Source organism: Arachis ipaensis, chromosome B6, assembly GCF_059453495.1.
Source record: "Arachis ipaensis isolate K30076 ecotype BB chromosome B6, ASM5945349v1, whole genome shotgun sequence".
Lineage (NCBI taxonomy): Eukaryota > Viridiplantae > Streptophyta > Magnoliopsida > Fabales > Fabaceae > Arachis > Arachis ipaensis.
The window spans coordinates 47,024,904-47,096,992 of NC_142441.1; the positions used below are offsets into that span (position 1 = coordinate 47,024,904).

The 72,089-nt window shown below is 38.9% G+C and overlaps 2 non-coding genes across 2 annotated transcripts; both read left to right on the forward strand.

The window, feature by feature from the left end:
- The first annotated feature begins 11,081 nt into the window (after positions 1 to 11,081).
- On the forward strand, positions 11,082 to 11,189 carry LOC148555429 (small nucleolar RNA R71). The gene has a single exon (XR_015887688.1). It is a non-coding gene; the product is annotated as a small nucleolar RNA R71 (small nucleolar RNA).
- Positions 11,190 to 70,572: 59,383 nt separating this feature from the next.
- Positions 70,573 to 70,680, forward strand: LOC148555430 (small nucleolar RNA R71). Its single transcript, XR_015887870.1, has one exon. It is a non-coding gene; the product is annotated as a small nucleolar RNA R71 (small nucleolar RNA).
- The last annotated feature ends 1,409 nt before the right edge of the window (positions 70,681 to 72,089 follow it).

Below are 72,089 nucleotides of genomic sequence, written 5' to 3' on the forward strand. Positions count from 1 at the left end.
GCAGGTCACGCGTACGCGTCGTCCATGCGTAAGCGTCATTCAGCAATTTTCCTTGTCATGCGTACGCATCGTCCACGCGTGCGCATCATTCATGCAGACTCCAATCCGCGCATACGCGTCAGGCACGCGCACGCGTCGCTGCAATTTCTTCATATCGTGCGCACGCGTGAGCCATGCGTGCGCGTCGATGCTCGCTGATCATCTCCTTAGTTTTTGTGTTCCTTCCATTTTTGCAAGGTTCCTCTCTATTTTCTAAGCGATTTTTGCCCTATAAAGCCTGAAACACTTAACACACGGATCACAGCATCGAATGGTATAAAGGAGAATTAAAATACATAAATTAAAGATCTCTACGAAGCAAGTTTTCAACCATAGAATAAAACTAGGAACGAATTATAAAATCATGCAATTAGTATGAATAAGTGGGTAAAGACTTGATGAAACCACTCAATTAAACACAATATAAACCATAAAATAGTGGTTTATCAACCTCCTCACACATAAACATTAGCATGTCCTCATGCTTAGCTTAAGGAGATAAGATAAATGAGTAGGGAAATGTAAGACTCATGCAATGCAATGCAACCTATGTATATGAATGCAACTATATGATTCTGTCTGCTTGGTTAAAAGTAAATAAGTTCTTCAGGACAAACATAAATTAAGTTCCATTAATTCAATTTATACAGTAAGAACAAGTAAACTTGTAGGAAGACAACTCATGAAAGCAGGGAATATAGAATCAAGCATTGAACCCTCACTTATGGTGTATATGCACTCTAGTCACTCTAGTGTATAGGGTAATCACTCTACTCTTCTCTAATCATGCTTTCTAAACCTTGTTCTTCACCTAACCAATCAACAAGTATTTAATGTACCAATGCAAACATCATGAGGTCTTTTCAAGGTTGTAATGGGGCTAAGGTAAAGGTGAGGGTATATATATGGCTAAGTGAGCTATAAATTGAATCTTTGAATGGCTTAAGCTCTTACCTATACATACTCTATATTCTTCTTAAATCATGCCTAGCTACCCAAAATTTTCCCACTTTTGTATTACATACTCATGCATCAACATTTCTCTTAACTTGTATCACATATGCATTGATCTTTTCATTAAACTTAAGTTAGCAATGGGGTAATTTTTGTCCCCTTATTCATTTATCTAATTACTTATTTATTTGAATATTTTTGTATTTTTTTTAATAAAGTAAAAGTAAACATAACATTATCAATGCACATGGATTTTTTATTTTTTTAGTTTCACATGAGTAGGTACCCAAATTCCCAATATTTTATCAATTGTAAAAACATAACACATTCCCTTGTTAACCTATGTTCTCACAGTTTCCCATACTTAATTGATACACAATCTCTATCTTAAGCTTAACCAAAGATTCAATTTGGGGTAATTAATTTGTTTTTCCGCATAAGGCTAGTGATGTGGAAAAATATAGAACAAATGGGATTAAAAGGCTCAAAGTGGCTAACAAAGGTGAATGGAAGGGTAGGCTATTTGGGATAAGTGAGCTAAACAAGTAATGGCCTCAATTATATGCATGCATATAAATACACTAAACATTGGACATATAGGATGGAACAAAATATAGATTACAATCATAGAGAAGTAAACACACAAGAATAAAATATTATGGTTAAATAGTATAACCATGTCATTAAGCTCAAATCTCACAGGTTGTGTGTTCTTAGCTATAATTTATGTTCCAATTTACAATCTTCAAACAAGTTTTAACAAAAAAAAAATAATTTAAATTAGTGAAATTTTTCAAAAATAGGGTCCTAAAAAGAAACTTATCATATTTCAACCAAATAAAACATGCATGCAAATAATCTATTACTATGCAATTTGTCCTATCATAACAAAAAAAATCCTATTTTATTAATGTTAAGAAAGAGAAATTACCTCCGGAAGTCAGGTACTGACCGACCTCCCCACACTTAAAGCTTTGCACCGTCCTCGGTGCCATCAATTAGGAACAAAGGGTGGCTGGTAGCAGTATCTCCACAATGGGGACCGTCATGGCTCCCTGTGCTGGTAAATGAAGTGGAGTCCGGGGTGTCTGGGTTTTCTTCAGGTGGTTGGTTACCAACAAGCAGCTCCTTGAGGTATGTGAATCGGCGCTTGTTACGGCGCTCCCTTTACTTTGCTTTTCGGTCAAGCTTGTCTAGCCTCTCAAGTATCTGATGGAGCAGTTGGTTTGTTGAAGGTACTTGTGATGTGGAAGGGGAAGGAATATCTTCGGCCGGTTCTGCAGGCCGGCTAGTAGTGGCTGCTGGAGGTCTGATATACTTCCCGTTAGGACGTATTGATCATTCCGTGGAATCATGGCCTTGGTGTCCCCAGCTCTGTAGGAGACTCCGGCTGCTAAGACTAGATCTGAAACCAAGGTGGGAAAAGGTAAGTTGCCCATAATTTGTACATGTCCCATGGCATCCCGGATGTGTCTTGGTAAGTTTAGAGGCTGGTCTGTAAGGATACACCAGAGTAGAACAGCCATGTCTACAGTGAAGGAGGACTCGTGAGTGCTCGGAAAGACATAGTGGGACATGATCTGTGCCCATACTCGAGCCTCCAAGGTGAGTGCTAAAGCCAATATGCCCTTAGGTCGGGATCGATGGTATCCATAGATCCATCTGCTGCCAGGTTGTGCGATAATTCTGAGAACGGCGTCCCAGTCAAATTGGTATGTCTAGCGCTTGAATGAGGCTTTTTGGAATGTGTCCAATCCTTCTGGAGCAGGGGGAAGATCTAAAGCTTGTTGAATGGCCTCTTCAGTTATGGGGACTTGCTTTTGACGGACATAGACAGACTGCATGGTTGGCATGTGAAAATTGGAGTAGAATTCAACTACCCATGAAAGATTAACCTGCCGTGGCTGTCTCCGTAGGAATCCCCATTGTCTTTGTTCAATGCGGGGTTCAACAAATTCAACAATGTGGGTTGGGAGGATGAGAAGGTGCTCATTGTTATAGTTTCTCTCAGCCAGGATGGGAAACATCTGCTCACAGTAGCGGTTAGTGAACCGCGCAGTGTCTTTTACTGGAAAAGCTTTCTCTTTTTCATCGACCTTGATGATCCTCTTGATTCGCTTTGTTGAGGGCTTTACTGCTGTTGAAGATGGTTCTGCCACTAGTGCTCTTTTTGTTCCTTTCCTTGCCGGTTGTTTGGGAGTAGCTTTCTCTTTACCCTTTGATGAAGAGATTTGTTGTGATGGTATAGAATTTCCTCAAATGAATGAATTCTCGTTGCAAGTATAGTTCTACACCGATAAACAATTCCCACATCAGAAATTTTGGTTGTTACAAGAACAAATAAGAATTAATCGAAGTATTTAGACTCCGGGTCGTCTCACGAGGAATTGCAATGAAGAGTATGCTTATCAGCTATGAAGGGGCAAGGGGTTTTGATTTATAGGAGGGGCAAGAAAAGTAAATCAAGTAAGCAATTAAAGAAAGCAAGTAATAAAGAGAGACATTCTTGGCAATGATTGAGATCATCGGCTTCCCATCCTAGTCACTAATAACAATAATTAACAAGAATTTATCTTATTTCGTTATCTCAAACATTAGAAGAAGGTGTATGTTATCTTCCATGAGAGAAAGTCAAACAAGACTAGCTAATCTCAATCCAAATGTCCCAATCAACTCACTAATTAAATTAGCAAGAGACTAGAGTCAATGGAAATAATATTAACTAACAACTCTAGATCACCCAATCTAGATTGGGTTTTCACGACTCAAAATTACCTAATTACTCTTCCCAAGCCAAGAATGCTCAAGATCTACTCTAAAGCCCAACCAAGCATTTTGTCAAACACTTGGTGGGTACAAATGGAAAACATGGTAAATGAGCAAGAAATATAAATCTACCAACTACCAATTGCAAGGAAAGTAAGATTATAACTCAAATCAACAATAAAAGAACATCAAAATCAAATTTCATTAAAAGAAAATCCAAATCCAACAAGTGTTCATCAACATAAAAGAGACATGAAAGTAAAATTAACACTACAAACCATGAGAGTGAAAGTGTAGAAGCAAGAATTTACAAAGGAAATAAAATGAAAACATGAAATCAAAGCTAGATCTAAGATGGAATTGTCCTAGGAATCCTAATTCTAGAGAGCAGAGGGAGTTTCTCTCTCTAGAAACTAAACTACATGATGCTAATCCTACAAAACAATTGCTCCCCCCTTTGCTTGGACTTCAATTCTGCATGAAATACACTCAGAAAGAAGTTGGAATTGGGCTTGGGCAGCTCAGAAATTGCCCCCAGTATTTTGCCTTTAAGTGAGTCACGTGCGGGTATCGGCGCGGACGCGCCATATGCGCATGCGCGTCGATTGGCTATTTCTTCATCGGCGCGGACGCGTCATGTACGCGTGCGCGTCTCTATGCAAAATCACTTTTGTGCGCACGCGCTGGTATGCGAAATTGTTACTCTGAGGTTGTAAAATTTGTTCGTTCTCTCCCTGGTAATGGCGCCAACAAACTGGTGCACAGAACCATGGTCCAAACATAACTTCACAACTTCGCACAACTAACCAGCAAGTGCACTGGGTCGTCCAAGTAATAAAACCTTACGTGAGTAAGGGTCGATCCCACGGAGATTGTTGGTATGAAGCAAGCTATGGTCACCTTGTAAATCTCAGTCAGGCGGATATCAAATAGTTATGGAGTTTTCAAAAATAAATAATAAATAAACAGAAAATAAAGATAGAAATACTTATGTATATCATTGGTGAGAATTTCAGATAAGCATATAAAGATGCTTTCGTTCCTCTGAATCTCTGCTTTCCCGCTGTCTTCATCCAATCAGTCTTACTCCTTTCCATGGCAAGCTTTATGTAAGGGCATCACCGTTGTCAATGGCTACATCCCATCCTCTTGTGAAAAAGGTCCAAATGCTCTGTCACGGCACGGCTAATCATCTGAGGTTCTCGATCATACTGGAATAGGATTCACCCTCCTTTTGCGTCTGTCACTACGCCCAGCACTCGCGAGTTTAAAGTTCGTCACAGCCATCCCTTCCCAGATCCTACTCGGAATACCACAGACAAGGTTTAGACTTTTCGGATCTCAGGAATGGCCATCCATGGGTTCTAACTTATACCACGAAGACACTAATAACTCAGACTCGGTCCCCTATATTAGATATCCAAGAGATATTCATTCAATCGAAGGTTGAACGGAAGTGGTTGTCAGGCACGCGTTCATAGGGGAATGATGATGACTGTCACGATCATCACATTCATGTTGAAGTGCGAATGAATATCTTAGAAGTGGAATAAGTTGAGTTGAATAGAAAAATAGTAGTACTTTGCATTAATCTTTAAGGAACAGCAGAGCTCCACACCTTAATCTATGGAGTGTAGAAACTCTACCGTTTGAAAATACATAAGTGATGAAGGTTCAGGCATGGCCGAATGGCCAGCCCCCAAACGTGATTAATAGATCAAAAGATAATCCAAAGATGAACTAGAAATCATAAGATGTCTAATACAATAGTAAAAAGTCCTATTTATACTAAACTAGCTACTAGGGTTTACAGAAGTAAGTAATTGATGCATAAATCCACTTCCAGGGCCCACTTGGTGTGTGCTTGGGCTGAGCTTGACGTTTACACGTGGAGAGTGAATTCTTGGAGTTGAACACCAGTTTGTAACGTATTTCTGGCGTTCAACTCTGGCTTGTGACGTGTTTCTGACGTTTAACTCCAGACTACAGTGTAGAACTGGCGTTCAACGCCCATTTGCGTTGTCTAAACTCAGCCAAAGTATGGGCTATTATATATTGCTGGAAAGCCCTGGATGTCTACTTTCTAACGCAATTGGAAGCGCGCCATTATGAGTTTTGTATCTCCAGAAAATCCAATTTGAGTGCAGGGAGGTCAGAATCCAACAGCATCAGCAGTCCTTCTTCAACCTCTGAATCTGATTTTTGCTCAAGTCCCTCAATTTCAGCCAGAAAATACCGGAAATCATAGAAAAACACACAAACTCATAGTGAAGTCCAGAAATATGAATTTAACATAAAAACAAATAAAAACATCCCTAAAAGTAACTAGATCCTACTAAAAACATACTAAAAACAATGCCAAAAAGCGTATAAATTATCCGCTCATCACAACACCAAACTTAAATTGTTGCTTGTCCCCAAGCAACTGAAAATCAAATAGGATAAAAAGAAGAGAATATACTATAAATTCCAAACTATCAATGGAACATAGCTCCAATCAAATGAGTGGGACTTGCAGCTTTTTGCATCTTGAATAGTTTTGGCATCTCACTTTATCCATTGAAGTTCAGAATGATTGGCATCTATAGGAACTCAGAGTTCAGATAGTATTATTGATTCTCCTAGTTCAGTATGTTGATTCTTAAACATAGCTACTTTATGAGTCTTGGCCGTGGCCCTAAGCACTTTGTTTTCCAGTATTACCACCGGATACATAAATGCCACAGACACATAACTAGGTGAACCTTTTCAGATTGTGACTCAGCTTTGCTAAAGTCCCCAATTAGAGATGTCCAGGGTTCTTAAGCACACTCTTCTTTTGCTTTGGACCTTGACTTTAACCGCTCAGTCTCAAGTTTTCACTTTACACCTTCACGCCACAAGCACATGGTTAGGGACAGCTTGGTTTAGCCGCTTAGGCCAGGATTTTATTCCTTTAGGCCCTCCTATCCACTGATGCTCAAAGCCTTGGGATCTTTTTTATTTACCCTTGCCTTTTAGTTTTAAGGGTTATTGGCTTTTTGCTCTTGCCTTTTGGTTTTAAGAGCTTTTGGCTTTTTCTGCTTGCTTTTTCTTTTTCTATTTTTTTTCGCCATTTTTTTCTTTCTCTTTTTTTTTCTACAAGCTTTTGTATTCACTGCTTTTTCTTGCTTCAAGAATCATTTTTATGATTTTTCAGATTATCAAATAACATGTCTTCTTGTCATCATTCTTTCAAGAGCCAACATATTTAACATTCTTAAACAACAACTTCAGAAGACATATGCACTGTTCAAGCATTCATTCAGAAAACCAGAAGTATTGTTACCATATCAATATAATTAAACTAAGTTCAAGGATAAATTTGAAACTCATGTACTTCTTGTTCTTTTGAATTAAAACATTTTTCATTTAAGAGAGGTGATGGATTCATAGGACATTCATAACTTTAAGACATAGTTACTAACTACTAATGATCATGTAATAAGACACAAACATAGATAAGCACTTAACATAGAGAAAACGAAAAAAACAGAGAATGTAAGAACAAGGAATGAGTCCACCTTAGTGATGGTGGCGTTTTCTTCTTGAGGAACCAATGATGTCCTTGAGCTCTTCTATGTCTCTTCCTTGTCTTTGTTGCTCCTCCCTCATTGCTTTTTGATCTTCTCTTATTTCATGAAGGATGATGGAGTGCTCTTGATGTTCCACCCTTAGTTGTCCCATATTGGAGCTTAATTCTCCTAGGGAGGTGTTGATTTGCTCCCAAAAATTCTGTGGAGGAAAGTGCATCCCTTGAGGTATCTCAGGGATTTCTTGATGATGAGCTTCCTCATGTGTTTCTTGAGCTCCATGAGTGGGCTCTCTTGTTTGCTCTATCCTTTTCTTAGTGATGGGCTTCTCTTCCTCAATGGGAATGTCTCCTTCTATGAAAGCTCCGGCTGAGTAACATAGATGGCAAATAAGATGAGGAAAAGCTAGCCTTGCCCAAGGAGAGGGCTTTTCGGCTCTTTTGTAGAGTTCAAGGGAGATGACTTCATGAACTTCTACTTCCTCTCCAATCATGATGCTATGAATCATGATGGCCTGATCCACAGTAACTTCAGATCGGTTGCAAGTGGGGCTGATGGAGCGTTGGATGAACTCCAACTATCCTCTAGCTACAGGCTTGAGGTCCAGTCTTATAAGTTGAACCGGTTTTCCTTTTGAGTCAATCTTCCATTGAGCTCCTTCCACACATATGTCCATGAGGACTTGGTCCAACCTTTGATTAAAGTTGACCCTTCTAGTGTAGGGGCGTGTATCTCCTTGCATCATAGGCAAGTTGAATGCCAACCTCACATTTTCTGGACTAAAATCTAAGTATTTTCCCCGAACCATTGTAATATAATTCTTTGAATTCGGGTTCTTACTTTGATCATGGTTCTTAGTGATCCATGCATTGGCATAGAACTCTTGGACCATTAGGATGCCGACTTGTTGGATGGGGTTTGTTAGAGCTTCCCAACCTCTTCTTTGGATTTTATGTCGGAGCTCCGGATACTCATTTTTCTTGAGCTTGAAAGGGACCTCGGGGATCACCTTCTTCTTGGCCACAACATCATAGAAGTGGTCTTGATGGGCTTTGGAGATGAACCTTTCCATCTCCCATGACTCGGAGGTGGAAGCTTTTGTCTTCCCTTTTCCTTTTCTAGAGGATTCTCCGGTCTTAGGTGCCATCAATGGTAATGGAAAACAAAAAACTTATGCTTTTACCACACCAAACTTAGAATATTGCTCGTCCTCGAGCAAAAGAAGAAAGAATAGAAGAAGAAGAAGAAGAAAATATGGAGAAGAGGGGGAGAGATGTGTTTCGTCTAAGAAGAGGAAGAGAGGGTTGTGTTGTGTGAAAATGAAGAAGAATGGAGGGCTTTATATAGGAAAGGGAGGGGGGTAATGGTTCGGCCATATGGGTGGGTTTTGAGTGGGAAATTGATTTTGAATTTTGAAGGTAGGTGGGGTGTATGAGGTAGGTTTATGGGGAAGAGTGGATGGATGTGAGTGGTGAATTGGTGATAGGGAAGAGAATGAGTGGTGGTAGGTAGGGATCCTGTGGGGTCCACAGATGCTGAGTTGATCCTGTGGGGTCCACAGATCCTGAGGTGTCAAGGATTTGCATCCCTGCACCCATTAGGCATGTAAAATGCCTTTGCATGCAATTCTGGCGTTTAAACGCCGAATTGATGCTTGTTCTGGGCGTTCAGCGCCCAGATGCAGCATATTTCTGGCGTTGAACGCAAGTTCCATGCTTGTTTCTGGCGTTCAGCGCCAGCTCTTCCTCACTGTGCATTTCTGGCGTCTGAACGCCAGGATGCTGCTTGTTTCTGGCGTTCAACGCCAGAAACATGCCCTGTTCTAGCGTTGAACGCCAGACAGATGCTCCTTACTGGCGTTTAAATGCCAGTAAGATCCTCCTCCAGGGTGTGATTTTTCTTCTGCTGTTTTTGATTCCGTTTTCAATTTTTATATTTATTTTGTGACTCCACATGATCATGAACCTAATAAAACATGAAAGAACAATAAAAAATAAAATTAGATAAATAAAAATTGGGTTGCCTCCCAACAAGCGCTTCTTTAATGTCAATAGCTTGACAGTGGGCTCTCATGGAGCCTCACAGATGTTCAGAGCATTGTTGAGACTCCCCAACACCAAACTTAGAGTTTGGATATGGGAGTTCAACACCAAACTTAGAGTTTGGTTGTGGCCTCCCAACACCAAACTTAGAGTTTGACTGTGGGGGCTCTGGTTGACTCTGTTTTGAGAGAAGCTTACTGTGCCTCTTTTCCATGTTTACAGAAGGATAACCTTGAGTTGTAAATACAAGGGAGTCCTCATTCAATTGAAGGACTAATTCACCTCTGTCAACATCAATCACAGCTCTTGCTGTGGTTAGGAAGGGTCTTCCAAGGATGATGGATTCATCTTCATCCTTCCCAGTGTCTAGGATTATAAAATCAGCAGGGATGTAAAGGCCTTCAACCTTTACTAGCATGTCCTCTACTTGTCCATAAGCCTCTTTTCTTGAGTTGTCTGCCATCTCTAATGAGATTCTGGCAGCTTGCACCTCAAAGATTCCCAATTTCTCCATTATAGAGAGGGGCATGAGGTTTATCACTGACCCAAGGTCACATAGAGCCTTCTCAAAGGTCATGGTACCTATGGTACAAGGTATTAGGAACTTTCCAGGATCCTGTTTCTTCTGAGGCAATCTCAGTTGATCCAATGCATTTAGTTCATTGTTGAACAGGGGAGGTTCATCTCCCCAAGTCTCTTTACCAAATAAATTGGCATTCAGCTTCATGATTGTACCAAGGAACTTGGCAACTTGCTCTTCAGTGACATCTTCATTCTCTTCAGAAGAAGAATACTCATCAGAGCTCATGAAGGGCATAAGGAGGTTCATTGGAATCTCTATGGTCTCTAGATGAGCCTCAGAGTCCTTTGGTTCCTCAGAGGGAAACTCCTTATTGGTCACTGGACGTCCCAGGAGGTCTTCCTCCTTGGGATTCACGTCCTTCTCCCCTCTTGTGGGTTCGGCCATGATTGTCAATTCAATGGCCTTGCACTCTCCTTTTGGGTTTTCTTCTGTATTACTTGGGAGAGTACTAGGAGGAATTTCAGTGATCCTCTTACTCAGCTGGCCCACTTGTGCTTCCAAATTTCTAATGGAAGACCTTGTTTCATTCATGAAACTCACAGTGGCCTTAGATAGATTAGAGATTAAATTTTCTAAGCTAGATAGATTCTGCTCAGAATTCTCTGTCTGCTACTGAGTGGATGATGGAAAAGGTTTACTATTGTTAAACCTGTTTCTTCCACCATTATTAAAACCTTGTTGAGGCTTTTGTTGATCCTTCCATGAGAGATTTGGGTGATTTCTCCATGAGGGATTATAGGTGTTTCCATATGGTTCACCCATGTAATTCACCTCTGCTATTGCAGGGTTCTCAGGATCATAAGCTTCTTCTTCAAAAGATGCCTCTTGAGTACTGTTGGATGCAGCTTGCACTCCATTCAGACTCTGAGAAATCATATTGACTTGCTGAGTTAATATTTTATTCTGAGCTAATATAGCATTCAGAGTATCAATTTCAAGAACTCCCTTCCTTTGAGGCGTTCCATTACTTACAGGATTCCTCTCAGAGGTGTACATAAACTGGTTGTTAGCAACCATGTCAATGAGTTCTTGAGCTTCTGCAGGCATTTTCTTTAGGTGAATGGATCCACCTGCAGAAGTATCCAGTGACATCTTTGATAACTCAGACAGACCATCATAGAATATATCCAGGATGGTCCATTCTGAAAGCATGTCAGAAGGACACTTTTTGGTCAGTTGCTTTTATCTCTCCCAAGCTTCATAGAGGGATTCACCTTCCTTCTGTCTGAAGGTTTGAACATCCACTCTAAGCTTACTCAGCTTTTGAGGAGGGAAGAACTTGGCTAAGAAAGCCGTGACTAGCTTATCCGAAGAGTTCAGGCTATCTTTGGGTTGAGAGTCCAACCACACTCTAGCTCTATCTCTTACAGCAAACGGGAAAAGCATGAGCCTGTAGACTTCAGGATCTACTCCATTAGTCTTAACATTATCACAAATCTGCAAGAATTCAGTTAAGAACTGAAAAGGATCTTCAGATGGAAGTCCATGAAACTTGCAGTTTTGTTGCATCAGAGAAACTAATTGAGGTTTCAGCTCAAAATTGTTTGCTCCAATGGTAGGGATGGAGATGCTTCTTCCATGTAAATTGGAATTAGGTGCAGTAAAGTCACCAAGCATCCTCCTTGCATTATTATTATTTTCGGCTTCCATCTCCTCTTCCTGTTCGAAAATTTCTGAAAGGTGCTTGCTGGATTGTTGTAATTTAGCTTCTCTTAGTTTCCTCTTCAGAGTCCTTTCAGGTTCTGGATCTGCTTCAACAAGAATATTCTTGTACTTGTTCCTGCTCATATGAAAAAGGAGGGAACAGAAAAATAATAATAGGGATCCTTTTTGCCCAGGTATAGAAGTTCCCTTAGGTGAGTGGAAGAAAAGAATGTAATGTGAAGAAGGGAAGAAGGGAAAATTCGAACACAGATGGAAGAGGGGGTTCGAATTTGGATGAGATGAAGTATTAGTAGATGAATAAATAAATAGAAGGAGATGAGAGAGAGGGAGGATTTTCGAAAATAAAATTTTGAAAAGGGGTTAGTGATTTTCGAAAATTAGGAATGAAATCAAATTAAAATTAAAAAATTGAAACAATTAGTTAATTAAAAAGAATTTTTGAAAAAGAGGGAAGAGATTTTCGAAAATTAGAGGGAGAGAGTTAGTTAGGTAGTTTTGAAAAAGATAAGAAACAAACAAAGAGTTAATTAGTTAGTTGAAACAAATTTGAAAATCAATTTTGAAAAGATAAGAAGATAAGAAGTTAGAAAAGATATTTAAAATCAAATTTTGAAAAAGATATGTTTTAAAAAGATAAGATAAAAAGATATTTTTGAAAAGATATGATTGAAATTAGTTTTGAAAAAGATTTGATTTTTAAAATCACAATTAATGACTTGATTCATAAGAAATCACAAGATATGATTCTAGAACTTAAAGTTTGAATCTTTCTTAACAAGCAAGTAACAAACTTTAAATTTTTGAATCAAAACATTAATTGTTGATGATATTTTCGAAAATTATGAGATAAAATTAAGAAAAAGATTTTTGAAAAATATTTTTAAAAATTTTCGAAAATGACTAAGAAAAATGAAAAAGATATGATTTTTGAAAAAGATTTTGAAAAAGATAAGATTTTTAAATTGAAAATTTGATTTGACTCATAAGAAACAACTAGATTTTAAAAATTTTTTAAAAAGTCAACTCAAATTTTCGAATTTATGAGAGAAAAGAGGAAAAGATATTTTTTTGATTTTTGAATTTTTATGATGAGAGAGAAAAACAACAAAAATACTCAATGCATGAAAATTTTTGGATCAAAACAATGAATGCATGCAAGAATGCTATGACTGTCAAGATGAACACCAAGAACACTTTGAAGATCATGATGAACATCAAGAATATGTTTTTTGAAAAATTTTTAATGCAAAGAAAACATGCAAGACATCAAACTTAGAAATCTTTAATGCTTAGGCACTAAGAATTCAAGAATGCATATGAAAAACACCATACAACACAAAATAATATAACATGAAGATCAATCAAGAAGGTTTATCAAGAACAACTTGAAGATCATGATGAATGCAATGCATGAATGAAATTTTCGAAAAATGCAAGATGAGTATGCAATTGACACCAAACTTAAAAATTGACTCAAGACTCAAACAAGAAACAAAAAATATTTTTGATTTTTATGATTTTATTAATTTTTTTGGATTTTTGTATATTATTTTTGAAAAACATGTAGGAAAAAGAAAATAAGAAATCTAAAATCTTTAAGAAAAATTCCAGGAATCTTTCAATATTAGCCCAAAGCTCCAATCAAAGGGTTGGACATGTCTTAATAGCCAGTTAGCTTTAGGATGTAAATCAGGTGGATCAGGAACAGCAGTAGGTGGATTAGCAACAACTAGCTTGCTCTTGATAATGTTGGGTTGGAAGCCCCAGTCCAAATGAATTTAGACATGGCATTACAGCCAGCCAGGCTTCAACATGCTTCATGAAACACTAGAATTCATTCTTAAAAATTCTGAAGAAAAATATATTTTTGAAAACACATTTTTTTTTTCGAAAACATATGAGAAATTTTGGAAAGATTTTTGAAAAATTTTTGAAAATAAAACAAAAAGAAAATTACCTAATCTGAGCCACAAGATGAACCGTCAGTTGTCCAAACTCGAACAATCCCCGACAACGGCGCCAAAAACTTGGTATGCGAAATTGTTACTCTGAGGTTGTAAAATTTGTTGTTCGTTCTCTCCCTGGTAATGGCGCCAACAAACTGGTGCACAGAACCATGGTCCAAACATAACTTCACAACTTCGCACAACTAACCAGCAAGTGCACTGGGTCGTCCAAGTAATAAAACCTTACGTGAGTAAGGGTCGATCCCACGGAGATTGTTGGTATGAAGCAAGCTATGGTCACCTTGTAAATCTCAGTCAGGCAGATATCAAATAGTTATGGAGTTTTCAAAAATAAATAATAAATAAACAGAAAATAAAGATAGAAATACTTATGTATATCATTGGTGAGAATTTCAGATAAGCGTATAAAGATGCTTTCGTTCCTCTGAATCTCTGCTTTCCCGCTGTCTTCATCCAATCAGTCTTACTCCTTTCCATGGCAAGCTTTATGTAAGGGCATCACCGTTGTCAATGGCTACATCCCATCCTCTTGTGAAAAAGGTCCAAATGCTCTGTCACGGCACGGCTAATCATCTGAGGTTCTCGATCATACTGGAATAGGATTCACCCTCCTTTTGCGTCTGTCACTACGCCCAACACTCGCGAGTTTAAAGTTCATCACAGCCATCCCTTCCCAGATCCTACTCGGAATACCACAGACAAGGTTTAGACTTTTCGGATCTCAGGAATGGCCATCCATGGGTTCTAACTTATACCACGAAGACACTAATAACTCGGACTCGGTCCCCTGTATTAGATATCCAAGAGATATTCATTCAATCGAAGGTAGAACGGAAGTGGTTGTCAGGCACGCGTTCATAGGGGAATGATGATGATTGTCACGATCATCACATTCATGTTGAAGTGCGAATGAATATCTTAGAAGCGGAATAAGTTGAGTTGAATAGAAAAACAATAGTACTTTGCATTAATCTTTGAGGAACAGCAGAGCTCCACACCTTAATCTATGGAGTGTAGAAACTCTACCGTTTGAAAATACATAAGTGATGAAGGTTTAGGCATGGCCGAATGGCCAGCCCCCAAACGTGATCAATAGATCAAAAGATAATCCAAAGATGAACTAGAAATCATAAGATGTCTAATACAATAGTAAAAAGTCCTATTTATACTAAACTAGCTACTAGGGTTTACAGAAGTAAGTAATTGATGCATAAATCCACTTTCGGGGCCCACTTGGTGTGTGCTTGGGCTGAGCTTAAAGTTTACACGTGGAGAGGTCATTCTTGGAGTTGAACGCCAGTTTGTAACGTATTTCTGGCGTTCAACTCTGGCTTGTGACATGTTTCTGACGTTTAACTCCAGACTGCAGCGTAGAACTGGCGTTCAACGCCCATTTGCGTCGTCTAAACTCGGCCAAAGTATGGGCTATTATATATTGCTGGAAAGTCCTGGATGTCTACTTTCCAACGCAATTGGAAGTGCGCCATTATGAGTTCTGTATCTCCAGAAAATCCACTTTGAGTGCAGGGAGGTCAGAATCCAACAGCATCAGCAGTCCTTCTTCAACCTCTGAATCTGATTTTTGCTCAAGTCCCTCAATTTCAGCCAGAAAATACCTGAAATCACAGAAAAACACAAAAACTCATAGTGAAGTCCAGAAATGTGAATTTAACATAAAAACTAATAAAAACATCCCTAAAAGTAACTAGATCCTACTAAAAACATACTAAAAACAATGCCAAAAAGCGTATAAATTATCCGCTCATCACGCGCCTTGTACGCGTGCGCGCCCATCGATGCATTCCCAATTCTTGTTTCCTCATGCATTCTTCACTTTGCATGCTTCTTTCCTCATTTCTTCCATCCAATACTTGCCTTAGGAACCTGAAATCACTCAACAAACACATCAAGGCATCGAATGGAATTAAGGTGAATTAAAATCACCAATTTAAGGGCCTAAAAAGCATGTTTTTACATTTAAGCATAAATTAAGGGAGAATTACAAACCATGCTATTTCATTGAATAAATGTGGGAAAAGGTGAATAAATCCCCTAAAATAAGCATAAGATAAACCATGAAATCGGGGTTTATCAAATCTCCCCACACTTAAACTAAGCATGTCCTCATGCTAAAATCAAGAAAGAAGCAAAGGAGTATCAACATTTATTCAATGCAAGCTAACTAAATGCAATCTATCTATATGAAACTTATCTACATGAATGCAATGGCTTAGTCAAAATGAATCAATCTCCAAGAATATACATGCAAGCATAAGGGCTAAGGTAATAGCAATCAAAGCAAACCCACAATTGGATTGAATCCTTGAAAGAATTTACAAACTTGCAAGAAAAGATGATCATGGGTGGAAACATGTAATTGAGCGATCGAAGCCTCACCGGATGTGTATCCGCTCTAGGCACTCATGTGTATGGGGTTGATTCACTCAATTCTCCCCTAATCATGCTTTCCAGGATTTGTTTTTCATCTAACAATCAACAATTACTTTATGCATGCATACAGATATCATGAGGACTTTTCCATAGGTTGTAATGGGGCTAGGGTCAAGGTAATGATGCATATGGTCAAGTGAGCTTGAAATTTGAATCTTTGAGTAACTTAAACTTCCCACCTAACCTATGACAACCTATACAATTCTAAACAACCTAGCTATCCATTCTTCACTTTTTCACATACTCATGTATTCTCTTTTTGATCACCACACATATGCATTGATTATTATTGAACTTCACTTTGGGGCATTTTTGTCCCCTTCTTATTGCTTTCCTTTCTTTCTTTTTTTTATATATTTTTTTATTTTTTTGTATATATATATATATTTTTCTCTTATTATGCTATATATATATATATATATATATATATATATATACAAGAACATCAATGCATATGGTTTACACATGATTAATACCTGAGTATGTACCCAATTCCCAAGATTTTTCAACAAAAACACAAACACACTTTTATCTCTACCCAATATTCCCAACTTTCCCAAAATCAAATGATGAACACACTCACTAGCCTAAGCTAATCAAAGATCTAAATTAAGAACATTTATTGTTTTTCACTTAAGCTTGTAATGTGCTTCAATTAAGAATAAGTGGGTTAAGCATAGGCTCAAATTTGGCTAACAATGGAAGATAAAAGGGTAGGCTATATGGGTAAGTGAGCTATTTGAAACAATGGCCTCAATCATATAAATACATGTATACACAAAATAATGGACATAAAGAATCAAGCAAATCAAAGATTACAATCATAGAAGGAGAATAATGCACATAAGAATGAAAATAAGTGGTTATGTATGATGTAACCACACAATTAGGCTCAAATCTCACATGCTTGTGTTCTTAGCTCAAAAATCATGTTCCACAAGGCGTATAATTCAAACAAGTTCTAAAAAAATTTCAACCAATTGGGGTAGTGCCCTAGAAATGGATTTCTTGAAAATTTTTCATCATATTGACTAAGTTTATTCTAATGCAATGTTGTGATTTAGAAAATTTTTAAAAATTGTAAAAATTTTCCCTAGTTTACTGGTGCACGAAATTGTGATCATCAATGGCACCAAAAACTTCGTACGCACAATTGTAATCTCAACTCTTTATCACAACTTCGCACAACTAACCAGGAAGTGCACTGGGTCGTCCAAGTAATAAACCTTACGTGAGTAAGGGTCGATCCCACGGAGATTGTCGGCCTGAAGCAAGCTATGGTTACCTTGTAAATCTCAGTCAGGCGGATTCAAATGGTTATGGTGAATTGATAATAAAAAGATAAATAAAACGTAAAATAAAGATAGAGGTACTTATGTAATTCATTGGTGAGAATTTCAGATAAGCGTATAGAGATGCTTTCGTTCCTCTAAACCTCTGCTTTCCTACTGTCTTCATCCAATCATTCTTACTCCTTTCCATGGCACGCTTTATGTAGGGCATCACCGTTGTGAATGGCTACATCCCATCCTCTCTGTGAAAATGGTCCAATGCACTGTCACTGCATGGCTAATCATCTGTCAGTTCTCGATCATACTGGAATAGGATTTACTATCCTTTTGCGTCTGTCACTATGCCCAGCACTCGCGAGTTTGAAGCTTGTCACAGCCATCCCTTCCTAGATCCTACTCGGAATACCACAGACAAGGTTTAGACTTTCCAGATCTCAGGAATGGCCATCCATGGGTTCTAACTTATACCACGAAGATTCTAATATCTCGGACTCAGTCCTCTGTACTAGAGATCTAAGAGATACTCATTCTAGCTTGTTTGCATGTAGAACGGAAGTGTTTGTCAGGCACGCGTTCATAGGTGAGAATGATGATGAGCGTCACATAATCATCACATTCATCATGTTCTTGGGTGCGAATGGATATCTTAGAGAAGGAATAAGCTTGAATTGAATAAAAAAATAGTAGTACTTTGTATTAATTCATGAGGAACAGCAGAGCTCCACACCTTAATCTATGGTGTGTAGAAACTCTACCGTTGAAAATATATAAGTGATGAAGGTCCAGGCATGGCTAAGAGGCCAGCCCCCAAACGTGATCTAAAGATGAAACTAAAGATGTTCCAAAGATGTTCCAAAGATGTAAATACAATAGTAAAAAGTCCTATTTATGCTAAACTAGTTACTAGGGTTTACAGAAATGAGTAATTGATGCAGAAATCCACTTCCGGGGCCCACTTGGTGTGTGCTTGGGCTGAGCATTGATCTTTACACGTGTAGAGGCTTCTCTTGGAGTTGAACGCCAGTTTGTAACCTGTTTCTGGCATTTAACTCCAGAATGCAGCATGGAACTGGCGTTGAACGCCAGTTTGTGTCGTCTAAACTCGGGCAAAGTATAGACTATTATATATTGCTGGAAAGCTCTGGATGTTTAATTTCCAACGCAATTAAGAGCGCACCATTTGGAGTTCTGTAGCTCCAAAAAATCCACTTTGAGTGTAGGGAGGTCAGAATCCAACAGCATCTGCAGTCCTTTTTCAACTTGAATCAGATTTTTGCTCAGGTCCCTCAATTTCTGCCAGAAATTACCTGAAATCACAGAAAAACATACAAACTCATAGTAAAGTCTAGAAATGTAATTTTTATTTAAAAACTAATAAAAATATACTAAAAACTAACTAAATTATACTGAAAACTATGTAAAAACAATGCCAAAAAGCGTATAAATTATCCGCTCATCATTTACCCCCCTTTTCAATCAAAACACATTTCTTATACACAAAGGGTCAACTAGGTTTTAACAATCCAAAATACTTTTCTAATCACAATCAAAAGCCAAAATGCAATATATATATACATATATATATATACATATATATATATACATATATATATATATATAAAAGTGTGTAACAACCAAAATAAGAGTATCCACAATAACAAATATGTACAATAATCCCAAAATGCTCTCAAAGATAAAGTACAAAATAAAATAAAGTAGCAGAAACTAGAAATAAATGTCTGAAAGTTCACCACACAAATGCTATCCACCGGTCATGAACGGTGACCTCCCCACACTTTAGAATGAAGCATCGTCCTCGATGCTACTGCTGAAGCTCGAGATGGAGGTCAACAGTCGCGCCGGGCTGTGGCTCAGGCTCAGGCTGTGGCTGTGACTGTGGTACTGGCTATGGGTCTTCAGGAGGCTGCTGAATCTCTGTGGTGACCTGTGTCTCTGGAGGTGCCTCCTGTTGGGTCGGCTCCTCACCATGCTCCTCCTCCTGATCCTACTCGTTGGAGGCGGGAGAGTCTGAAAGCGGAGGTAGTTCAATGCCCTGTTATACAAATACCTGGTATATGCAATCGAGACGTCGCATGATACGATGCTCGCTGTGCTCCATGAAGCAAAACAGGCACTGTACTAACAGGTATGTCGGCTCAGGTGCTGGCGGTGGTGGCAAGGGTGCTGCTGCTGCTGCTGAGGAAAAGGGTTCTGCTGCTGCTGTGGAGGACGAAGGTCTAGCTGCCTCAACTACCGCTCTAGCTCGAGAATGGAATTTGGGCGGGGGCTTCTCGTGCACCCACCCACCCCACGAAATAGTAACCTCCTTGTCATCGTCATCTGGGGGTGGTGGTGTCACGTCATCATCCTCCCACGGGACATCAGCTAGCTCAACCATGCTGGTGACTAGTTTAGGAAACGGTAGTAGGCCACGAATGTGCACTCGCCACATGCTATGCCTGATCAACCGGGGAAAATATATCTCCTTTCCCTCTATGACACAGTCAATCAGAACCAATATATCCATCGAGATCTCAGAAAAATAAGTAGTGGGCAAGACATAGTGGGCGAATATCTGTTGCCAAGTCTTAGCCTCTCTAGACAGATAAGTGAATAATATCGCTTTGGGCTTCTTGTTGCCCGAATCCATCACCCAAGGGGCGTCTGGTGTGGCAATCACACGCTTCAGTGCCTCATAGTCAAAGGTCATGCAGTGGATGGCTATCTCTGCCTACTGGTAGATACATGTGTCAGCAGTACAAGATCTACAGAGTAGTGCATCTCCAATAGCAGCCTCAGTGATCATAATCTCCCTATCCCGTAGGTGGATTGAATCTAGAGTTGCGCGAAAGAAGTTGCAGTAAAACTCCTTGACCCACGAGATGTTTATTTTTCCCAAATCCCTATCAACAAAGTCCAAGCCCAATTCCAGAATGCGGGTGTTGATGGCACGTCTCACATCATTGGGGAGGACAAGTTTCTTTTCAATGTTCAGATTCTTCTTCCGATAATTGGGGAAGCGAAGTTCACAATAAAGGTTAGAAAATTTGATCGGGTCAGTGGATGGTAGCAGCTGATTCTCTTTGTCCACTTCATTCAGGGGATTCTTAGCATAGTTTACATAAGGTGAAGGGGTGGAGGCTTTAGAGCGCTTCCTCTTCTTTGAGGTGGTAGCTATGGCTTTTCCTTTTTTGACATCTTGAAAAACAGATGTGGTATGATATAAGCAGCTAGCCAAGTAGATGTAAAGCACTCAAGGGAAGACATATTCATGAGGTGAGCGAAGAAAAGAGAATTCTTGGAATGCAAGTAACAAAATTCAGAATTCAAACCAGGTCACAAACCAAGAATTCAAACCACAATTGCGCAATGCTTGTTCATTAAGCCTAAGAAACGTCATATTCAAAAGAATGATTAAAGGAGTTATGTTCAAAACAAAAGGAAGAAATCAGTTGGTTAATCAACTTAGAGTTAGAAATTAGTTCAAAAATCAGTGATATGATGGTTATCGGCTCAATTAAAAGAAGTGTACAAAGTAGGGGTGCAAGCATACTCACAACCATAAAATGTATATAGTCATTGATGATGAAATATGATATTGCCAAAAAGCAACCAATATGAAAGCAAGTCATCAATCAATGTAAAGATCACTAGGGTTGTATTAATTAGTGTTGGTAGAATAAAAACATTGAGAAATAAGTTAATCAAGAAATATTTAACACCAAATTCAATGAGGCATAAAAGTCACAAGTTGAAATAAGAATGGAAAACCTCATGATCTATGTGACTTAATGCAAATTAGGTATGAATAGAATGAATCAAATCAGCCACATAGATTAAAAATCTTCAACTTGTGTGTTTATGCAAAAGAGGCTCAACAATCTTAAAAGAGTTTCAAGTTATGGTCAATCTGAAAATCCATTCAAACTACTCAATGCATAGAAGCAAATCAGCAACATAAACAAGCAAAGAATATGATAAACATGACCAAAACTTGTAAACAAGTTTAATAGGAAATTTCCAAAACTATTTAGCAAACAAAATTCTATTGACACAGAATTTCGTCAAATAGAAGCTTGTTGCACCAAATAAAACAATGCTATTTCATGAAAGATGACTAGGAAAAATCTGGCAGCATTTCAGCAGTAAATTGGCTATTTCCCAAATTCAAACAATCAATTCAGATTCCATATGAATTCATTAACAATAGAAAACACAAAAACCATATATGAGTTCATATGAATAGAACAAATAAGCCAATCTTTCAGCAGCAAAACATCAAAAGGCAAATTAAACCAAACCTGCCAGCAACTTCAATATGGCAACAGAGCAACGCATGAACCATTACTCAGCAAACAAAGATTATGCGTTTCAACAGATAAACAGGAACGGAGCACTTATCAGGCCTAGAATCCTCTAACCACATCCTAACTACCTAACCGCATATATCTCTATCTAACCTAACATACAAAATTTAAACAATAATCTAATCTAACACTAACTAACAAAATCAATTAAGCAGTAAGGAAACAGAGAACAAAATAGGGCAAGGGTATGGAACCTGGAATGCAGAGGCACAGAGAAATGGGGGAAGGGAGAAACGGGCAAAGGGAGCAGCAAGGTAGTGCTGCCAGCGGCGGTGCTCACGGCGGCGCACTTGCTCGCGGTGGCAGGGCAGGTTGCTGGTGGGAGGAGACAAAGCAGGGGGTGGAGTGAGAAATGGAGGAAGAGAGAAAGAAGGAAGGACGGAAGAGTGACGCGGCGGCCGACGGCGGTGGTGTGGTCGACGTGGTGGAGGGCAGGGACGGATTTATATGTAAGTTAGTGGGGGCAAGCGCCCCTAGTAGAGTTTAAAATTTTTTTACTTAATATATAGTAACAAAATTTATTTGCCCCACTATATAATTAAATTTGACCCTACTATAATTTAATTTCACTTATTAACTTCAATTATGTAAAAATAAATGGTAATTTAAGATTTAAATAAATTTGTTACAATAACCTTTTAAAAAAAGGAGTGAAATAATTATAGATTTGTTATTTTATAATTATAATTAATAAATAAATTTAAAATTTAAAAAAACTTATTTATATATTTAGTGAATATTACTATTGTACCGTGTATATATATTATATATATTTGATTATTTGTTCAAAATAGAGGTAACTACCAATTTAATATCCAAAAGATTCAGGCACAGACAAAATAATCGTTGAATGATTTGAAAATTGCAATAAAAATAACTAATAAATATTATATTTATTAAAAGTGACAAAAAAAACTTTCGTATTTGACAAATGACATATTCATTTAATCTAAATTATTTTGCCAATGTTTGAATAAATATTTAGAAGATGCACAAAAATATTTAGAGCAGAATTTGACTTCTAGATTTTTTTTTATTTTTCATAAAAATTTAATCATTCACAATTAAAAAATAAAAAAAATCAGTTGACAAAAAATTATAAATTTTTGAAAATAAAAATATCTTATTTTTTAATATTACCTGCAAAAAATTATATCAAAATATGACATCTAAAGTCTTTTTTTAAAATATATATATTTAATGTATATTTAGTTTTTCGGGACTTATTTGTTGTTAACATAGTTATTTTTTATTGACGATGGAAAAATAACTATTAAATATTAATATTAAATTAAAAATGAATAATAAAAATATTAATCTTATAATGACTATTAAATAAAAAATGGTTAAATATACAATAATAATAATAATAAAATAAGAAATCAAAATGGTATTGTTTATTCATTTGAGTCTTCTTTTTAAGTTAACTTTAGTTATTTTTGGGACAACATCAGTTGAAAAAAACTTTTTTAAATATGAATATTATAAAGAATTGATTTTGTAATCGTATGAAAGATGAATTTTTAAATCGTTATTTAACTACATATATAAAAACAGAGACATTTGATTGTATTGACAATGAAAAGATTATTTAATCTTTTTAAAATATAAAAACTAAAAAAAAGAAAATTTTAATTTATATATTATTATTTAAATTATTATTTTAGTATTTTAATTTGTTGATTATATAATTTAAAGGCTAATTATATTTTATAATAACAAAGTATAATTATAAAAATTATTATCATATTATGTATATTTTGCCCCCACTCACAAAAATTTCTGGATCCGTCACTGGTGGAGGGTATTGGAGAGCTAGAAGGTTTGGAAATGGAGGGGGGAGAAAAGGAAATGGAACGTTGGAGAAGAAAAGGGGTTGGGGCGCGACTGCGTCAGGGCTCTCGCGTCCCTGGGATTAGTAAATTTTGAATCCACGCGTGCGCGCACCGTGCACGTCCGCGTGGGTGGGAGGATAAGGAAGGGGCGCGGAAGCGTCATACGTGTTGTCGCGTAGATGGGTTGTGTAGGCATGGGCGCGGATGCGTACGGCATGCGTCCGCGCGGGTTGAGCTGGGCCAGAGGCACAAAAGTGGCCCAGAGTTGGCACAACTCTCGGGTCTTTGGTCTGGGTGGTGCAAAACTGCATCGACGTGCGCGTGCACTGTGCGCTTGCGCGTGGATGTGTCGAGTGACAAGCGGGGCGCGAGGGCGCCAAGTGCGCATACGCGTAGGCAGGGGAACGTAAAAGGACGCAGACGCGTACAGCGTATGTCCGCGTGGGTTAAGGGGCAGAGTTGGCCCAAAAGTGGCATGACTCTTTGGTCCTTGGCCCAGAAAGCTCAAACGCACAGCCAACGCGTGTGCGCACTGTGCGCTTGCACGTGGCTCCTCTCTCTCTCTCTCTCTCTCTCTCTCTCTCTCTCTCTCTCTCTCTCTCTCTCTTTTATTTTTAAAAACACCAAAAGGAGCTCAAAATCCTCCTAGCCTTCTCTAAGACTCAAAAACCAGCTAAAATACAAAATCAAACATATTTTTGAATTTTTGGGAATTTTCAAATAAATTGAGAAAACTTGCAATCCAAGAAAAAACTCAAATTCAAAGAATCATCCCTAATTAAGACATAGAATGTATAAATACCTTAGCAAGCAAAACAAAATATACCCAGAAGTAAAGAAAATGTATACAATGGAACCTAATTCATTCATTCATTATATCTACAAGAGAATGGAAAGAGTTTACCATGGTGAGGTGTCTCCCACCAAGCACTTTTGGTTTAAGTCCTTAAGTTGGACGTTTGGGAGGCTCTTTGTCAAGGTGGTTTATGCCTGTATTCATCCTTGAACCTCCAAGAGTGCTTGTCCTTCAATCAGTCGTCAGAAGTTCCAACCATTTTCACCAATCCTTGGTGAGGTTCTCTCCAAGATATGAGCTCCCAAAATTAGTTTTTATGGTGTGATCCAGGATCCCATATCTTATTTTCGCACCCATCTTCTAGTTGATCGCCTTGATTCTGTCCTGGTGACAAGAAAGCTGAATTCTCAAGAAGGCATCAAACTACCCTCCTAGACCCATTTAATTGAGCACGACACCAATCCATGCTCTTAAATTTTGAACTTCCAACCATAATGAGTCTAGATTTACAACGCCAACCACTAAACATCCTCCTCTTTTGCTTAATTCGACAAAGCGCCCTAAGTTGGCCATCCATCTCAAGCAAACCATACTCAAGTGGGATAATGAAGTTAAGAGTTAGAAGTTTTACCCACTCAAATGAAAGATTGGATGACAACCAAGGTGGAAGAGTTTCTAATGATCTTGACAAAGCACGCTCCACTCCCGTCCATCCTCTTCTAGAGGTTTCCACCACTTGGCAAGGTTCTTCAAGCTTTACCTCTCGCCAAGCTTCCTCAAGTTCATATTCTTCTCCACTAACTTCCTCTATCCCTTTCCCATCACTCTCATCATAGGTAGGAGGTTTAGTGAAGTCTACCTCATCATCAATTCCAAGCATAGTGGGGAAGGACTCTTCAAGCTCGAAAGGGTCATATGTTGATGCAGAATCATCATATACAGGGGGGCTTGTTGCCTGGGACACTTCTTCCAATTTCTTACTCACAATAGGCCTTGGATGTTACACATCCTCCTCAACATTACTTCCTAGTTCACTGAAAGAAGGCTCAACAAGATCATCAAGGGGATTGATCAATGTGGACAAAAAATTACTAATGATGGAATCCACTTCTTGATCAAATTCCTTTGACTCTCTATCCACTCCTACAACATCACTCTCCTCTTTAACATCCCTTCCAAACTCCATGGAAGGGGGTTCTTCAACTTGAGATTCCTTTATGCGCTCAACGTATCCTAAACATCCACCCACTACTTCCTTTTGCTCACTAATTTCTACCTCCTCCTCTTGTTGTATTTCTTGTTTTAACTCCTCCTTCACACCATAGAGCTTCAAGTTCACTCCCTCACTAAGCTCCTTGGTTGCTTCTCCACATCCAACAATGGGAGCGCCTTGATCGCATAGGCTTAGGTGGGATGAGACCATGTTACTAATGGCTTCTACCATGATAGCCATTTTTGCTCTTAACTCCGCAAACTTCTTTTCATCCTCCTCTTGTTGCCTTAAAATATGAGATTCAAGATCTCTCAATTCCCGCATGGGGGCCTCATCAGGAGATGATGGTGGAAGAGAAGGTTCATTGTTTGAGGGAAGGTTGTTATAATTGGAAGGTGGTTCATACTGGTAAAATCCTTGAGGTGATGTGTGTGGACTTTGTGGTTCATGGGAGTATTGGTATTGGAAATGTGGTTCATATGGTGGTTGGTATGGTGGGTATGGGTTAGGGTCATATAGAGGTAAATGGTGGTAAGAGGCATGTGAGTATGGTGGAGGGCTATATTGAGGAGGGGGTTCATATGCATATGATGATTGTGGTTGACAATCACAATAAGGGGCATCACACACATTGGATTGGTAGGCATTAGGATTAGGATTATACCCATAAGAGTTTGGAGGAGGTTGTTGCCAAGAAGGTTGTCCATAAGCTTAGGGCTCCTCCCACCTTTGATCTCCAAATCCTTGATGCGTGTTGTCATTAAAGCTTCCATCTCCTACAACATAGTTTGAACCAAACTCATAGCCAAAAGGGTGAGAATTCATGGTGATAAGAGAAGACAAAAATAAAACTAACAAGAAACAAAGAAAACAAAGTCCTACAACTAGCGAAAGCCAACAAACAAACCAAAAATCAAGCTATTCACAATATATACAATAGCCAATAACATAGCACCATTGAAAGTCCTCGGCAATGGTGCCATTTTGATGAAGAGATTTGTTGTGATGGTATATAATTTTCTCAAATGAATGAATTCTCGTTGCAAGTATAGTTCTACACCAACAAACAATTCCCACATCAAAAATTTTGGTTGTCACAAGAACAAACCCCAAATAAGAATTAACCGAAGTATTTAGACTCTGGGTCGTCTCACGAGGAATTGCAATGAAGTGTATGCGTATCGGCTATGAAGGGGCAAGGGATTTTGATTTATAGGAGGGGCAAGAAAAGTAAATCAAGTAAGCAATTAAAGAAAGCAAATAATAAAGAGAGACATTCTTGGCAAGGATTGAGATCATAGGCTTCCCATCCTAGTCACTAGTAACAATAATTAACAAGAATTTATCTTATTTCGTTATCTCAAACATTGGAAGAAGGTGTATGTTATCTTCCATGAGAGAATGTCAAACAAGACTAGCTAATCTCAATCCAAATGTCCCAATCAACTCACTAATTAAATTAGCAAGAGACTAGAGTCAATGGAAATAATATTAACTAACAACTCTAGATCACCCAATCTAGATTGGGTTTTCACGACTCAAGATTACCTCATTATTCTTCCCAAGCCAAGAATGCTCAAGATCTACTCTAAAGCCCAACCAAGCATTTTGTCAAACACTTGGTGGGTACAAATGGAAAACATGGTAAATGAGCAAGAAATATAAATCTACCAACTACCAATTGCAATGAAAGTAATATTATAACTCAAATCAACAATAAAAGAACATCAAAATCAAATTTTATTAAAAGAAAATCCAAATCCAACAAGTGTTCATCAACATAAAAGAGACATGAAAGTAAAATTAACACTACAAACCATGAGAGTGAAAGTGTAGAAGCAAGAATTCACAAAGGAAATAAAATAAAAACATGAAATCAAAGCTAGATCTAAGATGGAATTGTCCTAGGAATCCTAATTCTAGAGAGAAGAGGGAGCTTTTTTCTCTAGAAATTAAACTACATGATGCTAATCCTATAAAACAATTGCTTCCCCCTTTGCTTGGGCTTCAATTCTGTATGAAATACACTCAGAAACAAGTTAGAATTGGGCCTGGGCAGCTCAGAAATCGCCCCCCGCGTTTTGGTATGGAGTTTTGAAAAAAAAGGGGGGGGGGGGCGGAGATCCTTCTGAGCGAATCATATCATTCCAATCTATTGACAATTAAAAAAAAACTGTGCCTTTAAGTGAGTCACGTGCGGGTATCGGCGCGAACGCGCCATATGCGCGTGCACGTCGATTGGCTATTTCGTCATCCGCGCGGACGCGTCATGTACGCATGCGCGTCTCTATGCGAAATCACTTTTGGGCACGCGCGCCTTGTACGTGTGCGCGCCCATCGATGCATTCTCAATTCTTGTTTCCTCATGTATTCTCCACTTTGTATGCTTCTTTCCTCATTTTTTCCATCCAATACTTGCCTTATGAACCTGAAATCACTCAACAAACACATCAAGGCATCGAATGAAATTAAGGTGAATTAAAATCACCAATTTAAGGGCTTAAAAAGCATGTTTTTACATTTAAGCATAAATTAAGGTAGAAATACAAAACCATTCTATTTCATTGAATAAATGTGGGAAAAGGTGAATAAATCCCCTAAAATAAGCATAAGATAAACCATGAAATCGAGGTTTATCACCCTTCTTGGTGGCCATCCTGAAAAAGGAAAAAGTAAGTACATGTAAAGCTAAGGGTTCGAGCAAGGAAGGGAATGGTATAGGTGATAATCAATGCACGGTAAAGAAGGATGTCGTTAACACATGGTCATGACTACATGTGAAAAGTTCATCAATGGAAATATAGCAAGTGCATGTGATGGCAATTAGATGCAAGATGTTTATTGGCATGCCGGCAAAGGCATGAGTAGCATAGATCAAGCATTAAATGTCCAAGTTTGATTATCAACTCTTTCAAACTAACAATCTATTTGTCTTGACAATTATATTTAATTAATAAAATATAAAAGGGGTTTTGTGAAAAACAGACATTAGAGTAGTAGAATAGAATAATTTAAAATAATGTACAATGCCATACGGGTTTTTTCACAAACACGTAGCATGCATGGTAAATATGTTGTTGAAAATATTAAATTGAACATGCAAGCAACCCTTTGAGAAGTAATAATAATTGTCAATCAATTCTTGAATATACTCACAAGCAAAATATAGAAGAAAATAATCACCCAATTAAATTTCTAACACCAATTAAAATAATAAGAAAGAAAAGAAAGAAAACATAGATAATAAAAGTAAAAAGAAAAAGGAAAAGAAAACATTAATAAAAATAATAATGGAAAAGTAATAAGGGAAGAAAGAAAGAAAAGAACCTTGATAATAGATGTAAAAAATAAAGAAGGGAGAGATGAAGTAAAAAGTGAGAAGGAATAAAGAAGAGAGAAGGAAGAAGAAAAAAATAAGAAGGGATAAGAGAAATTAGGATTGGGGAAGAAAAGATAAGATATCTAGGCTAATCTGGATAAACTGTGCGTTGCATGTGATGCGAACGCGTGGAGCAAGCGTTCGCGTGGTTTGTGATAATTTCAGGTGACGCGGACACGTGGGTCACGCGCACGCGTGACCTGATTTATGCGATTGGCGCGAGTGCAGCCTCGCATACGCACAACTCTCTGTATTGTATGCACATTGCCAAAATTTTGGGTGACGCGTGCGCGTGGGTGACGCGTACGCGTGAATGGCCTCTATTTAAAAAATGACATGGACGCGTGGGACACGCGTTCGCGTGATAGGGCTTGTGCTTCCAGCACCATTCCAGCCCTACTCCACCATAACTCTCTACCATATACCCATTTACGTCGAGTTCGCAGGGTCACGCGTGCGCGTGGGCGACGCGCACGCGTGGAAGGCTGGTTTTGCAACTGACACGGACGCGTCAGGGACGCGTTCGTGTGGACATGTTTGTGCCTAAGGCACGTCTCCGGCCATGCTCCCACGTGACTCTCTGCTTCTTTTCTTCTTGTGTTGAAAGCACCTATGATGCGGACGTGTCAGCGACGCTTGCGCGTCGCGTGCCTCTTTTTTTATATATATATGCAGAATGCAAATGCAAATGCAGGCTATATGCAGCTATATGCAGAGATTATGAGAAGAGTCATTAACAAAAACAAAAATAGAATAAAGTAAAATAAAACTAAGAATGAAATGGAATAATCATACCATGGTGGGTTGTCTCCGCCACCTAGCACTTTGCTTTTACGTCCTTAAGTTGGACGGTCTTCAGGCTCATTCTGCTTCTGTTGGTGGGTCTTCCAAGAGGAAAACCTCTAGTTCTTTGTGACCCTTCATCTTTTCTCTATGATAAAGCTTTAGGCGGTGTCCATTGACCTTAATGAATTTGGAGCTAGAAGGATGACGCAAGTGAAAAACTCCGTATGGCTCTGCCTTTTCTACTCTGTATGGATCTTCCCATCTTGATCTTAGTTTATCTGGCAAAAGCCTCAGTCTGGAGTTATAAAGAAGAACTAACTCTCCTGGTCTGAATTCTCTCCTTTTGATGTGCTTGTCATGGACAACCTTCATCTTCTCTTTGTATCGCCTGGAGTTGTCATATGCTTCTAGGCGAAGGTTCTCCAATTCTGCTAGTTGCAGCTTTCTTTCAGCACCAGCTTCTTCAAAATTCATGTTACACTCCCTCACAGCCCAGAAAGCCTTGTGTTCCACCTCTACTGGAAGGTGGCAAGCCTTTCTGTACACTAAGCGGAAGGGGCTCATCCCAATGGGTGTCTTGTATGCTGTTCTATATGCCCAGAGTGCATCTTGTAGCCTGGCACTCTAGTCCTTCCTATGAAGCTTTACTATCTTCTCCAGAATATGTTTAATCTCTCTGTTAGACACTTCTGCTTGTCCATTGGTTTGGGGATGATAAGATGTTACTACTTTGTGAAATATCCCATGCTTCTTCAGTAATCCTGTTAGTCTCCTGTTACAAAAGTGAGTGCCTTGATCGCTCACGATTGCTTGTGGTGATCCAAAGCGACAGATAATATGGTTTCTAACAAAGAAAATAACAGTGTTAGCATCATCAGTGCAGGTAGAAATTGCTTCCACCCATTTAGAAACATAATCTACAGCTAACAGTATATAAAGGTAACCATTAGAGTTTGGAAATGGACCCATGAAGTCGATGTCCAAACATCAAAAATTTCACAGAAAAGCATAATCTGTTGAAACATCTCATCCCTCTTGGATATATTACCAAATCTTTGGCATGGGGAACAAGATTTACAAAATTCAACAGCATCTTTAAAAAGAGTAGGCCACCAGAATCCACAGTCTAAAATTTTCCTAGCTGTTCTTTGAGGGCAAAAAGGTCCTCCACTCTCAGAAGAGTGGCAGGCCTCTAAAATAGACTGGAATTCTGATTGAGGTACACATCATCTAATTACCTGGTCAGCACCACACCTCCATAAATATGGATCATCCCATATATAATATTTGGACTCGCTTTTTAGCTTGTCTCTTTGATGCTTAGTAAAATTAGGAGGGAAAGTGTGGCTAACTAGATAATTAGCTACATGTGCATACCAAGGAACTACTGCAGATACTGCATGTAAGCTATCAAATGGGAAAGTATCATCGATAGGAGCTGATGACAAGTCATCTTAGCCCATTTTAGCTAGTCTTTTTCTTTTGTTTTCATTAGAATTATGCACTTTCTTAAGCTACAAGCAAGCTAATTGAGTAGATTTTCATGTTTCCCTTGATTGAACCAACCATATGTGAATTCATGCCATTTCATGAGGTTTTGAACTATATTTGTTGCATATTGTGGAAGATTGAATACCTCATGATTTTGAGCAAAACTTTGATTAGTTTGGTTGATCAATGATAGGTGAAGAAGGCTTGGAGAAAGGTTGAAGCAAAGAGGAATGGCTAGGAGTGAAGAGAGGACAATGGAATAAGTGAAAATTGAACCGGGTTGCATGAAGTTAGCCCCAACGTTAGCCCCCTAACTTGGAGGCTAACGTTGGGCATATGAATCACTCTTTGGAAGTAGCCAACGTTAGCTCCAACGTTAGCCCCCTAACTTGGAGGCTAACGTTGGAACTTGAGAGTTTCTCCCTGGGCTACCAACGTTTGCGCCAACGTTAGCCCCCTAACTTGGAGGCTAACGTTGGCACTTAAATCACAATGGGGGAGTAGGCAACGTTTGCGCCAACGTTAGCCCCCTAACGTGGAGGCTAACGTTGGCACCAATCACACCAAGCAAGGCCAACGTTAGGGTCAAAGTTAGACCCCTAACGTTGGCGCCAACGTCTAAACCAGAAGAATGTGGTTTGCTGATATGAAAAGTTAGGGTCAAAGTTAGACCCCTAACTTTGACCCTAACGTTGAAGACCAACGTTGGCTAACTCCATTTCCGGTTCAATTGGTTCACTTCGGTTCTTCTTCAATCTTCAAGAGCAATCAACCAAGGCCTCTTTCAACCCAATTCCACCAAGAACAAAGGCCCAACTCAAGGCTTGAAGATCATTTTGGAAAGTGTATAAATAGGATAGAATTCAATTTGTTTAGGGAGCTTTGGCTGGAGAGTTTTCTTTTAGAGCTTTCCTTTTAGAATTTTCATAAGAGTTTTTGGGAAGCTTTTGTCACTGAGTGAACTTTAATTTCTTGTTTTCATTTGCTTTCAATTTCATTTTACTTTTGTCTTGGATCTTGGATTGGAGAATTGAAGAAATTCTGTTTCAATCTCAATCTTGGATCTCTCTGTTTATTTACTGCTTAATTGAATTTCCGTTTCTGTTACTTACTTCATCTATTCTCTTTGCAATTTACAATTTCCTTGCTATTGTTCTTGTTGGATCTAGGAAGGCATTGAGATCTAGACTTGGTTTTCTAGTCTCTGGGTCCTGAGATCTGAATTTCTCATTTCAATTCCCTGCTTATTGCTTTTTCTGTTCATTTACTTTACTGTTTCAAGATCCGGTTTAATCCCAATTCCCTTTCCCTCTTCTGTTTGATGCAATTTAGTTTTTCCTTGTTTAAATTCTGCAAATCCATTCCCCAATTCCCTTTACATTTCAAGCAATTTATATTCCTTGCACTTTAAGATTCCGCAATTTACATTTCTTGCACTTTAAGTTTCTGCCATTTAATTTCTTGTTCTTTAAGATTCAGCAATTTAATTCCCTGCTTTCTTTAATTTCATGCAATTTACATTCTGCAAGTCACAAATCACTCAACCAACACTTGATTCGCTTGACTAAATCAACCACTAAACTAAAATTGCTCAATCCTTCAATCCTTGTGGGATCGACCTCACTCCCGTGAGTTTTTATTACTTGATACGACCCGGTACACTTGCCGGTTAGTTTTGTGATGTTTTGGAAGAGATTCGTTTCTCATCAAAATATCTCATCAAGTTTTTGGCGCCGTTGCCGGGGATTGATTAGATTGACAATGATAAAGTGAGGTGGTGATCTAGATCAAATATTTTTTCTTTAATTTTTGACTAACCCACTAACTGTTTGAAGTTTTGTTTCAACCGGCTACACTCAATTTTCAAGAGAATCGCTGTGTGTTCCGTTGTTGATTTATATATCACAGGGAAGAAGGAGTTTCTGAGAAAGAAGAACATCACAACATGAAGCCACAACTCATTACACTAATAGAGAACAATTGTTCCTATGGTGGAAATCCCTTGGAGGACTCTAAACAGCACCTATCCATTTTTCTGAAAACATGTGGGGCTGTCAATCTCAATGGTGTAGACCATGATACCATTAAGCTCATGTTATTTCCCTTCTCACTGAAGGATGAAGCGGCACAATGGCTTGAAACCTTTCCTCAAGGAAGTATAACTAGTTGGGATGAATTGGTTGCCAAGTTTCTAGCCAAATTTTCCCCGCCCCAACAACACATCAAGATGAAAGAAGGAGTACACCCATTCATACAAACAAAAGAAGAACCACTGTTCAAAGCATGGGAGAGATACAAGAAATCAAATGACAAGGTGGATTTTCGAGCATTCTATGAAGGATTAACCTCCGAAACAAGAAAAGCAGTAGATTACTTCTCAGATGGCCTACTCAAGGCAACAGCAACCATCCAAGGAACTGCAGAGTTCAGTGACAAAAGAGCCAATAACCAACACTCATTTGAGACGCCACGGAATACAATTTCAGAAAAGGAAGTAATGAATCTTGAAGGAGTAAGAGCAATCATGAATCAAAACAAGCAGCTACACCAGCAAACTCAGCAGCACTTGGAATCAATAGCTAGACAAATTGATTTTCTACATTCTGCCACAGTGAATGCACAATTTCCACCATGGAAACCACATTCTTATCTAAGAATGAGGGAACCTCAGAATCATGAACAAAGGGACCTCAACTATAATAACCCCAACTTTCCAAACCTGCAAAAACACCACCATGCCAACAAAAATCACTACACACTACCCCAATATACACATCTCCAACCCTATCCTACCTCACCACCTGCCCAAAATGACTTACATCAATCACCACAATTAACACAGTCACAACCAGTCCTAAACTTCCAAAAACTCTATGTTCTAGAAATGATGATGGAAAGGCTTATGAAAATTCAAGAAATGACATTAATAGAACAGGAGGACATAAGGAAAAACCAAGAGGCATATCTCAAGAGAATTGAAAGGTACATGGAACAAATGGTTCAAAACCCTGCTAAACTAGGTGAGAGAGAGGGAAATATATCCCTAAGAGCCAATGAAGATGACTCAAAGAACAATGAAAAAGCTGCTGAGTTGAAAGGGAAAGCAGTTATGGAAAACAAGGAAAAGCCTACGATAAGAGGAGGAAACCAAAGGCAACAGAGACCTCAACTTCCATGATCAGAGGATGAAGGATGTCAAGCTAGTGACAATAAAAGAGCGCTTGTTGGGAGGCAACCCAACCCGAGGTAGTTTTCTGTTCATAACTATTTTAATAAAAAGGTTAATTAGTTTTATCTATAATGCAAGAAGCTAATTTTGGTGTTGCACACCAAAACAATCTAAAGGAGAATGCAGGATTTTAAGTTTGGTGTTTCACCAAAATCCCATTATAAAACACATTCTCACTTCTTGCATAATGTAGGCTTCAAGCATACTGGATGAACTAGTTAGCCATTTTACTGTTTTTCTTAGTTTCCAGTTCTTTTACTTTTGAAAAAGAAAAAAAAAAAAAAAGAAATTATCACACATGGTTAATCCGATGCATTGGCAAGGTACTAAGTTTGGTGTTCCCACACCAAAGTAAGTTCAAAAAGCCCACAAATAAATCATGCAGATTAACCATTATTTCCAAGTGCTTGGGGAACAAGCAACTTTCAATATCATTGCAGAGGTCCATACAAGCTGTTGGAAGGATTAAAGCATTATCAACCAAAGAAACAAAAGATGAATCTAGAAGACAGCAATGATGATGATGAGAAGAAGGAAAGCAAGTAAACTTCAACAGGTTGTATTGTTAAGTCATTGTGTTGCATCAAATATTGCTGTAATTGAAAGTTGAATTGTATTCTGATCTGCCCTGCCTATCTGCATAGCATAGTTTCTCTTTTTTTTATTTTCCCCTGCCTGCATAGCATAGTCTTTCTTTATAATTCAATAAGCAAGGTGTCTGATCGTTCACAACATTCTTATCTTCAAAACTTGTTTGCACTCCAGTTTCAAGAAATGCATCACATGAAAGTTCTTTGAAAAGAAAGATTGAGGAATTAAACAATTTTGAGGCAAGCAAAAGATTAGGAAAAGTGGTGGTTCTGGTTATATGATTTTGTATTGAGGTTGCATGCTTGTGAAAACTTGCATGGGAGCTCATAGGCGGGACATGAAGTTCAAAGAAGTTTTGTGGAGATTCTCAAAAATTTATTGATCCAAGAAGCAGCAAACAAAAAAAAAAAAAAAAAAAAAAAAAGAAAGAAAAGAAAATACAAAAACAAAAGAAATATGGCCCAAGGCTCTGAGCATCAATTACTAGGCAGAAAAAGAAAGAAAGAAACAAAAACTCAAAGAGTTGTTATCCTAGTAAATGCTTGTGGTTGAAGTGTGTCAAGGAAAGAGGCTTGAGCAAGTAAATCCTCAGGGGTGCTTCAACACCTAATACCTTAAAACCAACTGGTTTAGGAGTATTGATTGAAAGCTTATCTAAAGAGCCGCCTTGAGACATGATACTTAGAGTCGAGGCCAAAGCACATAAACTATAAGCTGCTTCAAGGTGACTACATATAAAGAGATCTCCATGACACCATTTGGATGAAAATCCTAAGACCTACGACTCCCAATATGTAAGGACTAGTGAGCACTGAAGCCCTTGCATGAGCATATGATTTAGAATTTATCCCACTGATACTTGATCACTTCACTCACTGCACTTTACAAGTGTTCCTCAATCCATCTTAATTGAAAGAACCTTGGAGCATAAATCTATTTCTTGCTTGGGGACAAGCAAGCTTTAAGTTTGGTGTTGTGATGACAAGTCATCTTAGCCCATTTTAGCTAGTCTTTTTCTTTTGTTTTCATTAGAATTATGCACTTTCTTAAGCTACAAGCAAGCTAATTGAGTAGATTTTCATGTTTCCCTTGATTGAACCAACCATATGTGAATTCATGCCATTTCATGAGGTTTTGAACTATATTTGTTGCATATTGTGGAAGATTGAATACCTCATGATTTTGAGCAAAACTTTGATTAGTTTGGTTGATCAATGATAGGTGAAGAAGGCTTGGAGAAAGGTTGAAGCAAAGAGGAATGGCTAGGAGTGAAGAGAGGACAATGGAATAAGTGAAAATTGAACCGGGTTGCATGAAGTTAGCCCCAACGTTAGCCCCCTAACTTGGAGGCTAACGTTGGGCATATGAATCACTCTTTGGAAGTAGCCAACGTTAGCTCCAACGTTAGCCCCCTAACTTGGAGGCTAACGTTGGAACTTGAGAGTTTCTCCCTGGGCTACCAACGTTTGCGCCAACGTTAGCCCCCTAACTTGGAGGCTAACGTTGGCACTTAAATCACAATGGGGGAGTAGGCAACGTTTGCGCCAACGTTAGCCCCCTAACGTGGAGGCTAACGTTGGCACCAATCACACCAAGCAAGGCCAACGTTAGGGTCAAAGTTAGACCCCTAACGTTGGCGCCAACGTCTAAACCAGAAGAATGTGGTTTGCTGATATGAAAAGTTAGGGTCAAAGTTAGACCCCTAACTTTGACCCTAACGTTGAAGACCAACGTTGGCTAACTCCATTTCCGGTTCAATTGGTTCACTTCGGTTCTTCTTCAATCTTCAAGAGCAATCAACCAAGGCCTCTTTCAACCCAATTCCACCAAGAACAAAGGCCCAACTCAAGGCTTGAAGATCATTTTGGAAAGTGTATAAATAGGATAGAATTCAATTTGTTTAGGGAGCTTTGGCTGGAGAGTTTTCTTTTAGAGCTTTCCTTTTAGAATTTTCATAAGAGTTTTTGGGAAGCTTTTGTCACTGAGTGAACTTTAATTTCTTGTTTTCATTTGCTTTCAATTTCATTTTACTTTTGTCTTGGATCTTGGATTGGAGAATTGAAGAAATTCTGTTTCAATCTCAATCTTGGATCTCTCTGTTTATTTACTGCTTAATTGAATTTCCGTTTCTGTTACTTACTTCATCTATTCTCTTTGCAATTTACAATTTCCTTGCTATTGTTCTTGTTGGATCTAGGAAGGCATTGAGATCTAGACTTGGTTTTCTAGTCTCTGGGTCCTGAGATCTGAATTTCTCATTTCAATTCCCTGCTTATTGCTTTTTCTGTTCATTTACTTTACTGTTTCAAGATCCGGTTTAATCCCAATTCCCTTTCCCTCTTCTGTTTGATGCAATTTAGTTTTTCCTTGTTTAAATTCTGCAAATCCATTCCCCAATTCCCTTTACATTTCAAGCAATTTATATTCCTTGCACTTTAAGATTCCGCAATTTACATTTCTTGCACTTTAAGTTTCTGCCATTTAATTTCTTGTTCTTTAAGATTCAGCAATTTAATTCCCTGCTTTCTTTAATTTCATGCAATTTACATTCTGCAAGTCACAAATCACTCAACCAACACTTGATTCGCTTGACTAAATCAACCACTAAACTAAAATTGCTCAATCCTTCAATCCTTGTGGGATCGACCTCACTCCCGTGAGTTTTTATTACTTGATACGACCCGGTACACTTGCCGGTTAGTTTTGTGATGTTTTGGAAGAGATTCGTTTCTCATCAAAATATCTCATCAGGAGCGGAGTCATCCTTGATGTGCTCAAGGCGACTTAAGTGATCTGCCACTAAATTCTGGTTACCACTCCTATCCTTAATTTCTAAATCAAATTCTTGTAGCAACAATATCCAACATATTAGCCTTGGTTTGGACTCTTTTTTAGCTAATAAATATTTTAGAGCTGCATGGTCTGAGTAAACTACCACCTTAGTACCAAGTAAATAGGCTCGGAATTTATCCAGAGCAAAAACAATAGCAAGAAGCTCTTTTTTAGTAGTAGTCTAGTTAGACTGAGCAGCATTTAAGGTTTTAGACGCATCAGCAATTACAAAAGGGTCCTTACCGTCGCGCTGAGCCAGCGCCGCTCCTACTGCATGGTTGGAGGCATCACACATAATTTCAAATGGCTGGCTCCAGTCTGGTCCTCTCACAATCGGAGCTTGAGTCAGGGCGATCTTCAGCTTATCAAACGCTTGGATGCAATCCTCACTGAACTCGAACTCAATATCTTTCTGCAGCAGTCTGGATAAAGGTAATGATACCTTACTGAATCCTTAATGAATCTCCTGTAAAAACCTGTATGGCCAAGGAACAAACAGACTTTCCTCACGGAGGAGGGGTAAGGTAAACTAGAAATGACATCTACCTTTGCTGGATCTATAGAAATGCCAGTATCAGACACAACATGTCCTAGTACGATTCCTTGTTTTACCATAAAGTGACATTTCTCAAAATTCAGTACAAGGTTTGAACTAACACACCTGTCTAATACTCTAGATAAACTATCCAAGCAAAGGGTAAATGAATCACCATATACGCTAAAATATCCATGAAAACTTCCATACAGTTTTCAATGAGATCTAAAAAGATACTCATCATGCATCTTTGGAAAGTAGTCGGTGCATTACATAAGCCAAAAGGTATCCTTTTGTATGCATACGTTCCAAAGGGACATGTAAAAGTAGTCTTTTCCTGATCTTCAGGAGCTATATGAATTTAAAAATATCCTGTATAACCATCTAAAAAACAGTAATGGGATTTACCTGACAGGCGATCAAGCATCTGATCAATAAATGGCAAGGGGTAATGATCCTTGCGAGTGGCTTAGTTGAAACGCCTATAGTCAATGCAAACTCTCTATGAATTCTGCACTCTAGTTGTCAGGAGTTCTCCGTGCTCATTCTTTATTGTTGTGACTCTAGACTTCTTGGGCACCACTTATACTGGACTGACCCATTCACTATCTGAGATGGGGTAAATGATATCTGTTTCAAGTAGTCTGGTCACTTCTTTCTTGACAACTTCTAAGAGGGTGGGATTTAATCTTCTTTGAGGCTGACGGACAGGCTTTGCTTCCTCTTCTAAATATATTCTGTACTCACAAACTTGAGGGCTTATGCCTACTATATCCGCCAAGCTCCATCCAATTGCTTTCTTGTGCTTTCTCAGCACACTGAGCAGTTGTTCCTCCTGTTGAGAAGTGAGTTCCCTTGCGATGAAAACTGGGAACTTCTGATTATCCTCAAGGTAAGCATACTTGAGGTGTGGAGGAAGGGGCTTCAATTCCAATTTCTGCTCATGGCTAGGTTCTGGATCATCTGGGGCTAGTGACAATGGCAAAGTGTCCTCATTGTGTTCAGAGGGTGTCCCCACACTTGGACCTTGCTCCATGTGCTTATCTTCTATTTCTTCATGGTGAACTTCAGCTACAATTTCATTAATGATATCGCACTGGAAGATAGAATGATCTTCCGGAGGGTGCTTCATAGCTTTATTTAAACTGAAACGCACTGCTCTGCCATCTATCTCAAAGGAGTAAGTTCCTGAGAATGCATCCAGCTTGAACTTCGAAGTCTTTAGGAATGGTCTTCCAAGCAGGATTGATGATGGTCTCCCTGAGTCATTAGGGGGCATTTCCAGGATATAGAAGTCAATGGGAAATGTGAGCCCCTTAATGCTCACTAATAAATCTTCAGTAATTCCAACTACTGTAATAATGCTTTTATCTACTAACACAAAACGAGCTGCCGACCTTTTTAAGGGAGGGAGCCTTAGAGTATCATATATAGACAATGACATTATACTAACACACGCTCCTAAGTCACACATGCAGTCAGAAAATATTACACCCCCAATGGTATAATTAACCATGCTTGGACCTGAATCACTACATTTTTCAAGTATACCTCCTATTAAAGCAGATATAGAACTACCTAAAGGAATAGTTTCTAATTCATTAATCTTATCCTTATGTATGCACAAATCTTTTAGGAATTTTGCATATTTAGGTACTTGCTGAATAACATAAAAAAGGGGAACAATTACCTCAACCTTTTTGAATATTTCTATCATTTTGGGATCAAGTTCCATCTGTTTTGTGGATTTCCTTGCAAGGTGCGGAAATGGGATAGGAATGGCGTCTTGTACAGCTTCAGCATCCTTTGGTTCTCCATTCCTTGGTTGAACTGCTTCTTCTTCAGCCATGTTTTGTACTTCATCTTCCTCTTCAACGTCCTCCACTTCAACCATGTCCTCTACTGGGGCGTGTTCTTGTGAGCTTGGCTCCTCATGAATCCTCTCTTGCAGTGTGGTTCTGGACCTCAAAGTGATGGCATTGATGCCACCTTTTGGGTTGGGTAGGGGTTGAGAAGGAATTCCACTGGAGCTTGAAGGTTGATTGTTGGAATTGATCATTGATCCAATTTGTGAGGCAAGCGCTTGTACGGCAGAGGTCAGACCGTTTAAGGTAGAATTAAGTAAATTCTGCATGTCTTGCTGTCCTTGTGCAAGAGAATGAAACATCTCATCAGTAGAAGGGGAAGGGGGGTAAGTGATCTGAGGGGGCTGCTGTTGATTGTTCTGAGGTGCTTGGGACTGCCTTAGGTGAGGTGCTCTGTAGGGTTGGTTCTAGTTCTGCTATCTATTGTTGTTGTTGTTGTTGCCCCACCTCTGATTTCCATTGTTGTCCCTGCCTCCTCTGTTGTCCCTCCAGCCTTGGTTATAGTTCCCACCTTGGTTGTAGTTACCGCCTTGTTGGTAGTATCCTTGATTTGGGCAATCATAGAAATTGTGAGTGGCTGCCAAGGTGTTGTCCTCTTGTTGGAGCTGCAGACACTCATCAATGTAATGACTATAGTCAGCACATATTCTGCATACTCTTTGAGGAACCAATTGTTGACTATGTTGTGGTGAGGGGGTTTGAGATTGTTGTTGATTCAGATTCATCTGCTTCAATAGGTTGGTCATCTCACATATAGCCTGTGTGAAAGCAGTAGTCTCACTGCTAGAGGAAACTTCTGCGACAGCTTTGGGATAGTGACTCCTGTGTCTAGCATTCTGAGTGGACTCAGCTAAATCGACAATCAGTTGCCATGCTTCTGTTGCTGTCTTGTACTTCTTCATAGAGCCATTGCTCGCAGCATCTAGTGTGGTCTTGTCCTGAGGCTTCATGCCCTGTGTGAAGTAGCTGATCAACACCATCTCATCTATCTTGTGGTGGGGACATGAATCTAAGAGGTTCCTGAAGCATTCCCAGTACTCATAAAGGGTTTTTGACTCTCCTTGGATAATGCAGGAGATCTCCTTTCGTAGTCTGTCTGTAACTTCAGCTGGAAAGTATTTGTCTAGGAACTATCTTCTAAGCGTATCCCAGTTAGTAATCACTGCCTAAGGTTGAGTGTAGTACCACTCCCTCGCCTTTTCTTCCAGGAAAAACGGGAAGGCGATCATCAAAATAGTAGTTTCATCTGCACCATGACGCCTAACAGTAGAACAGGCTGTTTGAAAATCCCTGAGGTGCTTTATGGGCTCCTGAGAAGGTAAGCCATGAAACTTGGGCATCAAGTTGATTAGCGACATCTTCAGTTCGAAATCTGCAGCCAGATTTGGGTGACGCGCCTAATACGGTTGCAAGTTGAAGTCTGGGGCTCCAGCTTCTTAGAGAGTCATTCTCCTGGGTTCTGCCATGTTACCTGCACGTGAATCAACTGAATGAGTAGTAAAGGAGCTTATTTCGCTCTCAGATGGCGGTTCAGATTCGCCCTCAGATGAGACTGGTGAATCGATAATGATCACTTCACCACCTTCAGAGGCTAACCGACGTCAAGCTCGCCTAATGCGTGAAAGAGTTCTTTCAATTTCAGGATAAAATGCGGCTAAGCTCGGATCAGGTAGTGAACGCGTCATTCAATGAGAAAAACATATAGCTCATGGTAACAAAAAATAAAAATAAAATATGCAAATAAAATAAAAATAAAAATATGTACACTAATTAATAATCTAGCACACTATTGCAACTCCCCAGCAACGACGCCAAAAATTGATGAGAGGGCAGAAGTCGGCTAATTAAGAAATCAATATAGGAAATACATTGTGAGTATAGTTCTTAACCAGCTAAGATCCGCCTCATCAATTTAGAAAAAGTGTCACAAAAGTTAGAATAAAATACTGAGAGTATGAGTCCCAGGTCGTCTCCCAACGAGTTGCTAGAAAGGGTGCTAATTTATTAATCAGGAAATTCCAAGAGATTTTTGAGAGTTGAATGACAGAAAAATAAATAATTGTAATTAAAAAAAATTATATATCCTAATTAAAAAGCCCTGACTGGGGGAATGATTAATTGGAAGTTCTATCCTTGCTGGAATCTTCTCAAGTGTAGTTTAAAGAGGTTGTTGTTTTCACTTAGTTAACCCTTACTAAATAAAGGAAAGTCAAGTGATTGAGCTAACTCTTATTCGCAAATCCTAGTCCTCTCCCTTAAGAAGGTCTAGCGTTAGTAAATACAGAATTAGCCAACAACTTCCAATTTAACTAAGCACTTGAGCATTCCAACTCAAGTGTCTCCCCTTAATCAACCCCCATGTCAAGTTTGGGAATCTACTCCATTGACATGAATATAATACCCAAAAAAAATATAAGAAGAAGACATAATAAATTAAATAAAATAGAGATTGAAAATTAATTAAAAGTAAAAGTAATCATTTGCATCAACAATCCATGAAAATAATCATATTGTAACTCTAAAAGTAAATAGGATATGGAAGAGTAAGTGACAAACTAAATAAGATAAATGGAAATTAAAAGAGTAAGGAAATAGGAAACAAACTAGAATAATTTCTTCAATGGAGGTGATGAGTTTTCAATATCCAAAAGCAAAAGCATAAAACTAATAAATTATAAATGTAAAGAGAACCTAGAGGAAGAGTAGTTTCTCTCTAGATTCAGATCTAAAACCTAAAAACTATCCTAATGAGAATGTGTGTTAATGTGTGTTGAGTCTCTGCATGTTCCCTGGCTTTATTCTGTGTTTCTAGGCGAAAAACTGGGTCAAAACGCAGCCCGAAATTGCCCCAGCATTTTCTGTTAATTCTGCAGATCGCCCAGGTCACGCGTACGCGTCGTTCAGGCGTGCGCGTCATTCAGCGATTTTCCTTGTCACGCGTATGCATCGTCCACGTGCGCGTCATTCGTGCAGACTCCAATCCGCGCGTACGCGTCAAGCACGCGCACGCGTCGCTGCAATTTCTTCATATCGCGCGCACGCGTGATCCATGCGTGCGCGTCGATGCTCGCTGGTCATCTCCTTAGTTTCTTGTGTTCCTTCTATTTTTGCAAGCTTCCTCTCCATTTTCTAAGCCATTCCTTCTCTATAAAGCCTGAAACACTTAACACACGGATCACGACATCAAATGGTATAAAAGGAGAATTAAAATACACAAATTAAAGATCTCTACGAAGCAAATTTTCAACCATAGAACAAAACTAGGAAGGAATTATAAAATCATGCAATTAGTATGAAGAAGTGGGTAAAGACTTGATGAAACCACTCAATTAAACACAATATAAACCATAAAATAATGGTTTATCAGCGGCCATTCGTTTTTGTTTGGTGCGCGTGCGTATGCGGGCACACGGCTGCGTACGCAGACGTTCGTCTCTGTGTTTTTAAGCAGACAAGAGATGTGTACGCATCTTGAGAAAAACTGCGTTCCCACGTATGCGTGACAGGGTTCGCATATGCAGAGCCTTATTTTCTTCCAAATTTATTTTTTTATTTTTAAGGCATTCCTCTAGTTTTCAAAACCTTATTTCTCTTGTTTAAAGCCTAGTAGGTGGATTTTGGGTAATGAAGTATTGTGAGGGCTGTGAGAAAGGTAAGTTGTGGATGAAGTAAGGTGTGAACTAGTGATGAATCATGACTAATGGTGATTATATGAGTTGCTGATGATGATGGTGGAAGTGCTGTTATGTTATGAGCTGGATGGCTGTATATGATAATGAATTATGGCTGAGCAGGAATATGTATGATTATTGATTTGATATTGTGATTGTTGTACTTTCAACTATCTGAGATACGAGTTTCCCTAGGAGAAAGCAGTGTCTAGCCACCATATGCCCCAGGTTGAGACTCGATACCCTGCTGAGCCTATGTCGTAAGTGTGGCCAAACACTGTGAAAGTTCCGGATGAGCTTGCCCCCATGGATAAACACCAGTGTAGGTGTTATATGATTATGTTTGAGAATTACTTGAGTTGCCAAGTTGGGGATGCATGACAGAGGGACAGTCCAATGGTTAGTGTAAGACCCAAGACTTTTGAAAAGTCCTATTTTAAAACTAATTTCAAATTATATATTTATTTACAGTTTTAATTTCATAAATTATTTTATTGAAAATATTTAAGGCAGTTTTGATTAATTGAATTTGAAATAAATTAAGGTTTTCATCCAAACTCTATAATTATGGATTAATTTCTATTTACAACTTAAAGTTCTAGAAATAAAAAGATAATGAGTTTGGGCTATTTAAATTAAGATTTTATCTAATTTTACAATTATTGAGTTACTTTATATATTTAAATTGTAAAGTTGGTAGTTGGGAAATAATAAAGATTTTATATGATTTAGATTAAATAAGTAATATTTTAAGTATTAATATTGCTATTTTAGAAAATAAAAAAATTAAGTATATTATTTCTAATTATTTAATTTAGACATTTTATTAAAAATAATTTATTAAATTGATGAGCAAATAGTATTTACTATATACAATTAAGGTTGGATTTAACTTGGGTTTCAATTATTATATTATTCTCAATTTTATTTAAAGTTACCAAATTACTCCTAACCCTAATTTTACTAAAAACCCTAACCCTGAAACCCTAACCCAATGACCCGGTTCCCTTTTTCCCCATACCCAACAGCAGCCGAAATCCCTCCTTCCCCCAAATCAGTAGTAAACGTTTCTTCCCCCCTTCCCCCAACAGAATGCAACACACACGGCTTCCCATTTCCATGAAAGAAAGAAATTGAGGCAGAGAGGGAGAGGGAGACCGAGTTGTGGCAGAGGAGAGGAGGGAGGAAGCTCACCACGTTGCTGTCCGCGCCGCCATCACGCGCCACCGCCGTCGAGCCTTATCGCCGCCGTTGCTAACAGAAGAAGGAGAGATCGGGGAGAGAGAGGAACGTCGCGCCGGCGTGCTGGGCTCCACCGCCGCCATCGCGTCGTCGCCGCTGGTCCACCTGGAGCCGCCATCGAAGCTGCGACACGGAGAAAGGGGGTTCGCGAGTGAGAAAGGGCTGAGAGCCTGAAACCGCCGCGCATAGCCATGTCTGTGAAGCCACTGTCGTCGTCCAAGCATGCCACCGCCAGTCGCGTCGTCATCGTCTCTGCCCAGCGTCGCCGCAGATGATGGGTCGCCGAGAAATGCCACCGCTGCTGCCGCCGGGAACCGCCACTGAAGACGCTGGTTGTTGCCGTTGCTGGTGAGAGAGAAGCAAGATGAATCCCCTCCATTTCTGCTGCTCTGGTCCGTCGCCGCCCCTGCTGGGGATCATAGCCGCCGGAATCCTTGGGCGCCGCCGTGCAGGAGTAGAGTAGTCACCATCGCCGGAAAAAAGAAGGTGACGGCAGTGGAAGTTGCCGCCGCTGTTCTGCCTCACCGAATGGCACTGGAAAACTGCTGCTGCGTCGTCGGAGTTCTGGCCGCCGGAAGACCTCGTTGCTGTCGCCGGAAAACTCTGCCAGTAAGGGTTTTGAATTTGGTTTTCATTCGTTTAAGATTCCGAAAGCCTTATCGTTTCTGTATGTGGGTTTTAGTCTTCATTGCCGGAGTCCGGTCACCGCTGCCGCTTGAGGTGGCTGCCGGATTGCTGCCAAACCGGTTCGGAGACCGCCGCTGTTTCGGTTCAGCCGTTCCTTCTTCGTTCGGTAAGCGTTTTCGATTTGAAAGCCCTTTAGATTATTGTTCTGACAGTTTAGGCTGAGCTGTTGTGGCGTTATCAGTCGTAGGGTTGTGTATCGATGCTTGCATGACGTGCTCGGAGTTCGCGGCTGCTTCGTTTCGCCAGTTCAGTAAGTACTTATGTTTCGGAAAGCTTCGCGTTAGTATTCTGTTGTGTTTAGTTACTGAATGTGAGTTTGAATAACGTGGGGTTGAGTCCTGATTATTGTGTGTTGCGATTAGTGTTGCTATGGTTATTGCGAAAGTGGCTTGGAGCCGATGTTTTGGTTGCCGGTGATTTCGAGTTGAGGCGAAAAGGACTCAATGAGGCATTTGGGGGTATGGTTTTGCGTTTTGAGGTAGGGGCTTTTCATACAAACTAATTTATTTTAAATTGGAAATTGTTATAAATAGATATGATGTGCAGATTGCATTTCTGGTGATTAAGTGATTTTTATGAATTGTCTGATTTGAATTGGATGAATATGATTGCTTGCTTGATTGAAATAATGTTTGATTTTGTCCAAAATGGAGGTTTTTGGTTGTTTTGAATTGAAATGATTTCAGTAATTAAAGTATGAATTTTCTTACTGGAAACTGATTTGGTCTTGAATCCCTTGGAAAAGAGTTAAGGATTGGTTTGGTTGGGACCCGAAAAGGGTGACAAAGTCCAAGTTTTAGGGGAGATGTTGACGAAATTTCTATAAAATCTGAGATTTGGAATGAAACGTTATTTTGAAAACAATGAACTATGTTTGAATTAAATGTTTGGTAAATAAATTGTTTGAACTTACTTTATTAAGAAAACTATATATTTTGGATGTAATTTACTTAAGAAAGGAATTATGTTTTGAAGTCAATTTAAATATGAAAGTTTTCATGTTTTGGAATTTGATTTAAGTAAACAAATTGGAGGAGTTTTAGTGGTTTTAAAAGAAACTGAATTTCGATTGACTGATTTCACTTTACAACGTTTGGGGAAAAGTCTGAAATACTCCTTGAAATCTTGATTTAGAAAAACTAAAACAATTTTTGAACCCTTTGGAAACACTTCAAATTTTGGAATGAAACTGAAATTTGTTTTTGGATTCAAATGACTTGATTTTGGGTTTAACTTCTACTTTATTTACTCAAATCAAGAAGCTAAAATTTTAGAGGTTTTTGATGAACTTAAGGAAATGAGTTAGGTTATTCTCCCCTGAAGTCTTGAGACTCCGCTAAGGAATTTTATGACCAAACCTTGATTTAGAAATGAATGATTTTAAGTCTTGAAAAGAGATTTTGAATTTGGCATGGTTTTGAGATTATTTGTAAATTCTGGAAAGATGTAGAAAGTGGTTCCGTTTTGAAAAGTGATTTTTGGCAAGATGTGAATTGAATATGTTTGTTATTTAAAAGGAAATGGGCCAAGAATGAATTTGAAACAAGTTATTGAGCCTGATTGATTGTGGATATCACCAAGATTGATGAGTTATTACTTGGTAGGCATAAGGGTCGGGTTCGTCCTGCTTATGCTGAAATGAGACTATTGATAAGTCACTTGCGCCTGGCAAGGATGGTGGTTAATCCCGCTTGTCGAGGGTGCGGCGCCCGCGTAAGGACGGTGGTTAATCCCGCTTACGGTGGAGGCAAGGACGGTGGTTTGATCCCGCTTGCGTGTTTCGGGCAAGGACGGTGGTTTAGTCCCGCTTGTCTATGGGACCTACGGATAAGGACGGTGGTTGGATCCCGCTTATCCTAGTCGGGTTTGGCAACATAACCGATAATGCGATATCACAGCCAGTAGGACAGACATTCATCATTTGCATTTATGTGACATTGTTTGGGTGTGCATATTGTAATTGGTTTGCTTATGTGAATACTTATGTTAATTGCTAACTGCTATATTTGTTGTAATTGCTATTGATTGTGTTTAAACTATGTTAATTGTGATTGTGTTTGATTGGTTGGCTTGTGATGAATTGGTTGATGACTGAGTTGTTTGGGCCAGGAGCTGTGTTGGATTGGATGGGCTTGAGGCCGTGGTTGGTATATTGAGTTCTAGTATTGTATAAAGTATCTGACCGGTTCAGTATAGACTTAATGAACCTATGCTTGGAATGGGATGGTCATTTATACCGCGTAGGTGACTGCTTTCATGGTTGTGGTATAGAAAAGTATGAAAAATCAAACTCTTACAGCATAGACTTAATTGAACTTATTTTTAGGACATGTTGGTCATTCATACTGTCTAAGAAAAACTTTTCAGATTTTACAAGAAAGGAAAAAGGTTTTGTTTTAAATTATTTGAGAAATTTACCAAGTCTTCAAAGAGGGATTTTCTAGATTTCGAATGTGTTCTCAAGGTCTTTGGAAAGACTCATAAGACAAGCAATGATCACTGTATCCTAAAAATAGTTTTATTTTACGTATTTTGTTATAGCAATTTCTGTAACCCTATAGTAGAACAAGCGAGGACAACGTTCTCACTCCCATACAGGTTATTCATTTTCAGGATATGGACGACGAAGCATCAGAAGAGTTATATTCCTTTTCTGTTTATTTGTTATCTTTGTATTATCTTAGCTATTATTTTTCCTCGCCTTTATCCTTATTAAGTTTGTAAGAGGGATAGGTAATTATGATATGTATGTTTGTAAGCTAGTGTTGAAAAGAGGCCCTTTATCCTATCTGATGGGGTAGGGAAGGATGCTATTTCATTCTCTTTTCTCAAGGAAGATTCCAAAGGAGCTCTTTCATTGAAGTGTCTGCCGCCCGGCCTGGTTACCCCAATCCTTAAGTATTTTCATGCCATGATCTTATCATTGAATAATCAATGCAACTTCTTTTGGTTGGTCACCACTGGATGATTCCGCGATACACTCCCCCTATCTGCTATTCTATTATCTAATAGTATCGTCGAGGTATCCTGGTTTTGCCCCCTAGCGGTATAGTTCAATCTTTAGGGGCATCAGGGCCCTTTTTGAAACAAGAAGATTCTAAAAGAGATAAATCGCATATGAAGAAAGTATGCTTCGCTTGTCATTGAAGGCGGTTCCTGCTTCTACCGTGAAAGCAGGACAACGCAAACAAAGGGGGGTAGCGCTGCCCACCTAACAGAAGGCGCGAAAGAAAAGCGAGCCGGGAATTCGGCATCATATCGGTTAGCTGAGCCGGCCTCAAGGAAGAACTTTGATCTTGCCTTTTTCCTACTTTCAAATTTTTGTTCCGGGCAGTAATATCAAGTGATCTGATGATCCAACAGTTAAGTCAAAGGCTACGAAAAAACCTTCCTCCGTAAGTTCCTTTACTCTCTCTCTCTTGAGCGCTTTCTAGTGAACACTTTGTGTAACCATTGAGTTCGATTTGAACTAGTTTCAAAAGCTGGATTTCCCTTGGGGAGAACTAGAATCCTATCCTCAGATCTTTCCCTATTCTGTAATTTTGAGACCAAAAGAAGTAGGGATTGGATCAATGGAACGCCTTTGTGAAGTCTAGCTCTGTTCTATGCCCGCCCCTAAAGAGAAAAGCTTTCTATGATATTCTTTTTTCTAGGGAATCCGCGCTTACTAGACCCTTTTTTTGCAGGCAGGATCTGAAAAGACTAGCTGGACCCGGTTCTGACTAATCACTAAGAGCTCATCGCGAGTTCTCTCGGGGCGGGACCTCAGTAAGTAGGGCATTCAGTACGAAGTAAGCCAAGTGAAGTGATCCCTGCGGCCTATACTAGAAGAGAAGGAAAGAACTTCTTACTCGCATCCCCCTTAAGATGTTAATATGAACGTTTCACAAGAAAGATTGAATCGTGGAATTGATTTTAGTTAGATGAGCTCCTTAAGCTAAGGTAACTCCGGGATAGAGGGACGAAGTGGGCTGCTTTCAAGGGCTACAATTTCCCTGTTTCGGCGTGAGATTGGCTTAGCTTGGTCTTTCTGTGTACCTAGAGTAAGTTTGCCCATAGCGTAGTAAAAGCTTAAAAGATTCTGGTCCGGTTCGGCCTTATCAAGTATGATTTTAGGGATCCTTTTTTTAGTAAAGTACCCCCCTTTGGTTTTAGGGTTCGATTTGCCAACTGATCCGAGTTGGATTGGGTCAGGAACGGTAATAAGGCTCTAGTTCGACTAGCAGCTTGCCTTATCGAATAGGGGCGAGAGGGAGAAAAAAATAGCAAGTACTACTCTTTCTCTTTGAACAAATCCGAAGCCTATCTTTATAACTGTGGGGAGATGGATTTGATTGGAACCTAAATCCTTGGATCGCCCATGTGTCTATGAAGAGGTTAAGCTAAGCCACTTCTTTCGCCTTTCGCTTTACAGTAGTTATGTGATCTTAGCCTTTAAGCTTTGAGCTTGCTTTTTCAAAAAGATGAGGATGTGAAGCTGTGAACAAAGAGTCTCTTATCCCGTCTTAGACTGCTCTGGCTCGGTACTGTGTCGATTGGGTCTGAGGATTCTTCTATCCATTTGGTCTTCTTTGTACCGTACCCAGAGAAAGGAGAAGATCGAATTAGCTCTGCTAAGGAATTGAAAGCATCCTATCCGCTAAGAGCGAAAAATCACATATTTTGAAATACGGTATAGAGCAGCCTACCTCTAGTGCTTTCTTCACTACCTCCTGACGTTTCATCCACTTCCACTACCAAGGTAGGGCTGGCTGTCGGATGCGCTATGCGCTAAGGCTACTTATTGCGCTATCCCTCATCATTGATTTACCAAACTGCCATCTCATCTTGCATCCGAAAGAAGTGACAGCCTGCCTGAGATGCCATGTTGATATTGCCAGAAGAGAAGAAGGCCTATCTTAGATATGCCTATTTGAACTATGCCTAGCTGCCGAGGGAGAGGTAGCCTATAGACTCAAGGTCTACTACTATGACTATTCTATGGTTTTGCCGTTAGCTGGAATAAGTGTACTCAACCGTGCTAACCTTCGCCTCGTGGCTCGATCAAGGCGCTATCGCATTATCTGAAAGAGCAACTATCCCGTGCCATCTGTAGCTCTTGCCCTGTTTATTATGAGAATAAAGAAGTCTCCTACTCCCGTACTTCACGCGCTATCCTCTATTCCATTATGTATCGCCGCTAGCTCATACCATGTGTCTTTGAACCGCTATTGCTCTGTGTCCGGATTCATTATGCTATGGCTAACTGAACTAGGACCATTGGAAAGAGAGAAGATATTGCCTTTCCAGAAGTAGCTTATGTCATGTCGTGCTACGAATAAAAGAGGTCCCTACCCTCAGTTCACCTTACCGGGCTTGATTCGTGAAAGTCAGCTCCGGCTTTCAGCACCGGTTACGAGAACAGTAAGAGTTCATTCTGTCCCACTTGGCTCAATAGCCAGAGAAAAAATAGCAGCTCCGGTAAGAAAGGATGACTTTCTTTCGCCCCGGATTTCTTTCTCGTTAAAGTTATGGTTGTTCTTTCTTCCTTTCTGCCTGACTGGACTTCTCAGATGCATGCAGACCTGTAAATAGAAAAGATTCCAGTAGGGCTGGTATTCTAATCAAAATAGAAAGACGAATTTCATATCAGTAAAGTGAAAGTCCGGCTTTCCTCCTTAGGGATCACACTTCTGGTAATTCAACGGCTCCCTTTAGGAAGTTCTGTGAAGGAAGAATAAGAGAATCCATGGCTTTTTTCTCCAGGCTTCTTGGAGGTTTGAAGTTAGACTTCTCTCCTGCTGCTATGGCAACGGCAATCTAACTACACTAAACTCCGGGGACTCTTAACTCCATAGAACTCTTAATCCATGGCATAGAAGGGCAGGGCGATGTCAAACTCAATATTAGGATATAGCTGTTAGCACCTTCTGAATAGAATCCGGCTTTCAGAGCCTACTTACTTGCCTACCTTTTAGCAGTAAGGTCTTTCAAAGACTTCGGCCTTTAGAATTGCTTACCTGAGTTGTCTTATATGGCATTGTCTCCGGATTCAAACCTCTTAACTCTCCTCTATTCTTTGGCGAGTGATCTTAGCCATCCGAACGCATTAATCTGACTTCCCTGCCCCTCAATGATAAGCTTTCTGAATCAAGGAAGGTTAGAAAGTCAATCTGAGCTAAGGAGATAGCAACAATTGGTCTTCTTCACCCCTCATAGGAAGAAGGGGCTTATCATCTCTCTTCTAAGACATTCTTAATCTATCCGTCTCAGCTCAAACATTCTTTCTTTGCCCGTTGCTTAATAGAATTAATGCTTTCAAGATTGGAATCCCTGGCTTTCGCCAACTCTTTCTAGTGTGTATACGGCAACTTTGCTAAAGAAGTAGCATAAGCCTTATTATATGCCAGGGTAAGATATTATAAAAATAGGATAACCACCTTCTCTGTCTGTCTTCGCCTCGGTCTGATCAGAGTAAGATCATCTTATGTATGATATTTAGGATACAGCTATCTCAGCTTTTCCTACCATCGATGAGTCCAACCCTTCTCTTTGATGTTAGTAGACCTGTTGCATTTCCTAACTCAATAGAAAACGAAATCGGATGCTTGATAGTCATAAGGTCTTCCTTACTACAGAAGGAGAAGCATTTTTTATATATAATTGCGTGCTTTCATACCATCTCTTGACGCTGGGAACGGGCTGATACGATTCGAAGACCAAGTCAGAGACTACTGGACGTCTCGCAGAGCGACTCTCAACGAGGACTTTGAGACTTTTTGAAAAAAACACACACACATTTTTCTGGGCCTGTAACTGCTGTTAGACGTCAACCAGGTAATGGGTCTCGTTTCAATGTTCTAAATGATGTCGGCGATGCTATTGACAGGGTTGATGTACAGGCGAACCCACCACAACCTCTAAATGCTAATCGGGACAAGCCAAATACTCCGAGGTCCCCACGAGTATTGACCAAGGATCATGTGGGGAGTAGTAGTCAAAATCCTCAGTCCAGCAGAGAGTCGTTCCCATGCAGATTGTCCATTATAGAAGTGTGCCAAGTGGGAGAGAGTGGTATTGATTCCATTCAACAACCCGATATGCAAGTTATGAGTGATCCATTGGTGCCTGCTCCTATCTCAAATAAGCTGGATCCCACTAAGCATTCAGCTGTCCAAGTAGTGAAGGATACTTCCATGACGGAGTCTACGTCGCACCAAATTGCTGCAGTGACTTCTGCTGATAGAAGGGGTGGGGGTTGTTTTATCTAGTCGTAAGGATAAGACATTGACCTCGAAAGACCCCCCTATTCGATAAGGCAAGGTCGGTAGAATTTCACTTAAGAAGAAAGCCAGGACCAGAATACCCCTATAGGGGAGAACTTGATACGGAGTGATAGTATGAAGTTAAGATTTGGTGTCGCCAATCAATAAAGATTGCTGCTTCCGGGCTTCTATGAAACCATCTAGGACGGGTCTATTTTAGGCTTTGCTCTAAACAACATATATAAAGAGATATAAAAGAAACTTAATTTCCCCTAATGGATCACTCATAACTTGCTTCCAAAGGTCCTCTCCTTTCAGAACTCGTGGAATTTCATGGAAGTTGTTCAGTCTCCTTACTTCGTCCCTTAGTTGGAAGGCTAGTCCTACTAAGGCTGCTTTTGCTCATCAAAGACTTACTCTTTCAACACAAGCGAGCTTATGGTCAGGAGTTGTTCTTTTATTAGTCTTCGATTCACCGAGTCGGAAGAGATTGGCAACGGGTATATATAGAGTAAACCAACCACAGCAACGTACGAGTTACTATACGTAGGAGACGTATAACTAGACTAGGGTACTAGCTCTTGTACAACAGATATCATGGGACCAGACCTGCTTCTTTAGTTCGTCTTATATCCCTTCGTCCATTTTCCTGGTCAGGAAGACCTTTTTCTACTCTTCCCGTGAGGAGGTAGATAGTTATTCTTATCTAATCATGTGAGTTATAGCAGTCCTAGGTAATTTATTTGTTGTCTCGGACAGAGAATCACCCTATTACAGGATCCTTCTTCGCGTACGCACTACCTTTTTAGCACTTCGCTTTCATGCACTAATGTGCTCCGGAGCCGTCTTCCTTCCTCGTCTTGGAAGTTGGAAGTTCCCGGATGACTAACTAGGCCCATTTCCCTCTCTCCCATTATGAAAGGGGAGATGGCATCTCCTGGGATGAATGCTTTCCTTCGTTACTCGATTCCTCTTTTCTTTATTGCCATTGCCTGCTTTACGGAGAAGGAATTACCAGTCTTGTCTTGGGAATAGAATAAGAGTAGGAATGAACCTATTGTTGGTCTAGAAGGAAGAATCAGCTGCACATGAACTAGAAGGCCTTACAACGAACTTTCAGAAGTAGCTGCGAGAATGCCTTGTTATAGGTTCTTTGCAAATCGCTTGTTTTCAGCTTCCCCAAAAGAGGCTAATTCGGTGCATTTGTCTTTGTCCATTAACATTAAAGATGGGCTGGCGCACCGGTCCTTCCAATAAGCAAGAAGGAAAGGAAAGAGAATAGCATATTAAGGAATGAAAGTACGGAAATACGGACATGAGCCCGCACAAACAAGTTCTCAGGCAAAAAGAATTGGAAATAAGCCTTTCTAGAACTGTTCGGAAGAACAGAGAAGAAAAGAAAGAAAGACTCTTAGACTAGTCTAAAGAACTCTAGCTTGTTCACTCATTTCATTACGTATCTTGAAACGAATCGCTCTAGTGGTTTAAGAAAGGCCCTGACCCAGCGAGTGGAATAAATGAGTTGAACGTAGTTCAACGAATCGTTTCAACTCATATAGTGAAACTCATTTCGTTGAACGTAGTTCCTATGTTCAACTCATATTCAACAAATAAATAATCTCGACCTACGGAAAAGCATGGTAGCAGTCTTTTTGATCTCCTACTCGTCCCATAGATGATCTCTCAAAGCATAATCTTTGGGTGTACAACTCTGTGACAACCCACTGGTGATCCCCGCCGACAAAGCTACATCTAATGGTGACAGAGAACGACCCTGCCATTTCCTCCTTGACATCAATGGTCTTTTTATCCCACACAATACCCCAGCACTGCCCAACTATTAGCAGGGTGCAAGGCATGCCGAATTCTATCCCTGCCACCCCTGAAGAAAGACTTGAAAAGCAAAGGAATGAATTCGTCTCAAAAGAAAGAGCTAGCAAACCACACCAATTCCAATTCTCCCCCCTTCTTAGTCAATCAAAGCAGGATAGGATAGCTGCCCTTTTAGAGTGAGGGCCTTTCGAGACCAATGCTATCAAGATCTCCTTTATGCCTTAAGCCTTGAGCTAAATCATTGACCCTGCGCCTGCTTTGATTAGGACATTGCCACATTTCATCTCAAAGAGGATCTAACTCTTTCTTTCCGGCTTAGCCGAACTACTTGGCTCGGGTTAATTCACTCTTTCTTTATCGCAAGCTAATAGCCAAAGAGCTTCTGAAAGAGCACCGTCTTTTCTTCTTCCTTTAACATCTGCTTCAAAGAGCTAAGCCCGGGTGAGGATGGAACTCTCAAAGCGACATCTGTGAGATGAGAAGAGAAGTCGAAAGCGCTAACATTCACCAACAAGACCAGCAAAAAGAAAGGGCCGGCTATTGCAAGAACAGGATTACGCATGAAGTGAAGTTAGCTTTCTTTTCTAACTCTCACACCAGTTACGAAAGCAAGGGATATTCACTCAGCAGAAAGGGCTCCTCCGTTAAGAACCTCTTCCGGGCATGCCCCTGAGACTAGTGCTACTCCCTGCCTTCCTTTGCCCATCTGAGATCGAATGACAGTTTTTTTTATACGATCAGATCTGCAGCGCTTAATGATTCAATCACAGTTGATATGCATTCAATTGCTAACATCAGGTTATTCAACAGCAGATAGGCTGTCAGCTCCTACGCTACGAACACAGCGGATATTGAAAAGAGCGGGTGTGCATATTGTAATTGGTTTGCCTATGTGAATACTTATGTTAATTGCTAACTGCTATATTTGTTGTAATTGCTATTGATTGTGTTTAAATTATGTTAATTGTGATTGTGTTTGATTGGTTGGCTTGTGATGAATTGGTTGATGACTGAGTTGTTTGGGCCAGGAGCTGTGTTGGATTGGATGGGCTTGAGGCCGTGGTTGGTATATTGAGTTCTAGTATTGTATAAAGTATCTGACCGATTCAGTATAGACTTAATGAACCTATGCTTGGAATGGGATGGTCATTTATACCGCGTAGGTGACTGCTTTCATGGTTGTGGTATAGAAAAGTATGAAAAATCAAACTCTTACAGCATAGACTTAATTGAACTTATTTTTAGGACATGTTGGTCATTCATACTGTCTAAGAAAAACTTTTCAGATTTTACAAGAAAGGAAAAAGGTTTTGTTTTAAATTATTTGAGAAATTTACCAAGTCTTCAAAGAGGGATTTTCTAGATTTCGAATGTGTTCTCAAGGTCTTTGGAAAGACTCATAAGACAAGCAATGATCACTGTATCCTAAAAATAGTTTTATTTTACGTATTTTGTTATAGCAATTTCTGTAACCCTATAGTGAGAACAAGCGAGGACAACGTTCTCACTCCCATACAGGTTATTCATTTTCAGGATATGGACGACGAAGCATCAGAAGAGTTATATTCCTTTTCTGTTTATTTGTCATCTTTGTATTATCTTAGCTATTATTTTTCCTCGCCTTTATCCTTATTAAGTTTGTAAGAGAGATAGGTAATTATGATATGTATGTTTGTAAGCTAGTGTTATATATATATATATATATATATATATATATATATATATATATATATATATATATATATATATATATATCTTAAGGGATTGTATCTGGTTTGTATGTACATGTATGTTTAGGCTTTCACAAAAAAATGTTTTTGAAAGGTCACACGGTTTAAGTTTTAAACAGGCTCATATTTTAGTAATAAATATTATAAGAGTCATCGTAATACTCGAGCTATCAGAGTGGCGCAGCCGGAAGCATGACATTTTGATAGTTAGGGTGTTACAGTTAGCTACCAAGATTTGTCGGGTTAGCTTTATAACCGACAGATGAGACTCATCAGGCAATAAGACAAGCATGCATCATATGCATCTATGTTTGTTTGGAATGCCTAATTGATTGTATAACTACTTACTACTTGTTTATCTGCTGTAAATGCCTTCTACCTGTGATTTCTTTGTATGTAATAAATGTATTTGTAACTGTTTCCAGTGGCGGTTGGGAGGTTCGGAAGAGTTGGATTGGGGAGTATTAGATAGTCTGAAGACCTTAGCTTGTTGCCTAATTTGTTTTATGGTTTAGTTATATTATAAGATTAAATTATATGTCGGAAGTTCTAGGATTGCCTTCCGCTTTCCCAGAACATTAGATGTTAGATATGTGGGCACTGTTACCATGCTGAGAACCTCACTCCATGCGGATTTTGTGGTTTTCAGATGCAGGAGGTGAGGCTCCTCGCTGAGCCTGCTGGGAGCTTCTGATTGCGAAGATCTTCGAGCCTTTCGGATTTTATTTTGATTATATGTATTTATATATAGATACTTATTATCTCCACTGCTTATATATATATGATGTATTAACTTCTTCTTAGAGGGTATTTTGGAGAAACAGGTTCTGTAACTCTGTATTTTGGGGTTCTTTTGGGTTCTTAAATATATGTATATACACTTATGTGCTCTGGCCGGTTTAGTCTTCGCAAGCCGAGTCTTGAGCTTTGATATGTGTACCTTGGAACTCTCTTTTGTTTATATTCATGTTAGCTTACTTTCACGTTGCTTCATTTGCTTTATCACTTCATGAGTGTTACACTTTTCGATTTAACGATTTTGCTTTACCCTTTTCTTTAAAGGCTTCTAGTTATAAATTTTTTCACTATATTATATATATAATTTTACTTCTAGAGGTCGTAATACCTCACCACCTCTGTCTTATGACTTAAGCATAAGGTTCTGTGTGGTAGGGTGCTACACTGCAATTATATTAACAGTTTTTGCAATCATGTAACACTTTAACTTTGTGCAGGCATAATAAAGTGACAAACATAATTTCTCGATAGGAGAATACCTTGTCTCTATGTCAGTTAACACCCTACTAAGATAATAAATAGCCCTCTCATGTCCTTCCTCATTATCTAGGGCCAACATACATCCAATAGTTTTAATAGATGTAGTGACGTACAATTTTAAAAGCTTGTGAGGATGAAAAATTGCCATCATTGGTGCCATTGATAAATAAGCTTTGATCAAATCAAAAGCTTTTTGATGTTCTACTATCCACTTGTACTATGTTTCATCTTTTAACTTCACCAAGGGTGCAAATATTCGAGTTCGCCCAAAAAGGTTTGAAATAAACCGTCGAAGGTAATTGACTCTTCCAAGAAAAGATTGCACTTCCTTTTTCGATTTAGGGGGAGACAAATTTAAGATTGCATTAGCCTTGTTTTTATCAATGGCAATCCATTTTTTATGAACAACAAACCCTAAGAAATTTCCTGCAGATACATCAAATGCATACTTCAAAGGATTCATCTTTAATCCTTTTCTTCGCATTGTCTTAAATGCCTGCCGTAAATGATCAAGATGTTGATTCACCGAATTCGATTTAACCATAAACTTTCCAATAAATTCATGGAAAATGGTATTCATTGCATGTTGATATGTTGTACCAGCATTTTTTAAACCGAATCGCATTACCACCCATTCATATGTTCCCAATGCCCCAGGACATCGAAAAGCAGTTTTAGACACATCATCTTCTGTAATAAAAATCTGATTGTATCTTGAGTAACCATTCATAAAACTCAAAATTTCATTACCCATTGCAGAATCAATCAACATATCTGCTATAGGCATAAAATATTCATCCTTTGGAGTAGCATTGTTTAAATCCCGAAAATCACTACATACTCGTAACTTTCTATTCTTTTTCATCACGGAAACAATATTCGATACCCATTCCACATAACGTGCCGTTCGAATAATTTTACTTTAATCAAACATTCAATTTCTTCTTTAATCTTTTGATTAATTTCAGGAGCAAAGCATCGAGGTGTTTGCTTCACTGGTCGAGCAAATGGTTTTAATGCTAATCGATGTTCCACAAGAGAACGATTGAGACCAGGCATCTCATGATAATTCCAAGCAAAACAATATTTAAATTTATGTAAAAGACTAAGTAATTATGTTTGAAATGGTTCCACAAGGTTCTTACAAACGTAAGTAATTCGAACATCATCAGCAGATCCCAAATTAACTTCTTCTAGAGGATCTTGCGACTCAAAACCTTTTATAACATCATCATCTTTTACTAAATATTTCTCAAAATCCAAAGGCTCTAAATCATAGATGCAATCAAAAGATGAATCAATAGATTCATTTGAACTAAAACATACTTTATTATCAACCAAGTAATCAATAGCAACCTGGTTGATAACGTCATTAAAACCAGAGAAACAAAACAAATTTAAACCATGACTAAATTCGATTGAAGAAATCAAATTTGTACTACAAACTAAAAAAAGCTAAAATTAAATTCCGACGTGATTCAACTTCATCAGAAGAACTACTTTTATTTTTAACAGAAGATAAATTACTTAAATAATTACTTAGAGTTACCAGGTAATTCGAGACATCTTTATCATCAGTCATGGGAAGATGTCTTCAAACTACTGCCTATGTAGAGTAATCCTAACCAGTCGGAGAAAAGTCAAGCTGTGGATAACGGAGCTTCACATTCAGTCCCTCTGAAGTCAAAAAACAACCCTCACAATTGAAAGAATTGAGTACCATGTCAACATTCAAAGGCTTTAATTTATTATTATACACCTTGAAATCAACGTGCAACTACTCAACATATAAACTCGAATTAGCCTTTATGACTTCAGGCATTCCTTCATCTGTCCACAGAAGGACACTTTGATGCACAGTCAATGGAACTGCTCCAACACCATGTATCCAATCACGCCCTAGCAATGTGGTGCGGAATTTATAACCACAAACTAACCGGCAAGTGCACCGGGTCGTACCAAGTAATACCTCAGGTGAGTGAGGGTCGATCTCACGAGGATTGATGGATCAAGCAACAATAATTGAATGATAGGCTTAGTTAGACAAACAGAAAGTAGTGTTTGAGAGTACAAAAAGCATTAAACAGTAAATTCAGAGTTCAAACATAGGTAAGTAAATAAGTTGGGAATAAAATATGGAGAAGGCAGTTAAGGTTTCAGAGTTATCTATTTTTTCTGATTGATCTTTCTTACTAAATATTTTAATTATGCAAGATTTAATTCATGGCAAACTGTATGTGACTAGACCCTAATTCTTTAGACCTTTCTAGTCTCCTCTAATTCTCGTTAACTGCCAATTCCTTGGTCAATTAATTCCAATTAGAGGGTGAAGTTTAATTCTAGTTATTATGCCACAAAAACTCTAATTACTCAAATATAAAAGGATTATATGTCACGTATCCTGTTAAATCCAGATAATTAAAAGTTTAGGAGAATTTGTTTTTAAACTGTTGTTCAAGTAAAGAGCTTTTCCAAGTTATACAAGAACTCAATTAGAACGAGGGTCATACTTCCGTTCCACCCAATTTCATAAGATAAAGAACGAAAATAATTCTTAAATTATAAATCAATACATAAATTAAAATAGAAAAAGTAATAGAATCAATCCATACAAATAGACAGAGCTCCTAACCTTAACAATGGAGGATTAGTTGCTCATGGTTCAGAGTGAAAAACTAGGATTGTAAATTGGGCTGAGTTGGAATGAAAAGTTAACTAATCTGCGAATCCTCCTTAGGGAAGTTTCTTTTATATCAAATCCTAATAAATTTTAAAATCTAATTTCTAAAATTAAAATAATATCTTTTCCTAAAATAAAATTTAAATTTAAATCAGAATTAATTAAATAATCAGCAAGTCTTCAATTGATGGATGGGGACTACTTGTTTCGTCCATTCTGCAGCTTCTAATATGTGTTTTCTGGGCTGAAAAATGAGACAAAAACAGCCCAGAAATTGCCCCCAGTGTTTTCTGCATTTTCTGCACGTGGCGCATGTCACGCGTACGCGTCAGTCACGTGTACGCGTCTATGGTCTTCTTTTCGTGTCACGCGTACGCGCCAGGCACGCGCACGCGTCACTGAGCAACTTCGTTTTTCACGCGTACGCGTCAGGTACGCGCACGCGTTGCCATGGAAATCTTCAAATCACGTGCACGTGTGAGGTGCGCGCACGCGTCGCTCCTCGCTGCCATCTCCTTTAATTCTTGTGCTGCAGAAACTCCATCAAATTCAGCCGAATGCTACCTAAAATAAATAGAATTGCAAAAGACTCAAAGTAGCATCCATAGTGGCTAAAGATAATTAATTCTTTATTAAACTCAACAAATTAGAAAAAGATAGGAAAGATGCTCAAACTTGAATTGTTGCTTGTCCTTAAGCAACCAAAACTAATATAAGCTTCGGATGTGAATTTGCATGAGAATGAGAGTTCGATTAAGCTCATGTCTCTTCTTATAGTGGGGTTTACAGCTGCAATCCTGAATAGTTTTAGCATCTCACTCTCTTTTGAATCAGAAGGATGTCACTGTCATTCGGAATTAGAATCCGGATCATATTATTAATTCTCTGGTTTTTTTTTTTTTTGTAACTCAATTTAATCCTTGAACACAGCAATTTTTTTCTTTGATTCTTTTTTTCTTTGGTGCTTTGCACCTTGAGCCTAGTCGTGACTTTAAATATTTTGTCTCAAGCTTCACTTGACACAGAAACACCATAAGCACTTAACTGGGGAACTCTCTTTAAGTTATGATTTTCCTTTCAGTTACTCCCAGACAGTGGTGCTCAAAGCCTTTGGCATACTCTGTTAATTGCAATTGATCTCGACTCTAAATGTTTTGTCTCAAGGATTAACTTGACACAAGAACACCACAAGCATATGACTAGGGAAACAACTCTTTGAGCTTTTAATCATGTCTGACCTTTCTAGTCATTGATGCTCAGAGCCTTGGACCTTGCCCCTTTTTTTTTGCTGTTTCTTTTGCTTCAAGGATTAAACTTTTACTTATTGCAGAGACGTCATAATAGTTCTCTAAATTCCTATTCCTTGTACATCAACATTCTTTGATTCAAATTTAAATATGCACTGTTCATATCATGCATTCAAAGTCACAGAAAATACCACCACATTTGAATAAATGAGACTATTCTAGAAATTAAACTCAATTTCTCATGCATTACATCCCCTTTTCTTCTTTCTTTTTGATTTCAAGCTCAGTGGGCAATACTTGAGGCATCTTTTAGAATTAAAGCAAATTAACAGAAAACTAAAATAGAACCTAGGAATCTAACTAATAAAGGATCATGTAATAAACAAAGCAAAATAGTAGAAAACCGGAACATAACATAGTAAAAGCGAGAAGGAATAAAAAATGAAAGGAACTCAACCACCTTAGTTATCCTAGCGGTCGTTTTATTCTTTAGGTTGTGCTCCTCCGTGAAGATGATTCGCCACCCTTTGGTACCATAAAATTAGACAGTAAAGAAGAATAGAAGGATAAAAGAACAAGAGAGAATTAGGATTTGGAAGGGAGAGAGAATGAAAAGTAAAAACTGGACGGCACATGCGACGCGTACGCGTAAGGCACGCGTACGCGTGGATCGCGCGAATTTCAAGTGACGCGTACACGTCAGGCACGCGTACGCGTGGACGGCCAGGATGGTAAAACGATGCGAACGCGTCAGGGATGCGTCTGCGTGGTGGGGTGATTTAGAGAGAATTGTCGTGTCGGTATAGAATTTCACACAAAATGAGTGAATTCTCGTTGCAAGTATAGTTCTACACCAACAAACAATTCTCCTAATCAAAAATTTTGGTTGTCACAAGTACAAACCCCAATGAATTTATAACCGAAGTATTTAGACTCCGGGTCGTCTCATAAGGAATTGCAATGAAGTGTTTAATTATTGCCTACAAAGGGGGTACGGGGTTTTGATTTGATAATTGGCAAGAAAATAAATGGCAAGAAAGTAAATGAACAATTAACTCATAAAAGAAAGGAAAATATACTCTTGGATAGACCTAGGTAATTGAGATCACCATCCTTGTCTACAAACTAAATGTTGATAATTATGAGAGGCCAACCTATTAAGTCTACTTCCAAAGCCTTAAGTACGTAATATCTACTCCTAGGCTTGAAGTACGTCAAATAGGCTTGATCACATCAACCCATAAGTCCCAACCTACCTACTAATTAGATTAGTAGTGGGTTGGTGTTAATGAGTATCAAATTGATCACCAAGGGTTCTCAAATCACCAAATCATTGAGACCCAATGACTCAAGGTCACTCAATTCCCTTAGCCTAGGCCAAGAGTAAAGAAAACTACTCAAAAACTAGTGTAAACATTTTGTCAAACACCTAGAGTGCAATAAAAGTAAACATCACAAAATGCTAGAATTAGTGAAACCCATGACTACCACAAGCAAGAATTCAACAATAACAACAAAGATAAACATAAAAGAGCATGGAAACATAAGATTGCATTCAAATAAATCAAGATCCAACAATGTTCATCAACATAAAAGAGAGTAAAATAAGAAATTAACAAGAGAAACTAAGAAGATTAAGACAATAGAACACTAAAACATAAAGAGAATTGAAATCAAAACAAGAATTAAAAGAGAAAATTAAGAGAGATTAACCTAAACTACCCTAAATTCTAGAGAGAAGGGAGAGCTTCTCTCTCTAAAATTCTACCCTAAAACATGATGAAAACTAAACTATGACTACTTGGTTTATTCCCCCTTCAATCCTTGGGTTCAATAGCATCAGAAATGAGTTGGATTGGGCCCAAAATGAGCTAGAAATCGCTGGCCACGATTTAACTTTTAATGGGCCATGTGCAGCATCGGCGCGCACGCGTACATGGCGCATGTGCGCCCCTATATGCGAAGCAACATATGGCAAATTTTATATCATTTTGAATCCCCGGATGTTAACTTTCCAACGCAACTGAAACTGTCTCATTTGGACCTCTGTAGCTCAAGTTATGGTCATTTGAGTGCGAAGAGGTCAGGCTTGACAGCTTTACGGTTCCTTCATTTCTTCATGAGTTCTTCCACTTTGCATGCTTTTTTTCCTCACTCCTTCCATCCAATACTTGCCTTCTAAACCTGAAATCACTTAACAAACATATCAAGGCATCGAATGGAATTAAAGTGAATTAAATTTAGCTATTTTAAGGCCTAAAAAGCATGTTTTCACATATAAGCACAAATCAAGGGAGAATTGCAAAACCATGCTATTTCATTGAATAAATGTGAGAAAAGGTGATAAAATCCCCCAAATTAAGCACAAGATAAACCACAAAATCGGAATTTATCATGGGGCTTGTGCGCCCAGCATAGTTCCAGCGCCACACCAGCATAACTCTCTGGCCAAACACCTTTTACGCCGATTTTACTCATCCACGCGTGCACGTGCTTGATACGTACGCGTGGAGTGCCAAAATCGCAAATGACGCGCACGCATCATGGACGCTGGCGCACGAAATTACAATCACACTTTTCACAACTCCGCACAACTGACCAGCAAGTGCACTGGGTCGTCCAAGTAATACCTTACGTGAGTAAGGGTCGATCCCACAGAGATTGTTGGCTTGAAGCAAGCTATGGTCATCCTGTAAATCTTAGTCAGGCGGATGCTACTCGGAATACCACAGAGAAGGTTTAGACTTTCCGGATCTCAGCAATGCTGCCAATTGGTTCTAGCCTATACCACGAAGGTTCTAATCTCAGATTCGGATGCTCTGTTGTCAGGAGAGACGATGCGAATCGCGGATCAGAGACCCAAGAGAATATACTCCGGCTGTTGTCCAATGACTACGTTGAACATCATGTAGACCGCTTGTGGTTCTCAGGTACGCGGATCTTGGCTAAGCGAGTAACGAAGATAGTGGATGATTGTCACAGGTCACCCCTTCATTCTAACTTAACTGAATTAAGTACAAGAGTATATCTTGGAGAAGAAGTAGGCGTGAATTGAAAGAAAAACAATAGTACTTGCATTAAGTTATGAAGAACAGCAGAGCTCCTCACCTTAATCTATGAGGTGTAGAAACTCCACCGTAGAAAATACATAAGAAGAAGAAGGTCTAGGCATGGCCGAATGGCCAGCCTCCCAAAGAGGTTCCAAGGTGTTCAAAATATCCGAATACAATAGTAAAAAGTGCTATTTATACTAAACTATCTACTAGGGTTTACAGAAAATAAGTAACTAAGTGCAGATAGTGCAGAAATCCACTCCCGGGGCCCACTTGGTGTGTGCTTGGGCTGAGCATTGAAGCTTTCACGTGCATAAGTCATTTTTGGAGTTAAACACCAGCTTGGGTGCCAATTTGGGCATTTAACTCCAGTTTTGGTGCCAGTTCTGGCGTTTTACGCCAGAAAAGGGTCTCTGACTGGCGTTTTACGCCAGTTTGGGCCATCAAATCTCGAGCAAAGTATGGACTATTATATATTGCTGGAAAGTCTAAGATGTCTACTTTCCAACGCAATTGAGAGCGCGCCAATTGGGCTTCTGTAGCTTCAGAAAATCTACTTCGAGTGCAGAAGGGTCAGAGTCCAACAACAGCTGTAGTCCTTTCTTAGCCCCTGAATCAGACTTTTGCTCAGGTCCCTCAATTTCAGCCAAAAAATACCTGAAATTATAGAAAAACACACAAACTCATAGTAAAGTCCAAAAATATGATTTTTGCAAAAAAACTAATAAAAATATAATAAAAAGTAACTAAAACATATTAAAAACTATATAAAAACAATGCCAAAAAGGGTATAAATTATCCGCTCATCACAACACCAAACTTAAATTGTTGCTTGTCCCCAAGGAACTAAAAATAAAATAGGATAAAAAGAAGAGAATATGCAATAAATTTCAAAAATGTCAATGAAGATTAGTTTCAATTAGATGAGCAGAACTAGTAGCTTTTTGTTTCTGAACAGTTTTGGCATCTCAATTTATCCTTTGAAGTTCAGAATGATTGGCATCCATAGGAACTCCGAATTCAGATAGTGTTATTGATTCTCCTAGTTCAGTATGTTGATTCTTGAACACAGCTACTTTATGAGTCTTGGCCGTGACCCTAAGCATTTTGTTTTCCAGTATTACCACCGGATACATAAATGCCACAGACACATAACTGAGTGAACCTTTTCAGATTGTGACTCAGCTTTGCTAGAGTCCCCAGTTAGAGGTGCCTAGATTTCTTAAGCACACTCTTTTTGCTTTGGACCATGACTTTAACCACCCAGTCTCAAGCTTTTCACTTGACACCTTCACGTCACAAGCACATGGTTAGGGACAGCTTGATTTAGCCGCTTAGGCCAGGATTTTATTCCTTTGGGCCGTCCTATCCATTAATGCTCAAAGCCTTGGATCCTTTTTACCCTTGCCTTTTAGTTTAATGGGTTATTGGCTTTTTGCTCTTGCCTTTTGGTTTAAAGAGCTATTGGCTTTTTCTGCTTGCTTTTTCTTTTTCTTTCTTTTTCTTTTATTTTTTGCCAATTTTTTTTCGCAAGCTTTGTGTTTTTCACTGCTTTTTCTTGCTTCAAGAATTAATTTTATGATTTTTCAGATTCTCAATAACATTTCTCTTTTTTCATTATCCTTTCAAGAGCTAACAATTTTAACATTCATAAACTTCACTATAAAAAATATGTACTGTTCAAGCATTCATTCAGAAAACAAAAAGTATTGTCACCACATCAAAATAATTAAGCTAATTTCAAGATGATTTTCGAAATTATGCACTTCTTGTTCTTTTGCAAATAAAAACATTTTTTATTTAAGAAAGGTGAGGGACTCATGGAATCATTCATAGCTTTAAGACATAGACTCTAAACACTAATGATCATGTAATGAAGACACAAACATAGACAAAACATAAAGCATAAAAACCGAAAAATAGAAAAATAAGAACAAGAAAATTAAAGAACAGGTCCACCTTAGTGACGGCGGCTAGTTCTTCCTCTTGAAGAACCAATGGAGTTTTTGAGCTCCTTTATGTCTCTTCCTTGCCTTTGTTGCTCCTCTCTCATGGCCTTTTGGTCCTCTCTAATTTTATGGAGGATGGTGGAGTGCTCTTGGTGCTCCACTCTCAGTTGCTCTATGTTAGAACTCAAATCTCCTAAAGAGGTGTTGAGGTGCTCCCAATAGTTGTGTGGAGGGAAATGCATCCCTTGAGGCATCTCAGGGATTTCTTGATGAGGGGCTTCCTCATGCTCTTGTTGAGGTCCATGAGTGGGCTCTCTTGTTTGCTCCATCCTCTTCTTAGTGATGGGCTTGTCCCCTTCAATGAGGATGTCTTCCTCTATGACAACTCCAGCTGAATTGCATAGGTGACAGATGAGATGAGGGAAGGCTAACCTTGCCAAAGTAGAGGGCTTGTCAGCCACCTTGTATAGTTCTAGAGATATGATCTCATGAACTTCTACTTCATCTCCAATCATGATACTATGGATCATGATTGCCCGGTCCACTGTTACTTCGGACAGGTTGCTAGTAGGAATGATAGAGCGTTAGATGAACTCCAACCATCCCCTAGCCACGGGTTTGAGGTCAAGCCTTCTCAGTTGAACCAGCTTGCCTTTGGAGTCTCTCTTCCATTACACTCCTTCCACACAGATGTCCGTGAGGACTTGGTCCAACCTTTGATCAAAGTTGACTCTTCTAGTGAAAGGATGAGGATCACCTCTCATGATTGGCAAGTTGAATGCCAACCTTACAGTTTCCGGACTGAAATCCAAGTATTTCCCCCGAACCATTGTGAGCCAATTCTTTGGGTTCGGGTTCACACTTTGATCATGGTTCTTAGTGATCCATGCATTAGCATAGAACTCTTGAACCATTAAGATTTCGACTTGGTGGATGGGGTTGGTGAGAGTTTCCCAACCTCTATTTTGAACCTCATGTCGGATCTCCGGATATTCACTCTTTTTGAGCATGAAGGGGACCTCAGGGATCACCTTTTTCTTGGCCACAACTTCATAGAAGTGGCCTTGATGGACTTTTGAGATGAATCTCTCCATCTTCCATGACTCGGAGGTGAAAGCAATTGCCTTCCCTTTCCTCTTTCTAGAGGTTTTTTCGGCCTTAGGTGCCATTAATGGTTATGGAAAAATAAAAAGCAGAGTTTTTTCCGACACCAAACTTAAAAGGTTTGCTCATCCTCGAGCAAAAGAAGAAAGAAAGAAGGAGAAAAAGAAGAAATGGAGGAGATAGAAGGAGTGTTGGATTCGGCCAAGGTGGAGGTGTGAAGTGTTTATGATGTGTGAAAGTGATGGTTGTAAGGAGGGGTATTTATAGGGTGAGAGAGAGAGGAAAGTCGTGTATGAAGGGGTTGGGTTTGGGAGGGAAATATTTTTGAATTTGAATGGTGAGGTAGGTGGGGTTGGTGGGTTTTGGGAAATAGTAGATGGATATAAATGGTGAAGAGATTATGGGGAAGAGGGTAGGATTTGATAGGTGAATGGTGTTTGGAGAAGAGTGTTATGGAAAGGTGTGAAGAGGAGAGAAAGAGAGGTGGGGTAGGTGGGGATCCTGTGGGGTCCACAGATCCTGAGGTGCCAAGGGATTCTGCTCCCTGCACCTTTCTGGCATTTAAACGCCCTCTATGTGCCATTTCTGGCGTTTAACGCGAACTCTGCTACCTTTTCTGGCGTTAAACGCCAGGCTGATGCCCTTTGCTGGCATTTAACGCCAACCAGACACCAAACACCCTTTTCTGGCGTTAAACGCCAGTCTGTCTACCAATTCTGGCGTTTAACGCCCAGAATGCTGCCAGACTGGGCGTTAAACGCCCATTCTGCTATTCTTACTGGCGTTTGAACGCCAGTAAGCCTGTCCTCTAGGGTGTGCTGTTTTTGATTCCGCTTTAATTCTGCAGCTGTTTTTATGACTCCACATGATCATCAACCTAAAGAAAACATAAAATAACAATGGAAAACAAATAAATATAATTAAATAATATTGGGTTGTCTCCCAATAAGCGCTTCTTTAATGCCAATAGCTTGACAGTGAGTTCTTAGAGAGCTTTACAGAGACTCAGAGCTTAATGGTGGCCTCCCAACACCAAACATAAAAGTTAAGTATGGGGGCTCTGTCTGACTCTGTATTGAGAGAAGCTTTTCATGCTTCCTCTCCATGGTTATAGAAGAAGATCCTTGAGCCTTAAACACAAGGTAGTCCTCATTCAATTGAAGGACTAACTCTCCTCTGTCCACATCAATCACAGCTTTTGCTGTGGCTAGGAAGGGTCTTCCAAGGATAATGGATTCATCCTCATCCTTTCCAGTATCTAGGATTATGAAATCAGCAGGGATGTACAGGCCTTCAACCTTCACTAAGACATCCTCTACAAGTCCATAAGCCTGTTTCCTTGATTTGTCTACCATTTCTAGTAAGATTCTTGCAACTTGTACCTCAAAAATCCCTAGTTTCTCCATTACAGAGAGTGGAATGAGGTTTATACCTGACCCCAGGTCACACAGAGTCTTCTCAAAGGTCATAGTGCCTATGGTACAAGGAATTAAAAACTTTCCAGGATTCGGTTTCTTCTGAGGTAATTTCAGTTAAACCAAAGCATTCAGTTCATTGATGAGCATTAGAGGTTCATCCTCCCAAGTCTCATTACCAAATAACTTGGTATTCAACTTCATGATTGCTCCTAGATACCGAGCTACTTACTCTTCAACAATATCTTCATCCTCATCAGAGGAAAAATCTTCATTAGAGCTCATGAACTGCAGCATTAAGTTCCATGGAATCTCTATGGTCTCTGTCTGAGCCTCAGATTCCTTTGGTTCCTCATTGGGGAACTCCTTAGTGGTCAGTGGACATCCATTGAGGTCTTCCTCACTGGAATTCACTGCCTTTCTTCCTTTATAGTTCAGCCATTTTGGGTATATTGACGGCCTTGCACTCTATCTTTGGATTCTCTTCTGTATTGCTTGGGAGAGTACTTGGAGGGATTTCAGTAACTCTTTTACTCAGCTGACACACTTGTGCCTCCAAATTTTTGATGGAGGACCTTGTTTCAGTCATGAAACTGAGAGTGATCTTAGATAGATCAGAGACTATGGTTGCTAAGTCAGAGATGCTCTGCTTAGAATTCTCTGTCTGTTGCTGAGATGATGATGGAAAAGGTTTGCTATTGCCAAACCGAATTCTCCCACCATTATTACTATTGAAGCCTTGATTAGGCTTCTGCTGATCCTTTCATGAGAAATTGGGATGATTCTTCCATGAAGGATTGTAAGTGTTTCCATAGGATTCTCCCATGTAATTCACTTCTTCCATTCCAGGATTCTCAGGGTCATAAGCTTCTCCTTCAGAGGAGGCTTCTTTAGTACTGCTGGATGCAGCTTGCAATCCAGTCAGATTCTGAAAAATCATATTGACTTGCTGAGTCAATATTTTGTTCTGAGCCAATATGGCATTCAGAGTATTAATCTCAAGAACACCTTTCTTCTGAGTTATCCCATTATTCACAGAATTTCTTTCAGAAGTGTACATGAACTGGTTATTTGCAACCATCTCAATGAGTTTCTGGGCTTCTGCAGGCATTTTCTTCAGATGAAGAGATCCACCAGCAGAGTGGTCCAATGATATCTTAGACAATTCAGACAGACCATCATAGAATATACATAAGATGCTCTATTCTGAAAGCATGTCAGAAGGACACCTTCTGATCAATTGCTTATATCTTTCCCAAGCTTCAAAGAGGGATTCACCTTCCTTCTGTTTGAAGGTTTGGACTTCCACTCTAAGCTTTCTCATCTTTGAGGTGGAAAGAACTTGGCCAAGAAAGCATTGACCAAATTTTCTCAGGAGTTCAGGCTTTCTTTAGGTTGTGAGTCTAACCATATCCTAGCTCTGTCTCTTACAGCAAAGGGGAAAAGCATAAGTCTGTAGACCTTGGGATTAACCCCATTGGTCTTAATAGTGTCACAAATTTGCAAGAATTCAGCTAAGAACTGATGAGGATCTTCCAATGGAAGTCCATGAAACTTGTAATTCTGCCGCATTAGAGAAACTAATCGAGGTTTAAACTCAAAGTTGTTTGCTCCAATTGCAGGAATTGAGATGCTTCTTCCATAGAAGTCGGAAGTTGGTGCAGTAAAGTCACCAAGCATCTTCCTTGCATCTCCACCATTATTATTGGGTTCGGCTGCCATGTTTACTTCTTTTTCGAAAATTTCTGTAAGGTCCTCTCCAGGGTGTTGTGCTTTAGCTTCTCTTAGCTTCCTCTTCAGAGTCCTTTCAGGTTCAGGATAAGCATCAACAAGAATGTCTTTATCCCTGTTCCTGCTCATATGAAAAAGAAGAGAATAGAAAAGAAGAAGAATCCTCTATGTCACAGTATAGAGATTCATTTATGTGAGTAGAAGAATAGAAAAATAGAAGAATGAGGTAGAGAGAGAATAAGAAGAGTTCGAATACAGAAAGAGGGAGAGGGTTCGAATTATTAGTAGAAGAGAAGTGTTAGTAATTAAATATAATAAATAGAAAGAGATGAGAGAGAGAAGAAATTTGAAAGTTAATTAAAAGAAAAGAAAAATATTTTTATTTTTATTTTAATTATAAGTTAGAATTCGAAATTATTAAAAAAAATATAATTAAATTAAAATTTAAAACAATTAGTTAATTAAAAAGAATTTTGAAAAAGTTATTAGTGGTTTTCGAAAATTAGAGAGAGAAAAGTAGTTAGGTGGTTTTGAAAAAGATAAGAAATAGTAAACTTTTTTTTTAAATCAAACAAAAAGTCAAGTAGTTAATTGAAAAAGATTTGAAAATAAATTTTGAAAAGATAAGAAGTGAGAAAAAGATTTTGAAATTAAGTTTTGAAAAAGATATGATTGACATTTATGTTGAAAAAGATTGAAAAGAAAATTAAAAAGATTTGATTTTTGAAATTAAAGTTGATGACTTGACTAACAAGAAACTAAAAGATATGATTCTAGAATTTAAAGATTGAACTTTTCTTAACAAGAAAGTAGCAAACTTTAAATTTTTTAATCAAATATTAAATGCTAGCAAAGATTTCGAAAATTATGAAATAAAATTAAGAAAAAGATTTTAAAAATTTGTTTAAATATTTTCGAAAACATTAAAAGAAAAATGAAAAAGATTTTGAAAAATTTTAAGAAAGAATTCAAAAATATTAAAAGAAAAATGAAAAA